The sequence below is a fragment of the Phyllopteryx taeniolatus genome, chromosome 10 (genome assembly GCF_024500385.1).
Source record: "Phyllopteryx taeniolatus isolate TA_2022b chromosome 10, UOR_Ptae_1.2, whole genome shotgun sequence".
In the NCBI taxonomy this organism is placed as follows: Eukaryota; Metazoa; Chordata; class Actinopteri; order Syngnathiformes; family Syngnathidae; genus Phyllopteryx; species Phyllopteryx taeniolatus.
In genome coordinates this window covers 6,241,081-6,312,226 of record NC_084511.1, presented here as the reverse complement: position 1 = coordinate 6,312,226, position 71,146 = coordinate 6,241,081, and the positions used below count along the sequence as shown (strand labels likewise).

The 71,146-nt window shown below is 42.1% G+C and overlaps 3 protein-coding genes across 9 annotated transcripts; all 3 read right to left on the bottom strand.

Moving 5' to 3' along the window:
- Positions 1 to 6,888: 6,888 nt before the first annotated feature.
- On the bottom strand, positions 6,889 to 25,462 carry LOC133484898 (E3 ubiquitin-protein ligase RNF38-like). Its single transcript, XM_061788080.1, has 13 exons — positions 24,983 to 25,462; positions 24,131 to 24,419; positions 18,465 to 18,517; positions 18,137 to 18,318; positions 14,027 to 14,462; positions 13,241 to 13,381; positions 12,968 to 13,159; positions 10,524 to 10,685; positions 10,325 to 10,428; positions 10,056 to 10,137; positions 9,851 to 9,972; positions 9,538 to 9,637; positions 6,889 to 7,741 (listed from the first exon to the last, which is right to left on the bottom strand). Exons 2-13 carry the CDS (start codon positions 24,411 to 24,413, stop codon positions 7,679 to 7,681), a joined length of 1,920 nt encoding a protein of 639 aa, XP_061644064.1. The 5' UTR covers positions 24,414 to 24,419; positions 24,983 to 25,462; the 3' UTR covers positions 6,889 to 7,678.
- Positions 25,463 to 30,596: 5,134 nt separating this feature from the next.
- ankrd13d (ankyrin repeat domain 13 family, member D) lies at positions 30,597 to 54,110 on the bottom strand. Of its 6 annotated transcripts, none has more exons than XM_061786778.1 (16): positions 53,278 to 54,110; positions 53,063 to 53,198; positions 52,849 to 52,973; positions 51,354 to 51,405; positions 49,878 to 50,021; positions 49,615 to 49,804; positions 49,288 to 49,354; positions 49,014 to 49,095; positions 48,809 to 48,870; positions 46,281 to 46,411; positions 46,040 to 46,197; positions 45,845 to 45,958; positions 40,328 to 40,500; positions 37,873 to 37,952; positions 37,006 to 37,242; positions 30,597 to 31,071 (listed from the first exon to the last, which is right to left on the bottom strand). In XM_061786778.1, the coding sequence occupies exons 1-16, from the start codon at positions 53,359 to 53,361 to the stop codon at positions 31,008 to 31,010; spliced, it is 1,899 nt and encodes a 632-aa protein (XP_061642762.1). In that variant the 5' UTR covers positions 53,362 to 54,110; the 3' UTR covers positions 30,597 to 31,007. The 6 variants fall into 6 exon arrangements, with proteins under 6 accessions (XP_061642762.1, XP_061642766.1, XP_061642767.1 ...); XM_061786782.1 differs by having other exon boundaries at positions 37,006 to 37,206; XM_061786783.1 differs by having other exon boundaries at positions 37,006 to 37,203.
- Positions 54,111 to 54,332: 222 nt separating this feature from the next.
- kdm2ab (lysine (K)-specific demethylase 2Ab) lies at positions 54,333 to 70,505 on the bottom strand. Of its 2 annotated transcripts, none has more exons than XM_061786776.1 (23): positions 70,454 to 70,505; positions 69,731 to 69,771; positions 68,020 to 68,158; positions 66,606 to 66,684; positions 66,466 to 66,512; positions 66,163 to 66,341; positions 65,949 to 66,055; positions 65,745 to 65,838; positions 62,054 to 62,207; positions 61,861 to 61,976; positions 61,554 to 61,680; positions 61,196 to 61,467; positions 60,988 to 61,065; positions 60,504 to 60,764; positions 60,264 to 60,392; positions 60,065 to 60,151; positions 59,743 to 59,979; positions 59,543 to 59,572; positions 58,494 to 59,464; positions 58,197 to 58,360; positions 57,663 to 57,809; positions 55,575 to 55,790; positions 54,333 to 55,478 (listed from the first exon to the last, which is right to left on the bottom strand). In XM_061786776.1, exons 1-23 carry the CDS (start codon positions 70,488 to 70,490, stop codon positions 55,297 to 55,299), a joined length of 3,894 nt encoding a protein of 1,297 aa, XP_061642760.1. In that variant the 5' UTR covers positions 70,491 to 70,505; the 3' UTR covers positions 54,333 to 55,296. The 2 variants fall into 2 exon arrangements, with proteins under 2 accessions (XP_061642760.1, XP_061642761.1); XM_061786777.1 differs by lacking the exon at positions 70,454 to 70,505 and adding an exon at positions 70,165 to 70,386.
- Positions 70,506 to 71,146: the final 641 nt, after the last annotated feature.

The following is a 71,146-nucleotide window of genomic DNA, read 5'->3' as shown; positions in this document are numbered from 1 at the left end:
TCTCCTCTAATGAACATTATCTATGCAGCCTAAAAGCAACCGAGAGGAGCAGAGGAAGGCCAAACTTAATCAGTCACTTAGAGCTCATTGTTAAGTCTAAAGAGCAGCACGGTACACACAACACAACACGCACGGCAGCTAGGAGTGTCATAACTAGGCCGTCTTAAGCTCATTTCAAAGTACAGTATATAATTCACCTTCCTCCTCATCTATTTGATTATATTAATTTCCTTCTTATTTCATTTTAATATCATTAAATTGAAGGATAAGCAGAACAGAAGATGAATTAATGAAGGTGAAATTTTATTTATTTTTTTTACCAGATTTCTGGCGCCCCCTTGAGGCTGCAGTGCCCTCAGCATTTGCTAACCCCGCCCTACGAGCTCCGACACGGCGCGTCGAATCACTCCGCTTCAGGAAGAGTGACACCAGCTCCAAAACCTCGGTATCATTTGCCCATCACTGCTTTTCTGTGAAGTTTGAAGTAAAACCGACGATGCGCTTGCTCTCAGTGTGACCTGGAAAATAAGACGGCCCGAGCGCACGCCGCCATTGTTTTTTTTTGCTTAAAAGCAGCTAGCTTAGTTAGCCCGGCGGCGACGTTCGTATTTACGAACTCAAAATCACTGGATGATCGCAACTTCAGCAAGTGCTGGGGATCACATGCTAAATTACTTTGAATATTGACTATTTTGGGTGATGTAGGCCAAGTATTTTGGTGAAAATATCAATGACTGTCTCAAGCAGCAGCCGCTGCTTGTGCCGTAGCAGTTGGCTAATCTTCCTGGGGTCCCCATACTGTATAATCAACAGTTACGAATAATAGATTAGTACATCAGTACAACAGTTACACATGATTCACTGATACAGTCGTTACTTAAAATACATGCTACAGAGTCGAACAAGTAAACACAAAAAAGCCTGACATTAAACAGACCTGTCACAAATAAAAATTTGCATCCAGTAGTGCTGCAATTAGTCATCGAGTATTCTACTGACAATTCTATCAGAATAATCAAGTCTAAGGATAAAATACATTTTTGCTTGGTTCAAGAGCCCTTATGAATGCACAAGAGAAAATGAGACATTTCACTTAATAATGAACGACCAATAGGTTTCCTCTTTTAGATAATCAACAATATTTTTTCGAAAATTCACAGGAAACTGCATTTTCTTCTCTACAAACATTTCTAGTAAGGCAATTTCAAACAAGTATAAATAGATTTCAGTTTCAACTTGGCATTCGTTCTGAGTAGCAAAAACATAAGGCATTAAATTAAAAAAACAAAGAAAATGTTTAAAAGTATCAAACTGTGTTATCTCAGTCGGAGCCCTAGGGGGCGCTACGTAATAGTATTACGTCCAAAAGAGGTGACAAAAAGGACACTTAGATAGCTGTGTGCTGATCGATTGGTCAATAAATTGAATTAAAAAAAAAAAAAAAGAAATACAGCACAAAACTGATTCTTGAGAACACGACACTGACTAAACCAGACTGTAATGACCAGGAAGCCCAGACAGCGCACGGCCGGCCCGCCGTGGAACTATCTCCGTGATCCTTCACAAAGCTAGCTGCTAATGCTAACGGGGGAAAAAAAGAAAAGCATATGTGACGTCAAGCCGCGCAATTCCCGCAATGCAATGTTGAGGATATTTTTTTGCAATAATTAACGTCCTTGTTGTTACGTTAAATGTCGTCATTTCTGTGTATGTTAACAGTGGTTCTTGGAATGTATGCCTTATTTAGCTGTCACATTTATTGTTGCTTAATGTTGTGCAGGGTTTTTGTTGTTGTTACAAGCCTATTCTGACAAAATAAGGAGTGGAAATTACAGATATCCGTTTTCACATAAATTGCAAGCAAAAAAAAAAAAACAATCTGAAGTACAGCAAAATAGTTTTGTACTTTGTGACTTCCCTCCGCTCATTAAAATGCCGCCTTAACAAATAATAATAATTTTTTTTTTGTCATCAGTTAATATTACATTCACCATCATGCATTATGTAGTAGCTTGCTTCAGTAGGCTTAATGTACTAGGCTGTAGCTCTAGTACATTCCTGTTGCTCCCAGCTGTACAGTCAGCCCGAAGAGGAAAATTCCCTCTTTGCTCACCAATGCTGACATGTGTCTCTTGGAATGACTGTACAACTGGTAGTTTGTCATAACATGTCGTCGTTCTGATCCAGCGGACAGAATCAGAATGATGCGGCCATAACGACATCTCATGGTCTTTTTGGATCTGTTTTCCATACTCCTGTCCCTTCCTCCTCATGTTTTACTTCATTTTTATTTGGACTATTAGTAAACTTTGAGACCATTCATTCCACTTGTGTGTTCCATTTTTTTTTTTTTTTAATATTTTGTCCTTGTCAAAATGACATTTATGCATATAACTGAAAACCATCAACAGAAGTGGACAATTCAAATGAGAGAATATGCTTGTAACATACAAACATCCAGACATAGTGATTTTTGTGAAAGCCTTACAGGATGTCGCTGTCTCCATGGCAGCCCTCTGACACATAAAGCTTCTCATGTCATCTTCACTTAAGGCAGAAAGCACACAGAACACAGCGATGTAATCCAAAGCCAACAGCAATCTGACAGGCTCGGATACCAAATACGTGTTGTGGGGAGGAAATCCTTCCTTCTCCCCGGCCACTTCGTCCCTCCGGCGTGCCCTGGGACGTGCCCGGAACACCTCAGCGGGGAGGCGTCCATGGGGCATCCTAACGAGATGACCGAGCCACCTCATCTGGCTCCTCTCGATGAGGAGGCTTGTAGCCGCGATCTTGTTCTTTCAGTCAGAACCTACAGCTCGTGACCATGCGTGAGGGTAGGAATGTAGATCGACCAGTAAATTGGGAGTTTTGCCTTTGGGCTCAGCTCCGTGACAGACCGATACATCATCGCAGACCGATACATCATCGCAGACGCTGCCCCGGTCTGCCTGTTAAGAAGTGAGATGCTCCAGTTTGCATAATAGCATCAGGACCGGACATGAGAACACAGATTACAAAAACAAAAGTCAATGTATTGACTAATGAGGAGAGTTGGGAGAAAATATACCAGTAGCAATAGCTCTGAACACAAAACATGAACAAATATACTTTCCTTTTTCTCTGAAACATTGGTTAAGGATTACTCCTCCTTTTATTAATGTCAGACAGGCTATTCATACATTTTGGAAAAATCTGGAGCTCATTAATTTATATAGACAATTATTATGAGGATATTCTTGGCCTAGAACATAATACATATGCATAGAGGGTGTTTTGGACTACGAGGTGGAGGCAGGAAAGGGCAGAAGCCTCAATATTGAGGTCTACAGAAAGCCCACCCACATGGACCAGTACCTTTTATTTGACTCTCATCACCCGCTGGAACACAAGCTAGGAGTGATCAGAACCCTCGAGGACAGAGCAGAGAAAACCTCCACCGCCAACAATGGAAGACAGACTCACATCAGGAAGGCCCTTACTAACTGTGAGTATCCAAAGCGGGCCTTTGTCAAATCCGCCACTACACCTGAACCTGAAGACAGAAACAGGAGGCGAAATGTGGTGGTCCCTTACGTGGCTGAGAAACTCAAAAGGATGTTCTCCAAACATGATCGACCAATATCGTTTCCAACCCACCAACACCCTCAGACAATGGAGTACCTGGTTCACTCCACGGACAAAATCCTGAGATGCAAACTCAGCAATGTTGTTGCTGATTGAGGAGTATCTGCAACATTTGCACCATCGACATTGTCCCAGATTATCGCGCTACTAGTCACTTTAAACTGCATACACTACTTGAAGTCTCGACCCCCTTTGCACAATGTTCATTGCACCGGACTATTGCTATATTAGTCATTCAAACTGCTCTAAGTGCTAGAGGACTCAATTGTCCAAAAAATGTTTTTAAAATTGTACCAGCATTACCAGATTACTAGCAACCTTTTATTTATTGAGCGACTGTTTTTGTCAATGTCTTCATGTCTCAAAAGTATTCTCTGTCAATTGACTGTCTGTTGTCGTACTAGAGCGGCTCCAACTACCGGAGACAAATTCCTTGTGTGTGTTTTTTTTGGGGACATACTTGGCAAAATAAAGATGATTCTGATTCTGATTCTGATACACGGTGCAACGCAATGACGAATTCTTGGCACCGCATCGACAGCCGTCTTCTTCAAATCCAAAATCAGCGATTCATTTCTATTTCATTTCAAGAAGAAAGGAAATTCCTTCAGACAACAGTGTCCAAATTCTGGATAGGAAGGAGCGCTGGTTTGAAAGAGGTCTAAGAGAAGCCACCTATGTCGAATGAGAAAAGTCCTCGTCATCACCTATCGTCTGCAAAGAATATCGTTCTTATACGTATCTCTAACTCCAAAGGTCGCCTCATTCAACGGGAAAAGTGGCCCCGACCAGCTGTTTTGCAACAACATATGCGAGTGACGGATTAATACGCAGGATGGCCGTTTCAACAAGCACACCAGGCAACAAAAACAACCTATTGTTGACCACCACCAGTGGACACACCCACCGAGGCATAAATAGAGAGACCCCACGCCTCAAATTTGCCAACTGAAGAAGCCTTTTGGATTACAGCTGAAATGTCTTCAACAAACAAGAACAGTCCGATTGCCTTGAGTCAACCCATGCAGATTACCATGACCTGGATGACTGAGAATCTACACAGACATACTGTATATATATGGATGGAAATTCATGTAAGGGTCAAGTACTTTGTTGATGTATAATATAAAAGCTGGGTGACTATTTTTTCCCCCCTGGTAGCTCCCTCGAGTGTGAATGAGTGAAGTAGACTATGGAGATGACTGGAAGCTTGTTTTGTCCATGTCAAGCATGTCCCACTCCCAGCATAGTTAGTCGTGTATGTCACACAGTGTACATATAAACAAACGTAATGCACTTTGCCACCGAGCTCGCCTTCTCCTATTTGGATTGGAAGTCTTCACCTAAACGCTACCACTCCCACTGAGACTTTCCCTGCTTCTATATCCATACTAGTCCTCACATTCTGTCCATCTGTCTGCTTCGACCTTGTATTTGTGTCGTCCTCCTACTCGGCTCGTTTTCCCGTGTGTGATGCCACGGCGGTAAAAGATTCTGACAGTCAGGCCGCCTGCCATGCGACAAGGGAAATCCCATTTGAATAAATATCGTTCTCGCTGAGTCTCTCACATACACACACGTGCACACATGAACACACACATAACTTTAATTTAAAGAACATCCTTGCTAGCAGATGCGTGCACATTTAACCCTCACACCGCAGAGTGCAGTTTTAGGCATTGTGATGGAAGAAAAGGAGACGGAGAGTGCTCGCATGTGTGAGCGTGACCCGAAAGGAAGCTCTGTGCCCTCACTTTCTTTTTATATATAAAAAAGAGCAGGATGGAGATCCCATGTAGCCTGTCATCTTGGGACAACAAACACACACACACACACACACACAACCTTGCATGTTAAAGTGTGCAGGGGAGAGAGAAGCAGAAAGTCAAAGTGAATGTCAAAGTCTTCAACTATCGCTTACCGCTGATTCTTCTTCAAAAGCAGGGATTTTAGCTGAAAAGGTTTACGTTTGTCCTTAAAAAAGAGATTTAGTTTAGTTTAATTGTTTATTTGCCAGGGACCAAGTTGGTCATTTGCTAGTAAATACATTTAAATGGTATAGCTTTTTTATTGAGTTTTTTTTTATACAATACTTATTGTGATCTTTTTTTTTTTTATCTCACTTGACAAATACCCTATAAAAAAAACTAAAACTAATAAAAACTGAGCTAAAATTAAGCATTTATTTTAAAAATATAAAAACAAAAACTAATAAACCTCCTCTAAAAACTAATAAAAAAAACTAACTGAATTTGAAAAAGAAAAGTTCAAACGAAATAAAAATGAACTACAACGGAAAATCCATAACTATTACAACCCTGGCTCTGGTTTGCACTTGCTGCACGGCCGTAAGACTATGCTGACGTGTATTTTGAGACTATTTGAATCTATTCCAGTTGATGCTGTTTTAATTTCTAGTCTTTCAAAGCACTGGATATTGTTCAATAATCCTTCATGTTACAAACCAGCCATGCGAATCCCAGAAGGTTCCATGTTTGTGTGAACTAGTCTCCTTGTTGATTCATTTGAAATTTGCACTTTTTTCCCTCGTGGGAAAAATATCTTGAAGGTTACATCTGCTGTTTGAGCCAGAGGATACATACTATTATTAATAATATACTGCACACCACTGGATTGTGCCGGAAGATGCTGCGTGTGTCAACACATAACCACAGTATGTGATGCAAGTCAAACAGCTGCGTACATGCACATAACATGGACAGGGACTTAATGTGCTATGGGGGATTATGTACAGTCTTTATTGGTATAATCTAAATGCGGTATGTAAACCTGAATCTTCAAGGACTATACAAATTCTCTGACAAGGGAAAAAAAGCTCGAATCTGACCGATATTGACAGACGGTGGTCCGGAAAAACGTCATCACCATCTTGTGGGAGTTTCATGGAACCGCACCACTAAAACAAAAATAGGGGAAATTGTCTTCACGTCAAAGGATGGATTAAGGCCCCGCGTATGCTGCATGGCACCAAAAAATACAGTAATTTAAATTGAATGTACATTGAATAAAAAACATAAACGTCAAAACTACAAAAAAAAATGAAAATATAAAACCGATTTGATAATGCTGCAAGTACACCTATCGACGTCTAGGTTTCAGGGATTTGTGGGGGTTTGGGGCCCCGGGACCACCTTAATACAGGACATAAGGTTCGATCATTAAAACACCCCTGGTACAACTTTCCTAGATGAAAGCAAACAGGGGCAGAACAAAAAAAAAACAAAAAAACAAATGTCCAACTTTAAAAAGTTCATATCAAGCCTTTTATTTGGTTTACAGATATTCATACATTTATACAGTATGTAGATTTATAAAGAGATATATCTATATAACATTTGCCACTGCAAAGTCACCATCATTCAAAGGAAGAAAAAAAAAATGTGCTTAATTTCATATTAGTGCTATGAAGTGCTTGTAAAGTGTGGAGACAGTAATGAGGTAAATGCCAGACAAGACAAACAGTCAGTCATTATGGTCAAAATAATTAATACATAATGAAGCGTCAACTTAGCACAAAGTAACACAAAGATTAGTGGCAACATGGACCCTTGAACTGAAAATGGAGTAAAAGGAATTACATAATACACATTGCTATACTGTACATAAAGACCAATAGTGCAGAAATGTACAAATGGTGTATAAACAATCACTCATGAGAAGTTATGTCTTTACTCTTGACACACACGCACATGCTCAAATTTTGGAAAAAATCTCACACTCAATCCCTTTCCAACAGGCTTGCATAATTAAATTGACCAAAATACTTGTAACTCTTATGGTACACACAGTAACACACACAGTAATTAAGTATGCAAAGTAGGAAGGTTGTGCCGTTTATAAAAAAAAAAAAAAAAAAAAAAAAAAAAAGAAAGAGGCACACACAACTTACAATAGAAATAATGGAAGAAATGGTGTGTCTGTTTGTACGCGGGTATACAATCATGTACATGTATGTAACAGATGAGACAAATCTGGAGCAGGCAGTGATGAACATGTCTAATAGACATTTAGATTGTAGCACATCACGCGATCACTCTGAGTCTCGCTGGACTTCTGAGGAGTCAGCCCGGCAAATAGGACACGTCCGATTGGCCTATGGAAAGACAGGAGGGGCTTTAGTTCACAACCTTAATAATGCGCATTACTGCCACCCAAAGGAGAATGTCCCCATCCAATCTTCAGTGATACTAAGTATGTATACAAAGCAGAGAGATACTGGATACCTGTGAGTATTGTTGTATGCTCTGTTTGTATGTGTTGCTGCTCCATGTGTGTTAAAGTAAATTGAGTGCACTTATTAAGCACTTTATTTACACTATCACAGTGCCCAAAGCGCTTTACAAAGCCTCACACACACATGCACGCACACGCACGCACGCACGCAGACACGCAAATGGGCGACTGCTGCCATGCAAGGCGCTGCCAGGTCCACTGGGAGCAAATTAGGGTTCAGTGTCATGCCCAAGGACACTTCGACATGCGGACAGTCGATGGCGGGATTCGAAACCGGCTACCTTCGCTCATTGGACCACTCGCTCTACTTACTGAAACTTACTTAGCTAAAATGAATTGAATATTTTGTTGTTTAAATATGCAATGTTTAATTCTCTTTACATGTCATTTTTACAGTAAACTTCAAGTGAGACTGACAAACAGCTTGACACAAGCACACTTTGGAGAACTATGGGAGTGAGCGTGAGAACAGGTGTTAAGGAGTACTTTAAAAAGTGTGTTCTAATCCATTTGTACATTTTTAAAAAATTCATATGGTCTATATGTACCTGTATATCGTATTTTCACCTATTGCGGATCAGTCTTGAACGTATCCCCCACAATGTAATGGAAATTTGACTTTTTATTGTTTTCAGACAAACTGTCGGGTCTCTGGGGTGCCTGCCCACTGATCAAGTGTGAAATTAATTAAATTAGTTAATTAAAATAAATTGTTTATCTGCCCATTTCTGAACAGCCATCTATTTTGCACTGTTATGTAACTCTAAACCAGCCAGTGGTGGTTGTGAAAGCACCATTTATTTGCAGTCTGGACAGTGAGGGGTGAACATTTTCTCTGGACGGAGTCTCCACAAGTCTCCCCAAAAAAACACAAAAAGGTTTGCTGGTGGTCTATTTATTTATTTATTTATTTTTAAAGAGTTGCTAGAGGTGGCAGGAAAAGTTGGCAACACTGAGTCACGTTTTGTCGTTTTTCCTACCTCTTTTCCAGTCGTGATTGTAACGAAAGTCATCCTCTGTGTATTTTGACCAAAGAAAATCAGAGACTTTTTATTAAGACACCTGGGAACTGTTTAAAATTCCATCAATCCATTTTGTGTACCGCTTTATCCTCACAAGGGTTGCGCCTGTCCTGGAGCCTATCCCAGCTATCTTTGGGCGAGAGGCGGGGTACACCCTGAACTGGTCGCCAGCCAATCACAGGGCACACAAACAAACAACCATTTGCGCACACATTCACACCTATGGGCAATTTAGAGTTGTCAATTAACCTACCATGCATGTTTTTGGGATGTGGGAGGAAACCGGAGTGCCCGGAGAAAACCCACCCAGGCACGGGGAGAACATGCAAACTCCACACCGGCGGGGCCAAGATTTGAACCGGGGTCCTCAGAACTGTGAGGCAGATGTGCTAACCAGTCTTCCACCGTGCCGCCTGTTTAAAATTATGGATACAAAATTTCAAAAGGACTCCTTTAATTTACAACTGGGCTCTGTGCATTTGTTTTCCTTACAGCTGCTGAGCAAATTTACTAACACAATAATGTGTAATACAATATTCGTCTCAGATAAGGATGAATGATGTACTGTATGTCATGAGTTGTGTGTTGCATCACATCAGTGTGAGTCAGCCAGCTCCACAGGGCGGGTACTTACCCTCAGCCACTTGTCGACACACTTGCCGTGGAACTCGTGGCTGCAGGGCAGAACTCGCAGCAGTTGTCGGGACTCAAAATCGCTCATGCACACCACACACCTGCAAGACGACAACAGAAGCACAACAAACCTGGTCTGCCAAACTGAGCTTGAAAGAGCTTCTAAGGGACTATGTGTGCTGACGTGTGCCCCAACCACCGGGCCGTACAGAGAGAATGAACAGAACAAATATTTTATTGACAAATCAAAGTCTGAAAGAAGTTGCTTTAATTGACCCATTCAATTTTTTTCAGGTTCTGCTGGCTGCACTTACAGCGTTTGTTCAGACTGGTGGTTATTTGGATTGAAGCGATAGGAAGGAAGCTGCTCAATGTCAGCCTTGGTAAGTCCTCTGAGTTTGGCCTCCCCGAGACGCTCAGCAAGATTGAGGAGGGCCTGCAACAGAAAACAATTGGTATCGAGGTTCAATTCAATACGTAGCAGAGTATTTTTTTTTCTAAATTGTCAAATTGACAAACCTCATAATTTTCCACTTCTCCATCATCGACATCCAGCTCGAGACTGATCGCAGGGCCAGTTGGCTGGACCGGCAGCATTGATCTACAAAGAGGAGTTGAACAGTTACTTTTAATTGAAAACTGGCCCTTGAGGAAAATGTGTAATTAAAAAAAAAAAGCATGCATTAATAGAAAATGCTAACCACGAGAAAAATAACCACTTGACAAAATAAAAAGTGTGTATTTTTTAGAAAAATGAAGCTGTTCTTCTCCATGAAAAAGGAACTCACAGGAAGTAAGGCAGGAAGCTGGGGTGATAAGGCGAAGGCGGTAGTGGCTGTTGCGAGCGGTACCTTCGGCCTGCGAGGCGACGAGGGATGAAGTTCGGGTAGGACTGGGAGACAATCGACATACGCCTGTCAAGCTTGTGGCATTTCAGTGATTTTAACATTCATTCAACAGCAAACTGGAACTGGTCTTGGCACTCACCACTCCAAAGAACTCCTGGGGCAGGGGCTCGTGGGAGAGGAAGTGGAGCTGTGTGGAATGTGGGGTGAGAGCTGGGTGGGTGGCAGGAGGGTAGTGGAGCCCTGCACCCAAAGACAGATGCTCTCCCAGCAGCTCCACATCATTCTCTATCCTCTGTAAAGGCTGCAGGAGGTACAATAAATGATTTAAACGGAGTGTCACACACTAATCATCTACTAAACTCAAAGCACCTGCACAGGTTTCCCCAGGTGTCATTAAATTGCTTCAGTTTGGTTAAATTTTCCCATTTGAGTTCAATATGGGGTAGACTGCAGACTTGACAACTGGCCAGAAGACCATCATTGAGAGCCTCCATAGGATGGGTAAGCCACAAAGGTTCATAGCTAAGGAGGCTGGCTGTTCACAGAGTGCTGTGTCCAAGCATATCAATGGAAAGTCTAGTGGTAGGACAAAATGTGGCAGGAGAAGATGCACCAGCAAAAGAGATGACCGTGGGCTTCAGCGCATTATCAAACAGAGAAGATTCAAGAATCTAGCAGAGATGAAGAAAGAGTGGAATGAGGTGGGAGTCACAGCTTCAAAACCATAACATTCAGACGCATCCAGGAGATGGGCTACAACTGTCGGTTTCCCCGTCAAGCCACTTCTGAGCCTGAGCCAACGTACTGTAGGAAGCATCTCAACTGGCCCAAGGAGGAGGAGGACTGGACTGTTGGCCAGTGGTCCAAGGTCCTCTTTTCCGATGAAAGCAAAGTGTGCCTTTCATTCGGGAATCAAGGTCCAAGGATTTGGGGGAACACGTGAAGAACAGAACCCAAGCTGCTTGAGGTCCAGTGTGAAATATCCACAGCCGGTCATGATTTGGGGTGCAATGTCCAGTGCAGGTCAATTCTGCTTTCTTAAATCCAAGGTCCCCGCAACAGTCTACCAGAATGTTTTAGAGGACTTTATGATTCCTTCAACTGAGGATTTTTATGGAGATGCAGATTTCATCTTCCAGCAAGACCTGGCCCCTGCCCGTACCGCCAGAAGCACTAAAACCTGGTTCGATGCCCATGCCATCACAGTGCTTGACTAGCCAGTCAACTTGCCGGATCGAAACCCTATTGAGAATCTATGGGGTATTATCAAGAGGAAAATGAGGGGCACCAGACCCAAAAACAAGGAAGAACTGAGAGCAAGCATCAAGGAAATCTGGGCTTCCATAACTCCCAGGCAATGGCAGAGGCTGATTGCCTCAATGACACCGCGCATCGAGGCTGTGATTAGAGCAAAGGAATTCCAAACTAAGAATTGAAGATTAACATATCGCTTTGAAAGTACACTATTTTGATTCATTTACTGTGACCCTGATTTCTTTTTCCTCCAAAAAAATGAAAAAGTAAATGATTCCTTCATAGTATTCGAATTCTTTGAATTCCTGATTTGTGGGTTTTATGAGCTGGAAGCCCAAATTATGTAATAATAAACAAATAAATACTTGGAATTGTTTAAATGTTGGGCCCTGAATCTATAATCTATGAAAGTTTAACTTTTTGAATGGAAGTATGGAAATAAATGAACTTTTTTGCTATTCAATTTTTTGGGAAAGGGTCTGTACACTCCCAAAAGTATTGGAACAGTGAGGCCAAACTTTATGAGTAAGAAAGATGAACATGAGACAAGAGATCAGCATGTACATGTGGATCTGATAGCACCTTTCGTCTGAATCTACTCATTTTTAATATTAGCAAAAGTATTGGCACATGTGCCCGACTAGTGTGTTTTGTTGACAAGATGTTGTCCTATTACATGGATTATTCAAACAATACACAGATGAATGTCTACAGCACACTTAGTTTCAGATTTGGATTTTGCCTATGAAAACTATATCTACACTAGTTACAGGTGTAACCAACATGAAGAAAAAAACAAGCAATTGTGAAGCAAAAGAGTGACAAAAAAAAGGAAATTCAATCAAGGCCATTGCACAAACACTGGCCAATTCAATACAACTATTTGGAATAGTAACGTCTTCACTGGTGTTAGATGATGGCAGCAGCAAAATGAACTCTGAATAATGTGATCTCCTAAATTACGTGTCAGATGCGGGACAACACGGGGGGGGGGGGGAAGCCGAAATGTTGATTTACATCTTTTTTTATGTCAAAATCAAATATTGTTAGCCTACAGTAAATACTGTATTAAGCAATTAGCTTACACAATTACTTTGTCAGTTGTTCAATGTATAAAATGTCGAAGTTTTAACACCAAACGGGAAAGTTTATCGCCTTTAAGTTCACTGCAAATTTTGTTGAATTATTGAATAAAGTTGTTGACCTGGATGAAGGAAAATATTCAAAGGAATCTTCCCAGACTCTCAAACTGGGTCCTCAAGTTAAAACAGGGTGCTATCCAACTATCCAATATGTCTATCCCCTCACAACTGCTCCTGTGGTACTTACTGAACGGGCCTGCTGTGTCGTGTAGGGTCCAAATTGTCCAGTCTGCGGCAGGTGAGGTGGATGGTGGGAAAGGTGTGTGGGAGGATGTGGAAGGTGGGGAGGAGGGGGGAGAAGGAAAGCTTGGTCACTGGACAGCAGAGAGGGGAACGGGTAGGGCATGGGAAGGTGCTGCACAGAACAAGTCTGCAGGACCTGACAAGAATTAGGAGATACAAACAGTATCAGCTGTAGACTGTCTTGTATAAACTTTAGCTGGAATACAGCAAAACTCACAGGAGGGGCGACGCTGCAGACAGGATAGTGCTGTCCACCGAAGACTAACGAGCATGCTGGGATCTGTTGTGGGGCCGAACGAGGTGGCAGACCAGGTGTCACCCCTGGGGGGGACACGGGATACGACACCGGAGCTGAACCCTAAACATGGAGAACAAGGATTGTAGCCATCATTCAGTCAGTAAATTGACAAAAGATTAAGACATCTCTTAAGGCTTCCTTATACTCGAGCGGGCGGCGACTGCGCTGACGTCACCGCGGCTATCCCGCACGCAGTTTGCCTGTATACTCGAGCACAACCCACGGACGCTGTTTTGAAAAAGTGCTGCAGTTCTCCTCCAAGTCGGGAGTGTCGCTACGGCTGGTGTTGGCTAGGACACCACAGGGTGGAGTTTTGTATGCATTTTATGGCCAATTCCGGTAGCCGTTTTTACTTTCCGGAACAAGGAACAAAGCAACAACAATGGCGACTGTGGAACAGTGCCTGCTAGAACAAATGGACCTTGATGACCAGATTATGTGTTTAATAATATTGCAAAATCGATCGAAAAGGCGGAGGCTTAGGTGGTATGTGCGCCTGAGTAGCTGAGTACATCATCACAGCATCTGACTAAAACGGACCAATCCTGAGAGATGATCGCGGAATTCTGCGTGCGGCAACAATTTGTGCCGTGCGCACGTCAAGTGTTGCATAGGGGCCGTGCGGCCCAATGCGTCGGTCACGTGATGCAATGCGGGCGCTGTCACCTGCGCGAGCGCGGAGTATAAGGAAGCCTTTATTCTCACCTGCTCCTGGAGGTCCAACACCCCGCTGCTCTGTTGCTGCGATGGGTGTGGGTGGGGGTGCTGCGGATGCGCCGCAGGGTGCAGCAGTCGGGGGGACAGGTTTGAAGACGGATGAAGGGGCCTCGGGGAGGGGTTTGGGGGATGGTAAACTTGGCGCTCTTCCATCCCGGGCCCCGGCCCTCTGGGAGGCTGCTGGCCATAGGGCGGGTAGCCCTGCGGTGGGGCTGGGTGACGGTAGTTCTCATCTTGGTGGCCGGGTGACAGCCCAAGGTGAGAGTGCAGGTGGTGATGGTGATGGTGGTGAGGGTGAGTGTTGGGGTGGTGATGGTTGTTGTTGCTGTTGTTGTTGTTGTTGTTGTAATGTTGGTGGTGATTGTGAGTGTGGTGATGACGTGTCAGGCGGTCTCTGCGGCCACGCGGCCGTCTCATTGGAGGGCTAAGGAGGGATAATAAAAGTTGCGGTTAAGCCATGTTGCCCTTCATAGTTGAAATAATAGACCCACCAAAATGTGGAGCAATTAAATCAATAAATGTTTTTCATCCCCACTCTTTCACACAGAACATGAGGCTTCATCAAACTTCATCATGGACCTTTTATTTTGTTGATGGTTGCAAACTTTTTTGCTTAAGTGCTGATGGGCATTTTGATTTTTTTAAATGAGCAGATGGGCTAAGTCATTCATAGATACTGTAAAGTAGATGAGGTTTAATGATCAATAATTCTCATTTAACTGCATTATATTCATTTAATTAAAAGAAAATTGACCAGTTAGGTAATATTTATTAAATTATAGCAATCTAAAAATAATTATACATTTAAAGTAACCAATTTTAGGACAACAACTGATAAATGAATGCAACAAATGTTACAGGACTCCTGATATTATAAATGCTTGGTGGGCAAGATTAAACAATGGAGCTAGCCCACCCCTGATTTAATAGTAACTTCATATGTTATGTTCATTGAACCGTAACAACACAAACATTCCATATGCAATTACACTCAGACATCATCACAAATCATTTATGACTTAATTTCCTGCATGTGATTGATAAAGTACATCGAGCTATTAGCCATACCTGCAGATGATATCTGTGTTTATGAAGAAAATAAAGCTCAGGTTTGATTGACATTCAGAGAGTTATTAATTTAATGTGTATTATCGTGTCTGGCTCTAGCAGCATGGAATTTCACGGCAGCGCTGGAATAAGCATTTTCTAAGATTTGGCACTTAATTAAATTGGGTAAACAAAATATGAGGAACACCTCTTTTGGTATGCAGTCAACCCTTGTTTATTGCTGGGGTTACGTTCCAGACAACCCCCGCAGTAAATGAAATCCACAATATAGCAATTTATCAAATTAAGATATATAGTCCCCTCCAAAAGTCTTGGAACGGCAAGGTCAATTCCTTTGTTTTTTGTTAGATGCTGAAGACATTTGGGTTTCAGATAATCATCAGATCCTTCGCCACAGCTGCCCCTCATGCTCTCCAACTGCCCTGTGTCAACCGTCGAGACCTTCAAGTTCCTGGGAATTATAGTCTCTCATGACCAGAGGTGGGAGACCAACATAAACTTCATCCTCAAAAAGGCCCAGCAGAGGACGTACTTCCTGCGGCTTCTGAAGAAGCACGGCCTGCCACAGGAGCTGTTGAGGCAGTTCTACACAGCGGTCATCGAATCAGTCCAGTGTTCATCCATCACAGTCTACTTTGGTGGTGCCACAAAAAAGGACAAACTCCGACTGCAACAGACAATCAGGACTGCTGAAAAAAATTGTCGGTACGCCCCTACCCACCCTTGAGGACTTGCACGCTGCTAAAACTAAGACGAGCATGCAAAATCCTCTAGGAGCCTCCACATCCTGGTCACCACCTCTTCCAGCGCTGTCCCTCAGGTAGGCGCTACCGATCAATGCAATTTAGAACTAGCAGACAGTCCAACAGCTTCTTCCCTCTTGCCATTAACTTCTTAAACAGTTAATTTACAATTCCATTCTAACATGCTGCCAATTTTGTCTTGAGATTGTTGTCACATCTGTGTCAGGCCAATTATGCATTAGTCGTCTCGCCACTCTGCACTATTTGCATGTCTGTTGTTGACCAATACTGGCCAGTCGTGTGCTTGAGAAGTATCTGCACCATTTGCACAACTGACATAGTTCCAGATTATCACACTGCTAGTCAATTTAAACTTCTTAAATTTCTTGAAGTCTCTGCGCCATTTGTATTATGGTCACTGTACCAGACTATTGCTCAATTAGTCATTTGAAACTGCTCTAAATTGCTAGAGGACTCTGCATTATTTGCACAATTGTCAATAAATACATAAATAAATGTGTCGGCATTCCCACATTATTGGTAACCTTTCATTACTCAGTGACTTTCCGTACTGTGTTTTTATGTCTCAAAAGTATTCTATAATTGAATGTCTGTTGTCGTACTAAAGCCGCTCCGACTACCGGAGATATATTCCTTGTGTGCTTTTGACATACTTGGCAAATAAATGAGATTGTGAAATATTAAATGTTATTCACTTTAAATTAATTTCATAATGTTTGTTCCAATACTTTTGTTCACTTGAAAACTGGGTGGCTTCAAGTAAATGGTACTCTATCCTCATGTGTTTCACACATCTAGATGTAAATACAATACCATACCATAAAAGCTGGAATTGTGAACTTTTGTCTCATATTCATCTTTAGATCTGAAACCTACATTTCTTCAGTATACAACAAAAACAAAGGAATTGACCTTGCCCTTCCAATACTTTTGGAGGGGACTGTGTATTCATAAGTTTCATATATGCATTCCACTGCCAATTTATTAAACTGCAGTTTAGACAGAGGTGCAGCTATTTTATATGTCCACCCACAACACAACCAAATGATTATTAGGCACGTCCTGCTTGAGTGACATGAACAACAGCCCAGTAGACATTGTGGGAAGAGGCGATTTCCTGCCTTGAGCATTGGCACTACTCCTCACACTCACGGCCCTCGCAATATAGTCAGCAAAATGCAATATGGGTACCCAGAATTCATTGCGGTGATGTTTTGAAATATGTTTTAAACCGGTAAGGTACTCAGTAAGGTTTCTTTATATTCTAAGAACATTGGCCCAATTGACCTGTCAGACTTGAGTTATTGCTGCCATGTTTAAATCAATTGGCCCTATGAACCTGACTATATCAGATAGTGATGGCGAGATGAAGCTTCGTGAAGCATTGCAACACTTCAGCCATTGGTTCGAGTAACGGTTAATTTCTTGATGCTTCAATGCACACGAAACCACCTGCTGGCCATGTGCATAATCACAGGCAGCTGTATCTTTACCACATACAGTTTGTGCTGCGTTGCATTCTTGCGTCTTTTTGACTCTTGTGAATGTATTGCAAAACAATGTTTGACCAAGTAATTACAGTACACCAACATAAAGTGTAAAATATATTATTTTTGAACGTATTCTGTGTGCTTTAAATTTTCTTCAACACTGGTATGGCAGGTTGTATAATGTTTTTCTGTCACTTCAGGCAAATGGCATGGGCTTAAGAGGGCAGAGGATTTTGAAAGTGATTATTTAGAAATAACGGTTTATCTTTTTTTTTTTTTTAAGTGATTAATTCAAGAGGAAAATTATATAAACTGGGGTACAGGAATTTTTCCTCCCTTTTGTTGTACCTTACTTTCTTGGAAGACAAGAAATACCTTCCCTTTGAATAAAAGAAGAAATGTGGAAAATGCAGTTTTTAATAAACAAATGTAATTGATCAGCCTCAATAACAGTTACTTATATGGCGCGGTGCTGCTTGTGGTTCGAACTCAGGTGAACACCATACCCCAGGTTGCGAGTCGAGTGCACCAACGGCTGGGCTATTAGACCAGGATGCCGGGTTAGCGGGCAGCAGCCTATTTCCAAGGATTCCGAGGAGTAACGTAATCGCAATCGCTCGCTATCTACTGCCCAAGCTATATCCAAACTATGCTGTAAACACTCTCGAAACTCTATTAAATATGATATAGTACCAGTTGCAGATAGAGTTCCTCACTTGTAATTATACATTCCAATGAAAAATGACAAAATGTTGGTTATACGTGTCTGCGCTTACCTTCTTCGATTGCGGACAGGTGTATGACATCGCTCTGGCGTGTAGTGGCCGTGCGCTCTGCGACTAGGGGGGAGTTCCCAGGGGCGAATGGGAGATGACGGGGTAGACGGAGGGACGGCGCTTAGATCTAAAATGGACTGTTGGGAAAGACGCTGCCTTTTTGGGCTTGGGCTATCTTCCATCTGTACACAGTGGAGAAAGAAGGGGTGCTGGTTGGCTGGTTGGTTGGGGAAAATGTATATGAAGCTAAGCTAAAGCTAAATGACAAATAATTTTCAAAGCATAAGCAAACTGAGGTCAAATGCAGTGATCATGTTTTAAGGCTTACTTTGTCTCGATCCTCACTGAACACATTATCTGGATGAAAGTGCAGCACTCCTCCTGCAGGCAAAAGAGAAGGATAGCGAGAGGGGAAAACATAATCAGATGAGATGGTGCTGAGAAAAACAACATCACAAGACACAGACATACGCCTGCTAAGCCAGCACGACACACTGGTCGCCTCGATCTGATTTTCCTGTGCAGGATCACAAAGGCTATGCATCAGTGATGAGTCTGTTACTCCAAATACAGATGGGCATCAGACATCGACCTAATCAATCAGTGTTGCGCTTCTTTGGTCTGCCAGGCTTTTCCAATAGCTGCTTGATACAAAGCAGAGTAAGTTCTCTGTGGAAAAAAAGTCACACTGGTTCTTTCATTGCCTCTGGTGTACCGAAAATAGCGGCCATCGTATGCTTTTTCTTCTTCAAGGGGGTTCTCGACTCCATCACTAGTGGATAGCCACAAGCTATTAATGTTATTGCTCAGCAGTGTTCATGATTAATTTTGGCTATGTCTGTATGGAGAGCCACACGTTAAAAACAAAACAAACAAACAAACAAAAACTAAAAAAGTGTGAAAACAGAGCATTAGACCCAGTCCGCCAAGCAATTCTAAAAACCTCAACGAAAGTGGTCTAAAAAACCAAAAACAATTAAACTTTTTGTAAGTAACGTGAATCCACTGGACACAATAAGAGTGCAGTAAATGCGGGAGAGGCGTTATTATCTCAAATACTACTAATCTACTGTTACTGCATTATGGTTTGGTTGGCCTTCCCATACTGAAAACTTAGCACATTTTCCACTTCCTCGGATATCATTTTCAACAGTTGCGATGTTTCACCTAGAAAAGGTGCTGTGTTCTGTGCCCCCTCTCCAAACCAATGTATCAAAAATCAAATCACAATTTTGCCTAATCCTGTTAACTAAACAAAAAGCAAAGAAACGGCTTTAGTTGGTGTAATAACAACCAACAAATAGAGCAGTAATGTAATAAATATGTTCTGGAGAAGACCAATGCGAGGCCAGCTGTTTATCTGATAGGGCACATGTGCAATCTGGATGCAGCACATGCACACAGGCTTTTATGCAGCATGAAAAGACATCCTTCAGATGTCAAAGCAAGGCACAAGAAATATGGAATAACTAAAAAAAACTCCCCCCTCCTCTACTCCCTCCATTCCATGTCTCCCTCATCCAACAAGGCTCCCCAGAAACAAAAGAACTGAAAGCAAACCCCAACCCTTTGTTGTCCTTTGCAGAGCCACTCTGGGGCCATGTGAAGTCTGCCGATAGTGACGGAACTGTGAAGAACAGAGGCAAAGACAGCCGACTGACCAGCTGACACTGGCGGCAACACGCTGTCATATCTTTCTCCATCAACCTTTAGACCTTGCAGGGTCCTTGTCTCTCATGCCTTTTGTGAGGAACTCCATCTTCTCACCTCAGGGGGTCGGGGTTGGTAAAAAAGGGTACACTGGGGGAGACTGATGGAGTTCTGCTGGCAAGAATACAAGCTGATTTCCTCAGAATAGTGGTGCTGGTGAAGCAGAACCCTACCCCTTTTTTATTACTGTATTACTAAACCTTGTCTTAAACCAGTACAGCTTGGACCTCCTGCTAAAACAACAACCACTCTTGTATTGTGTTTGAGATACAAGCAAGAAAAACAATGCGCAACTTCAATGTACTGCATACAGTGAGCATAATCGTTGTGAAGAACTACAGAAACAGATCATCATCCATCCACCCATCCATTTTCTCCACCGCTTGTTCCCACCGGGGTCAGGAATTAGCTGCAGTCTATAACAGCTTCATTTAAACAAGAGGTGGGGTACACCCTGAACTGGTCACCAGCCAATAGCACAGCAAAACAATCAGTCACACTCTCATTGACACCTAAGGACAATTTAGTGTTCGCCCACACATGCACAGTGAGAGCGCATGTTCCACGCAGGAAGGCCGCAGCCCGGGTTTTAACCGGACCTGCTGACCACCTTCCCACCAAGAGATACTACGATGTTCTGAAAATAATTTGTAAGATCTGTGGGATATGAATACTTCAGATAAATTGGACGTCATGTCTCAATTAATCGCAAGGTGCATCTTCCACTTAGAAATTTGAATAATGAATAAATAAATGTCATACCTCCAATCATACTCTGTGTCGCATTAAACGTCTGTAGCACAACAAAATGTACATATTATATTGTAATATGTATTATTTTTGTTTTACGTATCCTTGTTTATTGTTTAAATGCTGTGGAAAATGGATTTACATTTTTGTTATGATTAAAAAGTATTTGGAAAATTAAAGCACCCCTTTAATAAAGGCCTAACCCCTATTAGAAGCCTGGTGCTCTCTGAAGTTGAGAACCTTCACACTTAATCTAATACAAAAATATTTACAGTTGTGCTCATAAGTTTATATACCCTGGCAGAATTTATGATTTCTTGGCCATTTTTCAGAGAATATGAATGATAACACAAAAACTTTTCTTTTACTCATGGTTAGTGCTTGGGTGAAGCCATTTATTATCAAACAACCGTGTTCACTGTTTTTAAATCATAATTACAACAGAAACTACACAAATGACCCTGATCAAAGTTTACATACCCTTGAAATTTTGGCCTGATAACATGCACACAAGTTGACACAAATGGGTTTGAATGGCTACTGAGGGTAACCATCCACACTTGTGATCTGTCTGCTTGTAATCAGTGTGTGTATAAAGGTTCAGTGAGTTTCTGGGCTCCTGACAGACCCTTGCACTGACATCTCTGGATTCTGAGTCATGGGGAAACCAAAAGAATTGTCAAAAGATCTGCGGGAAAAGGTAATTGAACTGTAGAAAACTGAAAAGGGATACAAGAAGATATCCAAGGAACTGAGAATGCCAATCAGCAGTGTTTAAACTCTAATTAAGAGTTCTCTAGCAGTGTTCAAACTCTAGCTACTGAACATTCAAACGTGTGTAATAGGGGCAGTCTGACTAGCGGGACCATTTCAGACTGCACGCTGACACTGTGGAACATTGGCGCACGATCTAAAATTCCACACTGGAGTGAGCATGAAGACGGTTTTGTTTGGGTCACTGTAACCACAAGACAGCATAATGGCGGTGGTTATTTTCAAGGCAGTATTGCGTTGAGTTCAAAGGGTTACAAATTAGTATGGGGGAGAATCACAAAATTAGTCACACCACACACACAAAATAGAAATTATGTGATAATGCAGTGGGATAATTCCTCTATGAATTGAACTGAAAAAAGTATAAGCGCAGAAAACAAAAAGTTTGCATTTAATCACTATTAACTCGTGATATCGCAGTGAATTTTATATATATGGAAATAGTGGAATGGGATGAAGATAGATAGATAGATAGATAGATAGATAGATAGATAGATAGATAGATAGATAGATAGATAGATAGATAGATAGATAGATAGATAGATAGATAGATAGATAGATAGATAGATAGATAGATAGATAGATAGATAGACAGATAGATAGACAGATAGAGATAGACAGAGAGATGAAAAGTATGTGAACCCTTTGGACTTTAAATTTCTGCATAAAATATGGTCTGATCATATAAATCAAAAGAACAGTCTGCTTAAACTAATACCACTCAAACAATTATGTTTTCCTATTTTTATTGAAAATAACATCTAAGCTAAGGATTCCCCAAGAATTCCCTAATGAATCACTTGTGAGCCAAACTGGAGTCCACTCAATGAGACAAGATTGTAGGTGTGGCTTAAAGCTGTCTGACCACCAGAAAACACACACCAATTTAGAATTGTCCCTTGTCAAGAAGCACTGCCTGATGTGTTCCATGCCTCGCTCAAAAGAGCTCACAGAAGACCTACAATTAAGAATTAACTTGTATGAAGCTGGAAATTTTTAAAAAGTATCTCTAAAAGTCTTGATGTTCATTAGTCCATGGTTATAAAATGTGTCTTTAAATGGAGAAAGTCTGTTCTGACTGTCTGTTCTCTTCGTCCGTAAAGATTACTACATGCGAACAGCACAGAATGCTCAATGAGATTCAAACATTTTTTTTATTATAAAACAAAACAAAACAACCTAGAGTATCAGCTGAAGATTTACAGAAATCACTGGCACATTCCAACATCTACGTTGACAAATCTACCATACATAAAACATTAAACGAGAATGGGTTTCATGGGAGAACACTACGAAGGAAGCTGTTACTGTCTTTTTAAAAATAATAATTAAAAAAATTTTCAAAAAACATTGCTGCACGTTCGAAGTTACCAAGAACTATTGGCAAAATATTTGGTGGACAGATGAAACAAAGTTGAATTGTTTGAGAGGAACACACAATGTCATGTGTGGAGGAAAAACCGCACAGCACACCAACATCAAAACCTTACCCCAACTGTGAAGCATGGTGGAGGAAGCCTCATGTTTTGTGTATGCTGTACTACCTCAGGGCTTGGACAGCTTGCTATCCAATCAATGGAAAAATTAATTCACATGTTTTGTAAGATATTTTGCTATAGAACTTGCAGCCATTTGGCCAACAGCTGAAGCTGAAAATAGGATGGGTGTTGCAACAGGACAACAATCCAAAACACAGAAGCAAATCAACAACAAAATGGCTTCAGAAGAAAACAATATGTGTTCTGGAGAAGCCCTGACCTCAACCACATTAAGCTACTGTGACATGACAAAGAGAGCGCCATTCACACCAGGACTCTTGCTGAAAGGCAACTGTTTTTTTTTTTTTTTTTTTAAGAGGAATCTTCCAAAAGTTATCCTGATTTTTGTGCATGTCTGATCTGCAACTACAGGAAACGTTTGGTTGACATTGTTGCCAAAAGAGGGTCAACCAGTTATTAAATCCCAGGATTCACTTTTCCTCCCTGTCTTGTAAATGTTTACATGCTCTCTCTCTCAGAGAGAGATCTTGGATTCAGATCTTGGATCAGATCTTGGATTTTTGCAAAGCCAAAAAGAAAAAAAAAACGGTTCAGCCAAATGACAACTCATATCTCAAAAAGGTGGTCACTCGTATCTCAAGGCACCACTGGCCATCCACTTCAAGAGCTGTCTCAAAACAAAACAAAATTACAAAACCTAAACTTTTGATTGTCAGAGAACTATTAAAAGTATCAAACATATCTCAACATGGACTACAAATGGTATGTCTTTCTTAAACTATGATGAACTTCTTACTGTCATTCAAAAGGTAATTGTTTTGATCTGACCTTATTGAAGACTGATTTATGGAAAACAACTGGAGCATACCCCGTGGGATACAGAACTAGACTTGCACGAGATCATACTGATCTACTGTTTAACTAATCAGCTGAGAGGGGCAAATATCTCACTGTATGATGTGGTACAGTCCTACACAATAAACATGTTAAATGAATAAAATCAATCAAAAAACTTGAGCTTTATTATTGTTGTAAGATCACAATTTGTGCTGGAGACACTGCACTGGATCTCAGTAAGCTGTTGAGGTGAGTGTAAACAGTTAATGAATGTTATCTAAAACTGTATGTACTACAACACAAAGGCGTTTTGTTGAAATTACATGGTAGATGAAGCCCAGAGGCTGCCTGCCTAATAACGGTGTTCCTCCGAGGTTTCAAGTGCGAATGTAATGGTGCATCGAGCAGGCCCCACGCCACTTACCAGACCCGGGGTGCCGGTGAGCTCCGTGGCGCTGCGCCCCTGCGGCCAGGTAAGTCCCCGGCTGCTGCGGCTGGCTGTCAGGGTAGCCGCCGCGGCCGCCGTGGTGCGGTGGCCAGCCGGCGTTGCTCTGCTGCGGGAAGCTCATGCCTCCTCCTCCCCCGCCGGCGCTCATCATGCTCCCGTTTCCGAGCGCGTTACCGCCGCTGTTGCCTCCAGCGGGGTTGCTCACGGCGAAATGATAGAAGCCGGACCGAGATCGAGAGCGTGTCCTCGGGGGGTCCATGGCTGGCTGGGGCGGAAGAGGAGGGCGGGGGCGGGGGGGGGACAAGCCGAAAGGGTCAAAAGACGAGGGGAACCTCCCTCCTCAGGCGGCTTCCCAGTCTCTCTTTCCAGCTATATAGCCCGGAAGACGATCTTAACCAAATAATGCGACTTAATGCCTTTAAAATTGAGTTGCAACCGGAAATTCGACACCGTCCAAAAGTGACAAATACCAACACAAAATTGTCCAAACAGAAAGATGACACTAGCAATTAGTTACGTCTCCTGTTCTCTATTGTCTTTTTTTGTTTGTTTTGCCCACATGGGTAGCACTTCAAAATGACGACGACCACTTAAGTCAACACATTCTGTTGTATCGCGAATTAACTTGTGTTCGAAACAAGCTAAACCGCCGGTACATAGACTGTAGCAGTGAGCTTGACGAGGCGACTTAAAGCCCTCACAGAAGCAACATGGCTAAGCTACCGAGCGTAGGCGACAAGAAATAGAAGCAACGGCTAACGAAGTGGAGCAGCATAATCGCGCTAACTTGTCGAGTTGACGAACACGAAGCGAGAAACGTGCACTCACGCCCGTTTGCGATGGCGAACTCGACGGGCACGTTCAGCAGCAGAATGTCTGCTCCCCCGAAGCAGCACAAGCTAACAGGAAGCGGGCTCCCGCCGCAGGAAAAACAAGTCCAACGGCGGCGACGTTCAGCGGGGACAAAACGTCGTACTGAGTCGACGTAAGACCGACAAACGCTGCTCCAGAGCGCGCCTGGATGCAAAATATGGAGCTTGTTTTTCCACCTCAAATAAATCCCCGTCTCGCGTCCGATATCAAACGTTTTCTCGGGTCAGCAGGGAGTGTAGTGGACATCGATCAATGGGTGTTTCATACTATCGCCAGTCACTTGCAATCGATAAACTATACAGCGCGTACCTGCCTCGTTTCGCCGTAAATGAGCCACATAAAATGTCTACGTGGAAGTGATATCTGTTTTAAAGTGTGCATGCCAAGACAATGAACGCGACCAAGTGCTGCAACGGTTGATTTTGAGCGTAATCGTGTTAGCGGCTTTGATTACTAATGCCTAGCTACGCACAGCCAGTCGCCCAGCTCATTAATAATTCAGCAGTTTCAAACTAGATACTATAGTACTACAGTACTAACTGTACTAGTAAACGCTTTGAACGTGATGCTTTCACTTCGCTATTTCGAGCAGCAAAAAAAAAAAAAATAATTCATTTTCTTATGACATCTATATGTTAGCACCGCCAATCACAAAGGATTTCACTTGACTGCCTTTGTCTTCACATTTCATGCCGATGTGTTTAAAATGCGGAAATAATGAATTATTTGGGTAATTACAGCATTCAAAATCGTGTGTATTTTGGTTTCAGTTGCACGTCATTTAAATGGCAGCCTATCCATATGACATAAAAACATCTATATAAATATTGAAATGCTTCATTTTGTGGGGTGCCATTTGTAAAGCTACTCACGCCCAAAATAACAGCAGGATTTTGTCACATAGCTTCAAAAGGTGTTTAAAAAAAAAAACTGCTGTGAATTTTCGAGTCACTTTTTTGCACATTTAGAACAATATTTGTCAATCTTATAGTTAAATACAAATATTACATCTAAGTCTCAAATCTAAATGTTAAACATATATAGAGAGAGAGATGTTAAATATATATATAAATCTTAAATGTAAATTTAAATATAAAACTTAAAACTAAATGTTTAATATACATAAAAATGTTAAATATATATCAATATTAATCTTAAATTTAAATATAAATATTAAAACTAAATGTTAAATATAAATGTTAAATTCTAAAGCTAAATGTTCTGGGTCAAAGTAAATATTTAGCAAATATGCAAATCCACAGTGCCAAGAAACGTAGTACCAAAACAAAAGCTGTGTTTTTGTAGCATCAAATAACAACATCCATCCATTTTCTGAGCCGCTTCTCCTCACTAGGGTCACGGGCGTGCTGGAGCCTATCCTAGCTATCACCGGTCAGGAGGCGGGGCACAACTTTCCAACATGAAGATCTAATATCCTGATGACATTTATAATTTTTAGGATTTCAAGAGGTACTACGCAGAGCTGTGCGGAGACACGTTTCTGTACGTAGACGAAACTCAGGATACAGTGAGGGCAACTCACTTTTGCTTTATTTATGATTGGCTGAAATCATTATTCACCAAGCATGAATAGGTCAATCTAAACATTGCTACTGAACAACCATCATGATGACAACTAGTGTGGCTCTTTATGTACATTGGGCAGTCCCCATGCACAAAGCAACCAATGAGTAGCGAAACTGTAGCATGTACCAACTACCACAACAAGACTGGGGTGTCAACTATGGAAAAAAACAAGTGTAAACACAATTTAAAAAATAACAACAACTAATTCCTTAAAATTATGTTTTCCATACTGGATCGGTCGTGGCCCGGGTTAACAACGTCTGCCACCGGCGCCGTGGAAATTCAGCTACTGTGGGTCGAAGTAGAAGAAGAGGTGGAAAGCGGGTTCTTCGGCAGAAAGAGAAGAGGAAAATACAGAGCCTAGAACTGAATGTGGGGACTTTGAATGTTGGGACTATGACAGGAAAATCTCAGGAGTTGGTTGACATGATGATTAGGAGAAAGGTTGATATACTGTGTGTCCAGGAGACCAGGTGGAAAGGCAGTAAGGCTAGAAGTTTAGGGGCAGGGTTTAAATTATTTTACCATGGTGTAGATGGGAAGAGAAATGGACTCGGGGTTATTTTAAAAGAAGAATTGGCTAAGAATGTCTTGGAGGTGAAAAGAGTATCAGATCGAGTGATGAGGCTGAAACTTGAACTTGAGGATGTTATGTATAATGTGATTAGTTGCTATGCTCCACAGGTAGGATGTGACCTAGAGGTGAAAAAGAAATTCTGGAAGGAGCGAGACGAAGTAGTTCTGAGCATCCCAGACAAAGAGAGAGTCGTGTTTTTTTGCAGATTGTAATGGACATGTTGGTGAAGGAAATAGGGGTGATGAAGAAGTGATGGGTAAGTACGGCATTCAGGAAAATAACTTGGAGGGAGAGATGGTGGTAGACTTTGCAAAAAGGATGCAAATGGCTGTAGTGACCGCTTTTTTCCAGAAGACGCACGAACATAGGGTGACCTACAAGAGCAGAGGTAGAAGCACGCAGGGGGATTACATCTTGTGCAGACGATGTAATCTGAAGGGGGTTACCGACTGTAAGGTAGTGGAAGGGAAGAGTGTGGCTAGACAGCATAGGATGGTGGTGTGTAAAATGACTCTGGTGGTGGGGAGGAAGATTAAGAAGACAAAGGCAGAGCAGAGAGCCATGTGGTGTAAATTGAGACAGGAGGAGTGTTGTGCAGCTTTCCGGGAAGAGGTGAGACAGGCTCTCGGTGGACAGGAGGAGCTTCCGTAAGACTGGACCACGACAGCCAAGGTGATCAGAGAGGCAGGCAAGAGAGTACTTGGTGTATCTTCTGGCAGGAAAGGCGACAAGGAGACTTGGTGGTGGAACCTCATAGTACAGGAAATCATACAAGGAAAAAGGTTAGCTAAGAAGAAGCGGGACACCGAGAGGACATTGGGCAAAGGTAGAGGTGGCAAAGGCCAAACGAGGCATATGATGACATGCATGCCAGGTTGGACACTAAAGAAGAAGAAAGGGATCTATACAGGTTTGCCAGACAGAAGGATAGAGATGGGAAGGAGGTGCAGCAGGTTAGGGTGATTAAGGATAGAGATGGATATATGTTGACTGGTGCCAGTAGTGTGCTAGATAGATGGAAAGAATTGGTTGAGGAGTTGATGAATGAGGAAAATGAGAGAGAAGGGAGAGTAGAAGAGGCAAGTGTAGTGGACCAGGAAGTGGAAATGACTAGTAAGGGGGAAGTTAGAAAGGCATTAAAGAATACGAAAAATGGAAAGGCAGTGGGTCCTGATGACATTCCTGTGGAGGTATCGAAGCATCTAGGAGAGGTGGCTGTGGAGTTTTTGACCAGCTTGTTCAATAGAATTCTAGCGGGTGAGAAGATGCCTGAGGAATGGAGGAAAAGTGTGCTGGTGCCCATTTTTAAGAACAAGGGTGATGTGCAGAGCTGTGGGAACTATAGAGGAATAAAGTTGATGAGCCACACAATGAAGTTATGGGAAAGAGTAGTGGAGGCTTGACTCAGGACAGAAGTGAGTATTTGCGAGCAACAGTATGGTTTCATGCCAAGAAAGCATACCACAGATGCATTATTTGCCTTGAGGATTTTGATGGAAAAGTACAGAGAAGGTCAGAAGGAGCTACATTGTGTCTTTGTAGATCTAGAGAAAGCCTATGACAGAGTACCCAGAGAGGAACTGTGGTACTGCATGCGGAAGTCTGGAGTGGCAGAGAAGTATGTTAGAATAATACAGGACAGGTATGAGGGCAGCAGAACAGTGGTGAGGTGTACTGTAGGTGTGACAGATGAATTTAAGGTGGAGGTGGGACTGCATCAGGGATCAGCCTTGAGCCCCTTCCTGTTTGCAGTGGTGATGGATAGGCTGACAGATGAGGTTAGACTGGAAACCCGTGGACCATGATGTTTGCAGATGACATTGTGACCTGCAGTGAAAGCAGGGAGCAGGTGGAGGAATAGTTAGACAGATGGAGGCATGCACTGGAAAGCAGAGGAATGAAGATTAGCCTAAGTAAAACAGAATATATGTGCATGAATGAGAGGGTTGGTGGGGGAAGAGTGAGGCTACAGGGAGAAGAGATAGCGAAGGTGGAGGACTTTAAATAATTGGGGTCAACCGTCCAGAGCAATGGTGAGTGTGGTCAGGCAGTGAAGAAACAGGTCAAAGCAGGTTGGGACGGGTGGAGGAAGGTGTCAGGTGTGTTATGTGACAGAAGAGTCTCTGCTAGGATGAAGGGCAAAGTTTATAAAACAGTGGTGAGGCCAGCCATGATGTACAGATTAGAGACAACTGGAAGCAGAGCTTGAGGTGGAAGATTTTGAGGTTCGCTCTCAGAGTGAACGGGTTGGATAAAATTAGAAATGAGCTCAGCAGAGGGACAGCCAAGGTTCTATGTTTTGGAGACAAAGTTAGAGAGGGGAGACTTTGATGGTTTGGACACGTCCAGAGGAGAAATAGTGAGTATATTGGTAGAAGGATGATGAGGATGGAGCTGCCAGGCAAGAGAGCGAGAGGAAGGCCAAAGAGAAGGTTGATGGATGTAGTGAGGGAAGACATGAGGGCAGTTGGTGTTAGAGAGGAGGATGCAGGAGATAGGCTTACATGGAAAAGGATGACACGCTGTGGCGACCCCTAAAGGGACAAGCCGAAAGGAAAAGAAGAAGAAGACCTTTGACTTAACCTACCGCAACCAGCTTGTGTCAGATATGGGCTGTATCGCTTCCTATCCACCATATATTGCCTACTTAGACCATCAAACATTTTTGGGGGCTATTTAGAGGCACTTTAAATTGTGGGAGGTGTGTGCTGACTCCCATTCAACATGAGTCAGAGTGTGATTGGTTGTCTGAACATACCACCTTCTCCAAATTAAGAGGGTGTGCACACTTGTGCAGCCAATCTATCTCAGTTTATTTTTACTTCCCTCTCTATAATTTTTTTTTCCTTCCCCAATTGAGTTGTACAGGGGTGGCACGGTAGACAACTGGTTAGCACATCTGCCTCATAGTTCTGAGGACCGGGGTTCAAATCCCGGCCTCGCCTGTGTGGAGCTTGCATGTTCTCCGTGCCTGTGTAGGTTTTCTCCGGGTACTCCGGTTTCCTCCCACATCCCAAAAACATGCGTGGTAGGTTGATTGAATACTCTAAATTGCCCATAGGTGTGAAAGCGAGTACGGATGGTTGTTTGTCTCTGTGTGACCTGCGATTGGCTGGCGACCAGTTCAGGGTGTACCCCGCCTCTCGCCCGAAGGTTAGGCTAAAAAGTGGTCAGTCTGCATTGAACATTTTTGTGAGAGAATGAGTGATTCTCTGAGCATTTAAATAATTCAATAATAATAATAATAATTCAACAAGTGACTCAATTATGATGAAACAAACTCAAGCGGACTCTTTTAAAAGTTAGTACAGTTTAACACCAAAGGGTATTGGTCAGAATACATAGCTCTAGCGGAGATTATGTGAACAGCTCTAAATAAATAAAAAAATTATTATAATTCTGGGATGATCATTTATTTATTTATTTTTCACAGAAACAAGCAAGTCAACAAATGTTTCAAAGATTCTCATATTATTTGTATATGTTGGTTTATTATGATTTTCTTCATCAGTAACATGGATCATGTTACAGGTTTATAGAATTTAGACCATTTATCACTCTTTAAAGACAGCAAGACTCAACAAATTCTGAATAATAAAAACAACTCCCTTTCATCTCCTTTTTTTGTATTGTGATTCAGAGTACCTGTTTGCACTTTCTGACACCCATTCTTGTCCTTCACACTTTTAAGGGACATTAATCTGATCATAAATAAAACATCTAATAATTTAGCAACTCTGGGTTTAAAAATAAAATCACAATAAATTAGGAGTTTGTGTTCCCGCAATGAAGACCCGCCTCTTCATTCATGTGACATTACTTCTCGGTGAGTGACAGCTGCAGGATCCTCTCTAGCTCCTCCTCTTCCTCTTTACGTTTCCTGTGAAACATCAGAAAATCATCAGATTAATACAATGATATAAAAAAAAAAGGTTAATTTTACATGAATTACAATTCGATATTAATATACCAAAATGTAGCACAGTTGATCACAATTCTAGATCCAGATTACAGCAAACCCCTGCTGTCCGCAGGAGAAAGGCGCCGAGCCTTGCCTGGACTAGCAAAAATAACATAAGTATGTTTATAGTTTCCTATATAGTTCAATCCATACATTCACCAAAAACTATGATCCCAATACAGTTTAATATCATCTCAAACTCACCTTACAACAATACTCTTAATAATAAATGCCTTACAGATGATTGAGTTGGAAGAAAATTCACAAGAAGTGCGCATGTACATGCAGCAAAGGCTCTCAGTAACTTCCAATAACAACCCAGGCTAAAATTAGCTCCAACCTGACATAAACAATTTAGTATTTCAGGTAAGCTGTATCACTTAAGATACAGTGGTGCCTTGACATAGCGGTGACCCAACTTGAAAGTTCTTCGAGATACAAACTTTGCCAACACTTGCGAACAAAGAAATTTGACATACGAGTGCTGTATGGTGGCATGGAACTCAACTCCCTTCACAACAAGCAGCAGTTTGGCAGATAATTCTTAAAAAGAGGTGTTAAGCTGTTTCATGCCCCTCCCAGTTGAAGTTTACTGTCAAACGAAACAAACCACAGAATTACACGTTCGGTATTTAAAACAAGCACATAGCTTTGCCTTAGCAAAGTATGCTTATCGCAACGTGAACAAAAAATGCAAAACACCATAGACAGGCTAACACATAGCATAGGTGTTGCCGTATTAGAACCCTGGAGGCCAAAGGTTGGTTACTACGGGCCAGTTATATCTGGCACAACAGATCACGTTTGTCAAGGCACGACAATGAATTGGACTGCTATACAGCGCAATGCGGGATGGGGGTGCTGCTACAGCGCTTATTTCACTTCCTTGATACAGTGTTTGATTGGCCACGTATCCATGTGACAACATCACAAGTAATACACTGACTTGCCTACATGACCATTTCGATGTCTGCAAAACAGCGGCTGCGCCGGCTGTAACCGTTTACATAAGGGGTTTACGTTAATTGCCCATTAAAAAGTGGTGACAACTAACGTGAATTGCAGCGCACGTAATCGTCACTTTGAATGCACCTTGCCTGTCTGTGTGTTCATTTGCAATCTGATCGGGCGAGACGCGCCCCTCGCTCCGGCTTCCGTCCACCCCGTCCCCCCCAGTAAACAAAGGCCAGCAGACCTCAGCCAGCCAAGGGAGAACTTCGCTTTGCACAGCCAACGTTTCATCCACTTCACGCAGCCCACTTCCTGGCTGCTACCTCGTTGCAAGTTGGCTTGGCATTTATAAAACGCAGGTAGGATGAATGCAGACTTTTCTTTCCACTCTTCTTTGTACTTCCCACAAAAGATCAAAATGTTCCTCGATTTCTGGGTCCAAATTCACAAGTTCGTAGGATTTCGACACAACTGAGAAGTATATCGGCATGATGAACTATTTTCATTCTTGTTTTCTGTTAAGTTTGACATAATTCTGACGATGCTCTTTCTCTCGGTTTGGCCCGGAAAACTAGATGGCTTGAACGGACCCCGCTACTGTAAAATCTGAAAATAGCCCGTTTAAACATCCCATTTTCATCTCAACTAATAAGAAACATACGGGCATTTTTAAAAAAAGAGTCAAGGTTTAGGTCACAAATGTCCTATTGATTTACATCGATTGTTGGAGAAGTCAATTTGGGCAGCTTTGCAACATAAAAAGTGGCATAAAATTCTTAATCTTATCTGCTTCTTAAAAACTCGGGCTCATTTTGCTCGTTTCAAATCTCTAGCCAATGATGTCCTCCATTTTGATATACAGGTGGTTTATTTTGAATAACATACCTACTACATTCACTATTCACTTTTCTTTTCATCGGTTTTAACAGTGACATTTTGCTTGCTTGCTTGCTCGCGATCTTGAGTTAATGTCTCACACATCATCCCAATATAAAGAACCAACAGCATCACGATGTCATGCGAGAATAGGCAGTATTACTAATGGCTAGCCAAATCATTACTGTAGGCCTAAATTCCATATAAATGACTAATACATTAATTAGGCTCAGAGGAGTTTATTATTTAACCTTAAGTCTTGAAAGGGCGGCACGGTGTACTACTGGTTAGCACATCTGGCTCACAGTTCTGAGGACTGTGTAGAGTTTGCATGTTCTCCCCGTACCTGCGTGGGTTTTCTTCGGGTACTCCGGTTTCCTCCCACATCCCCAAAACATGCGTGGTAAGTTGATTGAAGACTCTAAATTGCCCATAGGTGTGAATTTGAGTGAGAGCGGTTGTTTGTTTCTATGTGCCCTGCGATTGGCTGGCGACCAGTTCAGGGTGTCTTATTAAAAGTGCAGATAATATGTGAAATGCCATTATGAACTAAAACAAATGTTTTGAATAAACATTACCTCTAAAACAGTTCAGTTAAGATTTGTTCAATTAAAATATGTAAAATTGTCAGCCACTTCACTGTTGTGTCAAAATGACAAACAGAAAAGGGGAAAAGCAAACTTTATTTTTCTTAAGTTCAGCACTTTATTTGAATATGTATAATGTTCCCTTTTTATTTACTTGCTCTTACTGTGAAATGCAGCCCTACTTTTATTTAGTAAATGAGAGAACCTATGAGTTGTCCTCATATGTTTAATTACCAAGGCAGAATTTATAAAATTTGTAAAAATCCTTATTATGCGCTAATATCATTGTATCAGTGGCATTAAACAAAATAAATAAATAAAAATAATTTATGGGAAAATATACAGGTACTTTTCTTAAAGATTTGCTATCGTGGCAGGCCTAAACACATTGAGAGAGCAAGAGCAATGGATAATACAAAAATATTGTACAAACAGTATAAAAGATTAAAGAGTAACAACTGTAACAATATAGTGGGATCGTGAAGCAAGAACCGCGATGTAACTGAGGATTACTGCATCTGTATTCTGTGATGATAGGTTGCAGTGACACGTTGTTCCAGGGCTGGGGCTCATTATTTCCATGACATGTGCATCCCGGACTCACATAGTCTCAAGTGTAAAATGATCTATGGAATTAATGGGAAAAAATTGGGCTGGGGGCTAAACTTAGCTGGCGAGCCCTGCTGTAGGCAATGGAAATTTGAACACAAAAGGTGCAGTAACATACAGTGGGTATGGAAAGTTTTCAGACCCCCTTAAATTTTTCACTCTTTGTTATATTGCAGCCATTTGTTAAAATCATTTAAGTCCATTTTTTCCTCATTAATGTACACACAACACCCCATATTGACAGAAAAAACTGAATTGTTGAAATTTTTGCTGATTTATTGAAAAAGAAAAACTGAAATATCACACAGCCATAAGTATTCAGACTCTTTGCTCAGTATTTAGTAGAGGCACCCTTTTGAGCTAATACAGCCGTGAGTCTTTTTGGGAATGATGCAACAAGTTTTTGGGGATCATCTGCCATTCCTCCTTGCAGATCCTCTCCAGTTCTGTCAGGTTGGATGGTGAACGTTGGTGGGCAGCCATTTTCAGGTCCTTCCAGAGATGCTCAATTGGGTTTAAGTCTGGGCCCTTCAAAAACTGTCACGGAGTTGTTCTGAAACCACTCCTTCGGTATTTTTGGTGTATGCTTAGGGTCATTGTCTTTTTGAAGGTGAACCTTCGGCCCAGTCTGAGGTTCTGAGCACTCTGGAGAAGGTTTTCGTCCAGGATATCCCTGTACTTGGCCACATTCATCTTTTTCTTTGATTGCAACCAGTCTCCCTGTCCCTGCAACTGAAAAACACCCTAACAGCATGATGCTGACACCACCATGCTTCACTCTTGGGACTGTATTGGACAGGTGATGAGCAGCGCCTGGTTTTCGCCACACATGCCACTTAGAATTAAGGCCAACAATTTCTGTCTTGGTCTCATCAGACCAGAGAATCATATTTCTCACCATCTTGTAGTCCTTCAGTTGTTTTTTAGCAAACTCCATGCGGGCTTTCATGTGTCTTACACTGAGAAGAGGCTTCCGTCGGGCCACTCTGCCATAAAGCCCCGACGAGTGGAGGGCTGCAGTGATGGTTGACTTTCTAGAACTTTCTCCCATCTCCCGACTGAATCTCTGGAGCTCAGCCACAGTGATCTTTGGGTTCTTCTTCACCTCTCTCACCAAGGCTCTTCTCACCCAGATTGCTCAGTTTGGCCGGAGGGCCAGCTCTAGGAAGGGTTCTGATCGTCCCAAACGTCTTCCATTTCAGGATTATGGAGGCCACTGTGCTCTTAGGAACGTTAAGTGCAGCAGAAATTTTTTTGTAACCATGGCCAGATCTGTGCCTTGCCGCAATTCTGTCTCTGAGCTCTTCAGGCAGTTCCTTTGACCTCATGATTCTCATTTGCTCCGACATGCACTGTGAGTAAGGTCTTATATAGACAGGGGTGTGGCTTTCCAAATCAAGTCCAATCAGTATAATCAAACACAGCCGGACTCCACTGAAGATGTAGAACCATCTCAAGGATGATTAGAAGAAATGGACAGCACCAGAGTTAAATATGAGTGTCACAGCAAATGGTCTGAATACTAATGGCTGTGTGATATTTCATTTTTTCTTTTTGTTAAATACATCAGCAAAAAATTCAACAACTTCAACAAACAAACAAATACGGGGTGCTGCGTGTACATTAATGAGGAACAAAATTAACTTACCGTATTTTCACGACCATAAGGCGCACTTAAAAGTCTTAAATTTTCTCTAAAATGGACGGGGCGCCTTATAATGCAGCGCACCTTGTGTGTGCACAGAGTTCAAAAATCTGTAAATGTTGTGTGACTTTGATGAGCGCTCCGCTCGACTGACTGGGAGCAGTTCCTGCCGACACGCTGCTTATATAGAGGAAAGGTGGACGTGACTGAGGACAGCATGCGGACATTAAAAGGGGGAAGGGTGTGCGTGAAAGAGGACGCAAAAGGCACGCCCCCAGTAGGTATATAGTGCCAGTATGTGCATTGTGCAAAACTACATCGGTTTGGCTAAGGACCGCCGAAAATGGCACCTACAAAGAGACACGCTTACGAAGGAAAGTGTAAACTGCAAGCTACCAGTTACGCGGAGGAACATGGGAATCGTGCAGCCGCGAAAGAATTCAAGATCAACGAATCCACGGTTCGCAAGTGGAGGAAGCAGGAAAACGCCGGCATCATTGATGAACAGCCCCAGGCAACGAGACTGACTCAGGCAATGACGAGAGAGAACCTGGCATGTTTGATGGAGAACTTGCCCAGCTGTTCATTTTGGATACAGAAGATGAGGACTTTGATGGATTTGTGGATGAGGATTGATCAAAAAGTAACATGAGTACATTGTTAAATACTTTAATAAAGTACAACCGAACTCACTGTTTACATTGTTAAATACTTCAATAAAGTACAACCGAACTCAGTTTTGCTCCCCCTGCCTTTTTAAAAACATACGCTAGCATGCATGCTACCGTGTTTTAAGCTAGTGTATGTTTTACCATGCCTGTGCACAATAATACATTCTGCCTTATGTATGTGTTAAATACAGAAATAGAAACCGTAACTGAGACTTCACCTTTTAATATGGTGTGCCTTATGGTCGCGAAAATACGGTAAATGATTTTAACATATGGCTGCAATATAACGAGTGAAAAATTTAAAGGGGTCTGAAAACTTTCCATACCCACTGTATGTAGACAGCTAATATAACAACACTCAGAGACATATATTCTTTATCCTCTGAGAGGAATGACTAATATTACTGCGTTCAATGTAACTATGTATACCAGTAGGGAAAAGGAATCAAACTAAATTGATGGTATTTTTACTCGTATCTGAAAGTTAATAACGCTTCCTAAAGGAGGACCTCACCTGTCTATCTCCTCCTGCTCGCGGCACGACAGCTCCATGGCGATCCGCAGCTGCTCATCGAAGCCCCTCGCCCCACCAAAGTGTCCCGATAACGGAGGCTCAGTCGCTGTGTTGTAGGACAGAGGGTAATTGGTGGCAGGATCCAATGGGAAGTCTAGTGGGGGCTGGATGTGGTCCTGTGCGTCGTCTCCCCCTCTTCTGCTGGCCAACGAAATAGACAGAGACTCCTGAATGGCCCTTTTTTTTTTTTTTTTTTTTTTTTTTTTTTTTTAAATGTAGAAATAGGGAGGAAAGAGAGAAAGGCATCACTGCTGGGCCTCAGTAGAGGCTGCCTGGGAGTAGCTGCCCCCATGAGTGAGTTGAAAGGAAGCGCTAATCACAGTTCTATTCACAAATGCTTAATTACATTAGAGAGCCTTTTCTCTACCAAATTAGGCAAGCACAATTGTGGCTTTAGAAAAAGGACTTCAAGAAGGTCAGCACGGTGGATGACTGGTTAGAGCGTCTGCCTCACAGTTCTGAGGACCAGGCTTCAATCCCCGGCCCCGCCTGTGTGGAGTTTGCATGTTCTCCCCGTGCCTGCATAGGTTATCTCCGGGCACTCCGGTTTCCTCCCACATCCCAAAAACCTGCATGGTAGGTTGATTGAAGACTCTAAATTGCCCTTAGGTGTGAATGTGACTGCGAATGGTTGTTTGTTTATATGTGCCCTGCGATTGGCTGGCAACCAGTTCAGAGTGTACCCCGCCTCCTGCCCGATGATAGCTGGGATAGGCTCCAGCACTCCCGTGACCCTTGTGAGGATAAGCGGCTCAGAAAATGTATGGATGAATGGACTTCAAGAAGAAATACGAAAGGTCTGCTCACCTCTCCAGCTGAGTATCTTCCTCATAGAGGGGTGACTGGGGTCCCGGACGACTGTTGGTCAGGGCCTCCCAGATGGTCACCTAAAAAAATTAAACCACACCCCATTTTTGAGGTGAGACACTGGTCAATTTAAAAACAAGTGGAAAAAGGTAAAGCATGTCATCTATGAAGGCCAACCTGTGACAAATAATATGCTACATTACTGTGGCCCATACCTAGGTCACAAGTTACCACAAGAATTTATCAGTATTTCATACAAAAGTAATGGTCATCATGAGACGAATAGCCATTCATCTCGGGATGGCCAAGTACCGATACCAGGTATAAGGCCAATACTGTCGTTATTTCAAGGTACTGGATACTCGTGAAGGCTGCCGAGACCAGCCTCCTATACTTAAGGCAAAAAAAATAATAATATGACATTGATTAAGTGCTCCTCGCCAGTAGTTTTGCTACACTGAGACGGTTTGAAACATTAGGGAATCATCATTTGCATCAGGAAAAAAAACAAAACAAAAAGTTCTTACAGTTTATGTATCAAAAGTACTACCAGGTGTCAAACGCAGGGCACAGGGGAAAGATCAGGCCAACCACATCATTTTATGTGGCCCGCGAAGGCAAACCATGTGTGTCAACTTCCATGATTCTTACTAAAATTTGTACAAAAAATTTCAAATTGTCATATGTAACAAATAATAACACAGATATTGCAATTTTTTAAATACCAAACCCCTTTTTACAGCAGCTTTTGAGTTTCAAAGCTAGCATATATCATGAAGAACCTGTTTGCTGAACAGACTTATTGTGCGTGCGTGTGTGACACCATAGGGATAGTGCTAATTTTGCCATATCCACTGCCAAAACAACAACAGAAGCATCTGCAATTTACCACAAGGTGTTTTGTCAAGTTAGAATTGGGTTGAAATATCCAAGTTCTGGCAGTCACAATTGAAGAGCTACATGACAAAGCTGTTGTTTTTTGGTCTGTAAACACTCGTGCGGCTGTGTTTTTTTTTTTTTTTTTTTTTAATTTTTTTTATTTTTTAAAGGTCATGCCACTGCATTTCAATTGGATTCAAGTTTGGGCTTTGACTAGGCCACTTCATTGTTTGCTTAATCCATTCAGACTTGCTTGTGTGTTTTCGATCATTATCCTGCTGCAGAACCCAAGAGCGCTTCAGCTTTTGGTCACAAACTTATGGCTGAACCTTCTCCTTTAGGATTTTCTGTTAAAGAGCAAAATTCATGGGTTCCTCAATCACAGCAAGTTATCCAGGTCCTGAAGAAGTTACGCAGCCCAAGACCTTCACACTTCCACCACCATGTTTGACGGTTGGTATGACCTTTTTCTGAAATGCTGTGCTACGTTTACCCCAGATGTAACAAGACACACACCTTCCAAAAAGCTCCACTTTCATCTCATCAGTCCGTATAATGTTCTTGTAAAAGTCTTGGGACTCATACAGATATGTTTTTGCAAAAGTAAGACGAGCCTTTATGTTCTTTTTGGTCAGCTGTGGTTTTCTGGTCTGCCACGGATTGCATTTTTTCCCCCAAGTCTCTTCCTTATTGGTGTGTCATGAACACTGACCTTAAATTAACTGATGCAAGGGAGGCCTGCAGTTCTTTAGAAGTTGTCCTGAGTTCCTTTGTGACCTCCTGGATGAGTCTTTGTAGGCCGCCCACTCCTGGGAAGGTTCACCATTGTTCCATGTTTTCTCCATGTGAGGATGATAGCTCTCCCTATGGTATGGTTTGCTGGAATCCTAAAGCTTTAGAAATGGCTTTTGTAACCCTTTCCTGATAGATAGTCAATTACTTTATTTCTCGACTGTTCTGGAATTTCTCGTCTGTGATTTTGTTGCAGGTTTTTTTTTAGATCTTTTGTCCGACTTGATTTTGTCGTGACATATTCTGTTTAAGTGATTTCTTGTTTGAACAGGTCTGGAGATAATCAAGCTTGAGTGTGATCAGTGAAAATTAACCAAAAATTGTGATTAGCCACAATTAATTAATGATTGAATGGGTGGAATTACTTTTTTTCACACAGGGGCAGGTAACTGAATTTTCTTTCCCCCTTAATAAACGAAATCATGTAAAAACGGCATTTTAAGTTCACTTGGGTTATATTTGTCTGATGTTTACATTTGTTTGATGATCTTAAACATTAAAGTGGGGAAACTATGCAAAAATGTAAGAATTTGAGAAGGGGGGAATACTTTTTCACAGCACGGTACATAAATTACTAGTCTGTCATGCTCCGCTAAGGGGCTGGTCTAAGCCAAAAATACCAGGGCCGATTTTTGTCCCAGTCCTACCCTGCTGGTAACTACAACAGGATACAATGATTGTTCAGGAGTCTGCAACTTCTCAGTGTCTTTTTAGTTTAGTAAGATGACATTGTGAGGATGAATGAGCCAATCAGCTGAAGCAGTGATGGAAGCTACGCTCTAACCTGGTCACTTTCTGTGCCAGCGTCCAGGAGGCTCTGCTGGATGGCAAACTGCAGCAGGTTGTCGTCCTCGTCTCTCATAGGCTCGCTGCGCCCGGGTCCGAGGGTGGTGTAGTCTGCCGGGGGCTCAAACACCGAGGGGTCCACATCGCAGTGAAAGGGAGCGGCCGACTGCCCTGTGAAGACAGTTCACAAGAAATTGTACGCATCTTTCATTGCCTATGATTCAGTAAACCAACTCTAAATTTTGCCATTAAGGCACACTAATGGAACACCAAACTTTGAACAATTCTCACTGAGGCTAAATATTGAAGACTCCCCTCGAACTACCAAAAACATCTACTTCCGCTCCAAGTTTGCCTCCATCTATGGTCATGTTTTAAGAAAGCTACATGAGAAACAAGTTGGATAAACAATTGTTTTAAAACCTTTCCACTTGGCGAGCTATTATAGCGCCAGTGGGCTATTTGTATCTCTTTGTGAAATCAGAATCTTCTTCATTGCCAAGTATGTAAAAAACACACAAGGAATTTGTCTCCGGTAGTTGGAGCTGCTTTAGTATGACAATAGACAGCCATTTTGACAGTAAATACTTTCAGACATGAAAACAGAAAAAATCCTACGGAGAGTCACTTGTCCTTTAGCAATTTAATGACAAGAGGGAAGAAGCTGTTGGAATGTCTGCTGGCTTTAGTTGGCATTGTTCAATCACGCCAACCTGAGGGAAGGAACTGGAAGAGGTGGTGACCAGGATGTGGAGGGTCCAAGAGCATTTTGCATGCTCTTGCCTTAGTTCTGCAGCGTGCGTAGGGGAGGGGGGGGTACCGATTATTTTTTTCGGCAGTCTCGATTGCCTGTTGCAGTTGGAGTTTGTCCTTTTTTTGTGGTAGCACCAAACCAAACTGTGATGGATGAACACAGGACTGAACCGATGACTGCTGTGTAGAACTGCCTTAACAGCTCCTGTGGCAGGCCATGCTTCCTCAGAAGCCGCAGGAACTACATCCTCTTCTGGGCCTTTTTGAGGATGGAGTTGACGTTGGTCTCCCACTTCGGGTCCTGAGAGACTGTAATTCACGGGAACATGAAGGTCTCGATGGTTGACACGGGGAAGTCGGACAGCCTGAGGAGCAGCTATGGTGAAGGATGTTTCCTGAAGTCCACGATCATCTCTACAATTTTGAGCGTATTTAGCTCCAGGTTGTATGGCCACACCTTGATGAGGCAGATGACTGTGGCGTCGTCTGCAAACTTCAGGAATTTGACAGCCGGGCGCATTGAGGTGCAGTCAGTGTAGAGAGAGAAGAGCAGCGGAGAGATGACTCATCCTTGGGGCACCCCGGTGCTGATGGTGCGTGTGGATGAGGTGGTGTTCCCCGGCCTTACCTGCTGTGTCCTGCCCTTCAGGAAGTTGTAAATCCATTGGCAGATAGCAGGTGAGACACTGAGCTGGAGACGCTTGGATGAGAGGAGTTTGGGGATGATGGTGTTGAACGCAGAGCTGAAGTCCACGAACAGGATCCTCACGTAGGTGCCCACGCCGTCGAGGTGTTCTAGAATGAAGTGCAGTCCAATGTCGACTGCATCATCCACAGACCTGTTTGCTCGTTAGGCAAACTGCAGGGGGACTGGGATGATGATGGCGCGTTTAAAACAGCATGGTACTTCACACAGTTCCAGAGATCTGTTGAAGATATGTGTGAAGACTGGAGCGAGCTGGTCTGCACAGACTTTGAGGTAGGATGGGGACACAAGGTCTGGGCCTGTCGCGTTGTTGATCTTCTGTAGTTTGAAGATGTGCCTCACATCCTGTTAATGAATGGTCAACGCAGAAGTCAGAGGTGCCATGGTAGTCGGTAGTATAGCTGGGTGGATGTGGGGTTTGAAAGTGTCTTTTTCCAAATCTGCAGTGGAAGGTGTTTAAGTCGTCAGCTAGTCCTCTTTTGTTCTCCGCTTGGGGGGATGGTCGCTTGTTGTTTGTTAACGATTTGAATCATTTAAGTTTGTGCCTGTATATTGGTATTAAGTGAATTAAGCAGCATTAAATATTGTCAAATACTGTTGACAGTCTGTCTGACCATCTGTCGGCCATGCAACAATGGTTAACATAGAATAGAGAGAGAACAGCATGGCTGCGGCGTTAAAGTCTTGGGTCTACGTTATTTTTGGTACAGTAACAGTTTTTATTGTCAAGCAGTTTGCCTTTGGCAACAGATTAGGAATTAGGAAGCACACTAATTCCTTGTGGCTCATGAAACTCACCTATGATGAGAACTGTACGTCAACAATGTCACCATGACCAAGTACATTGGTGTGGTAAGTTTGGATGAAATGTAAAACTTTCAAACCATTTTCAAGCTTTTTTTTTTTTTTTTTTACAATAATGTTGTACTGTACTGAGCATTTTCGGCCACGAAAAAAAAAAAAACCCTACAAAACAATTTTTGACTGTACAGTAATTTGGGTGCATATGGTTCTTGCTTCGCAGTCCCATTATAGTGCAGAATTTAATTACAATTACTTTATTTTTTTAACACTGTGCAATATTTTTGTGTTATTCATTGCTCTTGCTCTCTCTCAATATATTCAACGTTTTGGCCTGCCACGATAGCAAATATTTTAGGACGATATATTTTCCCAAGACCTATCACAATCAACGACAGTATCGTTGATATTTGTTATGCAACTGATTTTAGACCAGCATAATTCAAGGACATCCTTTTAATAACAATTCACTTTTAATTCTAAAGAATATTGAACATTGGCATTGTAAAGAACAATAAATACCTTAAATAAATTAAAAAATGTAAAAAAAAATACTAAAGGCTCCATTCACAAAGACAAAATAGTAAACATTTGGCACAAAAGTAAAGAATCATTAATCAACTAAAGAGGCCCAAAATAATGTCTGAAAGCCTGCCAAATTTGAATGAATCAAAACAAAAAAAACCAATGTATGTACTCGAAAGTATTTGGGCTTTGTCACCGTTTTTAAATCAGCTGTCATACATTTTAATGTTATTTTCTAGTCTTTATTTTTATTTATTGTATAAATGTTGTGTTATGTACTCAATAATTTCTGATGCCTGTATACTTTTTGCTGCCTCTTGGCTTTTGAAAAAGAGATTTTATCTCAATTAAGCTTTTACCTGGCTAAAAAAATGCCAAATAAAATGTAAACTAAGGCACGCCCTCAAGCTGCTGGACTGTGGGACCTTCACCTGTCAATCAAATGACGGTGAAAATGAGCTCACTGAAGTCCACTACCTGAATATTGATAACATGTGCCACTGTGGTTATGGTAAATAAACCGTTAACTTTCCCACGTGTGTGTGTTTTGATAGTAATACACACACACACACACACACAACTCCAAGCGCTGATGTTTTCGATGATGCCGCAGTCGAGTGAGCTGTTTAGCTCCTAAGCTTGCTAGCTCGTTAGCTCGCAGGCAACCAAATATAATAAATAGTTAACTTTCCCTAAAGTTTCAAGGAGCAAACGCTGTTCTGCCATCGTCTTGCTACGTCGTGAGCGGCGCAGCGGATGTTACCTGAACAATGAAAATTTATTGAGTCCATTGTCCATTGTATTTAAGGAATGATAACCCACCCTACTCTACCTCGGATTGGCTAGCACCAAAACAGGACTCGTACTTTTAGTGTATTCCTCCTTTGATTCGCTGTGTGTGGAAGATCTTCACCAACACACACACATACTGTACATAGGGTAGTTTTTTTTTTTTAGCCATGCATCTGCGGTCTGTACGGAGGGTGGGATTTAAGCCATGCATCTACAGACACAGACTGAAATCACTTCATGCGTCCCTGCTCATTTTTGAGCGTCTCAGATGCGGGGCGCACATCAAACGAGATACCAGTATATATACTGTATTGATATGGCTGGGCGGTTGCCGGCTGGATCTCGCTTGCTCGCCTCAAACTTAATTTTTGATGTGAAAGCTTGTGATACGACACAGAATTTTTGATTGATTGTTACATCTGCGACCATGCGATGATGTGCAGAGAAGTTGTTGCGAGTAGTCGTTGTATAGCTCCTGAGAGAGTATTTTAGACCGTAAATCTAAGATGTATGCATTTTCCTTAAATAACCATCATCTTGTATGAACCATGAGTTTGTAATAATTTAATATACCTTTTCACATTGTTTTTAAACAATATGCAAGCCAGAAAGAGATTGCCTCCCACTGACTTGAACTGAAAATGATGACAAAAACTTGTTTGTTTGGGGGCGGGACAACGCGAGAGCATGTTGTGACAATGCGAGAGGTTGCGTGATCTCCAAAGATGAAAACATGGCGGCGCCTCTTGCATAGACCTGGAAAAAACAGCTACTACAGGTCAGATTTTCTCTTTTCACAGTCTTTTTCCTTTTTCAGCAGCGGTTTTTCAATTCGTTCTTTTCTTTCCCGAGCTTCGCTAACAGCGGTAACTCACAGAGAGCCATTTGAGATTCTAGACCGGGAAACAGCACTGAAGTACTGTGCTTGCGCTCCCGGCGTCTGCGGGGGCAGACCTCCTAGCAGGCATTGATGGTGGACTTGCCCATGTTCCGCGGGTGCTGGAGCGGTGCCAGCTAGCGTCCGACTAGGTCCCCCGTTCCGGCTGCCGGTCGGGGCAGGTGGGCCGGTTGTTGGGGCGCCTCGGTGGGGCTGGCGCACTGTCCTGGGTCCTTCCGTGTGGGACGTGTCCTGTCCACCGGGCCGCTCTCGGGTGGACACCTGGGCCCAACCCCGCCTCTCGATTGGGAGGGTGGGGTCCTCAGCCCACGCGGTGCAGCCACAGCAATTACAGGACACTTCTGACAGTCCTTGTGCATGCGAAACGATGTCAATTAACATGCATGTGTCCGCAGACACACACCCCTGGGACTTATTCGCCGGGTGTGGGGCCACTCACTCATTGCGACAAATAACTTATGACTATGCAAATATCTTGGGTATGCCCTCACTCAAACTCTGGTCCTATAAACGTTTATAATTTACATAGCCACTCCCACCACACTTCAGTTGTACAGGGGTTCACAACCCTTGTCCTGCATGCTTCCTCTCCTGTGCTTGTCCTGTCCTATCTTGTCCTGCCCTTCCCTCACAGGGTGTAGCACTAGTGCCCCATACAACACTCATATCAAACAATGACAGATTATCATTGTTCGAGATATATAATGATTTACCTTCCTCGTCTTGTTTACAGTTAGTGCTTTGTCTTATGTTGTCTTCTTTTCTCACTCACCTCTAGAAAGCTTGTTCTGTTCAACTGATCGACTTTGATTCTCAATAAAAAACAAATAAAAAAAAAAAAAAGTCCACTGCGACACAGTAAAACTGTTCCCCGCATAAAAGGGATACAGATCCTCCTTTATGCTTGACCTAACAGTCGAACAGGACCAATAAAAAAATCAATATATATAAATTAATAAATTTATTAATTAAAAAAAGGTTTTTGGTGTTGCACCACAGAGTTTCACAGATCGAGTTTGTGTGTGTACGTGAATAGATACCTGCTTCTTCTGAGCCCCCAGTTTTGTGAACCGTCACTGAGCTCACGGGTTCATCACAGCCGCACAAGTTACTAAAGGTCACTCTGGCGTTCAGGACATGGAACAGCGGAATCTCTGAAGGGCAGAGAGGAAGTTCAATCACAGAAGCAAACACAGTAAATAATGACTGGTCCCAAAAAGGGACTCCGCTCTCACCTATTTTGACTGGAAAACCTGGCGGCAAGCGTAAGGTGATGAAGTCACGCAGTTTCGCAAAGTGAGCATTGGAGATGGCCATGAGGTCGATGATGGGCGTCACTTGTTCGGCCAGCGACAGAGGGTGAGTCTCACTCAACCACAGATTAGCCTTAAACCTGGAGACGATACGGAGAGAACAAATGCTGAGTTCTCTCGTGCATTGTCATGTCATCTTGCCATGGCTCAGCTTCAGTCGTACCTCTGCACTTTGCTGGTGAGCTCTATGGGACGTCCAATGTCCCGGCCGTTGAGGTTGAACTCTGGATTAAAGTATTCTTCAGCTGTGATGGCCGTGGGGTTATGTGGACTGGCACACTGGGACACGTTACTCTACATTAACGCAGAGAGACACCGAAATGTGAAATGCTGCGACAGACGGCAATTTGGGACTGCACTGTAGATAGAGTGGTTAACACCGTCTTCACACAACAAGAAGGTGTTCTGTGTGCTCTTGTAGGTTCCGTCACGCTGTGAAAAACATTCTGGCTTAAATTGAAGACGCTAAATTTGCCCGTAGTTCTAAAGTGTTCTAAGTGTTGTATCGGATCATGTGTGTCGATTTAGCACTTCGCCAATGCTGAATTGAAAGAGTGTGTGGCGATGCGAATAGTGCCCACGTTAGACAAGCTGGCGAATCAAAATTGCCCTTGTAAAAAGACCTGCCTGATGAAAGTTAAAGTTAGGTGTGTGCGAACAGTTTTTTTCCGTGCTTCAAAAAATGCTTCAATTCGTCACAGAGTGTGTGAGGAGCCACCGTCTAGCCGCTGCTGGCTAAACAGACAGGCTCATTGGCTTTCCCAGCTGTGGGGAGAGGTGCATGGTGAAAGAGAAGACCCAATGCCGCTTGGCACCGAATTGAAGCATATTACCGCGACGTACGTTTGAAGTGTCGATGGTCAAGGTGTCCTGCAATTCACATTAGTTCTTGCGGCCGCTTTCTTCATCAATGCACGAGCCACAAATCCCAGTTTGGTTGTGTCATGCCGAGCAGCGGTGGCGCTGGCTTGGCCCAGGGCCATAGCTAGTCATTTGGGGGCCCAAGGCAAACACAGTCGTCGTCTCTCCCCCCATATCCACATTAACTGAAGTATGGTACTTTAGTTCAATTTTGACAAAAAGGAGACGTATGGCGCTTTTACATTACAAGTTCCAGAACAGCCTGGACCTTCTCTGCCCCGGCCTTGCTTTGCCTGGCCTGGGCTCCGTTGCTTTTCCATTACAACAGGCACCATTCAAAACTGGGAGGGATTGGGGCGAGATCAAGAAGATGGTGGCATGCTCATTTCTTGTAGTGCCTTCATCTCTCATTGTACTTCATCTGCCAGTATGGACAAAAATGCCCGCACCTGCTCAGTTGACCACAGAACAAAAGCTACTTTGAGCCTGCCACCCACTGCGCAACGTGGTCGAACCATCGCATAAAGGTGCCGACGCACCACCGCACGTGAGCGATTGCACAAGTGGACGCCCTCAACAGCGAGCCTGTATTGGCGTTTGATGCTGTGTATTCAGTATATTGTACTTTATCAAATTTCTTAAACTATAAAAAGATAGATTAACAGTTAAGGAAGAAGCAAGTTGCGAAAGAAAGAAATAGGGGGTTGGCGAGAATAAAAAGGATGGTATGGATATTTGAAAGGAGGCTTGGCGCAGTAAGTCAAAATGGAGTCGGCCTTAAACATGCTAAACATTTTATTTTATTTTTTTTAAGTAAATGCGGCAAAAAAAATTCTCAGTTTTGTTGTGGTTTAATTGAAGAAAAATTGGGCTCATCCAGACATTTATCTGTTTTAGACAGTGAAACAACACCTCAATTGAACTGTAGTCATCTGACACTGCTAAATATAACTGTGTGTCATCTGCATAGCTATGATAGTCAAAATTAAAGTTCTGAAGAATTTGACCCAAGGGTAGCATATACAGGCTCAACAGGAACAATTCAAGTCACCCTGTGCATGGAACATCATGTACAGCCCTACTATAGAATTATTTATTTATTGCGTTTAGTGAATAATGCTGAAACTCCCTCCTCCCCAAAAATATCTCATCCCCAACCTGGAGAGGGCACGCCAACCTTTTCCGACTTTGGACCATGGTCTCAGATTTGGAGGTGCTGATTCTCATCCCAGCCGAACTGCTCCAGTGAGAGTTGGAGGTCACGGTTTGATGAAGCCAACAGAACCACATCATCTGCAAAAAGCAGAGATGCAATACTGAGGCCACCAAACCGGACCCCCTTTTCTCCTCGGCTGCGCCTTGAAATTCTGTCCATAAAAGTTATGAACAGAATCGGTGACAAAGGGCAGCCTTGGCAGAGTCCAACCCTCACCGGGAACGAGTCCGACTTACTGCCGGATATGCGGACCAAACTCTGACTTCGGTCGTACAGGGACCGAACAGCCCGTATCAAGGGGTTCGATACCCCATACTTCCGAAGCACCCTCCGCAGGACTCCCCGAGGGACACGGTCGAACGCCTTCTCCAAGTCCACAAAACACATGTAGACTGGTTGGGCGAACTCCCATGCACCCTCGAGGACCCTGCCGAGGGTGTAGAGCTGGTCCACTGTTCCACTGTTTTCGTCCTGGCCAGTGCCAACCATGGGAGTCTAAAAATTTTTTTTAATTATTGTATTTGATATTCCTTCTCAGGGACTAATAAAGTGTTCTGCTCTTCAAGGAGGCACCATGTAGTGCAGGTGGGATAATTTGATTCAGTGGTGCTTACCCCATTGTGAGCTGTGTGCTGTTCAGCTATTCCTAGAAAGGACTGGAGAGGAGTTTTGGAACCTGAATGGGATATATTAATAAAGGCGGATTACATCGAGTCAAAAAGACAATGTCTTTGACAGATGGATTTAAGTCATGTTTCGCTGCAATTATGTAGTGGTTGTATTGTAATTTTGTCTTTAGATATTGCCCTGTGAGCTCACCTTTGCTCCGTGATTTATCCTGGTCTGACAGATGCTCTGTTCTTGACCGAGTCACCAGCTCCACATTAGTCGCACTGTAAACCTTATCAAACACATTTGTTTTTCTAAATAAATAAATTAAAAAAACTTCGACAGGAGACAGTCCAACCTGACACAGTGTATTTATTCAGTACTTAATTTAGATACCAACAAGACAAAATTAGTTCAGTAGATCATATTTTGGAAACAAACACTCCTTTGAGTTATATATTAAAAATGAACACCGAAATCTCACCTTGGCTTCATATCCACTGACCATCTCACTCTTCTCAGAACGCCAGCCCCAAATCCCAGACTTGTTCCTAAACATTAAAGAAAAAGTAAATAGATTATGAAACCATATGGGTCACAACAGGCCGGTTATGTATTTTTAGTTAAACATTTTCTCCCACTCTTAAAGCTTTCAACCTTTCATTATTTCAATTGCCATGGAGACTGGTTGATCACTGATAATTCCCTTTAAAATTATGCAGTCAAAAGCATTTCCTCACTAACATGATATCCTCTGGTAGCTTGCACAGCACAAAAGAGGGGTTTATTTTCAACAGCACACACGCCTTACCGCTCAAAGGCAATGTTGCGCGTGTTAAGGTGTGTGGAGACGATGGGCGATGTGAGTCTCTGAGCCGTGTTCTCCTGTGACGGCAGCATGGCCGCCAGCAGGGAGGGCGCATCACGTGGAGATAAGACAAGCGGCTCAGTGTACACCACCTGCTTCTCATGGTCCACCTCCATGACCACGGCCCCATTATCTATAGGGAAGGAGGAAATTGGACCCCGAAGTTGTACGGGAAGGTACTGGGGTCAGACTTTTTCCACACTAACCTCCACCCTTAAAGATGTAGCTCCGTCGTCCTTTCAGCCACGTCATGTGTTCAAAGCCCAGGAGGGTAGTATCTACGCGGAGACACGAGCCACTTTTCCACACCCGGTAGACATCACTGGGGCACACCTTCGACACCAAAGGTACTGAGGGGAAATTGGTAGAAGAACTACAGCATTTAAACAAAGAAGGGGTGATGTAAAAATAACATCCATAATATTAGGAACACCTACACAACCTAACGAGGTGAAATACAGAACACACTAAGCGAGAAGTAATATTTTAATGATATGTGGAATGACACTATCATACTGAGGTGTCCATAATATTGTGCGCCTCTCATCTAGCTAAATAAAACAAAAACATTGGGAAATGCCCAAAATTAGACAGTGCAGTTCATAATCATCGGAAGAAGAAACAAACTACTGAGAACCTTTATCTCTGTGAAAGCAGACCTTTTTTTGTGCAGCTCTTGGCAGCAAATAGACTGTGCATGTGTACCGAATGTTGTGACCAGTAAGTGTATATATTACCAAACAGAGCAGACGACGGGAGAGGGTTCGTGAGGACTAAATTTATTTTGGAAATGATGTATAAAAGTAGGAGATCAGTAATTTGTTAAATTTTGCCGCCTGAAACAAGAGTGGAACCTCTGTAGTCAAATGGCTTTAAGGTTGTACAATTTGAATTGCTACCAACTTTTTGGAAGAAACCCTGGCTCTAAAGTGGCCTTTGTGCATTACATCATGTGGCTTCCACCCGTTTTGAGCCTCAAAGGATTCCGGGTTAAGAAGACAAACATGAGGAAATATTACAGTAAATAGTGATGTGACGTAAGTAGACTCAGATACACACAGGGTACGTTCGGAAATTCACTCCAAGCGTGCTCTCTACACTCCGGAACGTTCGGAAACTCGGAGCATTGTTGGAGTGTGGCATTGGGTTATTCAGAGCGCCAGACTCTGGGAGTGCCGGAGCGCACTCCTGCCACTCCGACTGAGGAGACTTGTTCGTGCTTGTTTGTAAAGTCATATAAAATGGATTGTGCTCTGTTGCTCTGAACACTGCACTCTCAGAGCGCAATGAGAGCTGCAGATTTAATTTCCGAACCATAGTACCTTGTAATTTAAGTGAAGCGTTTTCTTGCTTGTATATTTTAAGATGGTTAACTGGTTAAAAAGATGTTTGAACAAAGTCTTCATCACAAGTCCCCTTTACTTGAGCCTTAATTTGCCGTTATAGTTAAGACACTGTTTAAATATTTTTACATTGTAACATTCAGAGGGGTTCATTTCATTAGAAACTTGTATGACAGTAAAAATTGGTAAATGCAATTGATTATTTCTATTGTCATTATTTCCATAGGGTAATTTTTAAAAAAAAATCCAAATCAGAAGTTGATTGTGTTTGAAATTATAGCAGTGTCAGCTAGCTTCATGGGAAACGTATTGCTGAAAAGATGAACAAGGAAAACACACAGTCACCCCAACTGGTGAACTCCCACTTCATCTCCACATAGAAGTCCCGCGCCTGGAATAGACAAGAGATGGAAACAGGAGGATCAGACAACTTTGCGTTTCCCAACCTTTACTGATGCAAGGCACATATTTTACATAACGTCGCCGTCGGGTGGAAACCCCTCTATATCCAAATATGGTCAATTTCATGTTTTTTCAAATTCAGTACTATTGGCCTGTCCCCACCTCATGTGTTATTTTTAGGCAATATTAATCGATTTAAAGTGGTGAAAATAGCTTGAGAACACATCTTGAACACTCAAAATCTCTGGGAAGTGTTGTAAAACTCCACCTCTTTTCTCGTTCTGTGAAAGTCGTGCAGAATATTTGTTGCCTATATTGAAAGGCTGGATATTTTTTAGACTATAATGAATGAAAATAGTACGGTTCGGTAAATTTGAGTAGGCTTGTTTTGTTAAAATCTATCGCTGCAATGCTTTGTTGCAGAAGAAAGCTGAGCCATGGAGTTAGACTACGTGCAGATTAAAATCCGCCAATTAGACGCTGTTTTATTAATTATATCATTATTGACTCTATGACCTTTGAAAAAAGTTTGGGAAGCAGGTGCTTGCTTTTGTGACATACTGAAGGCTTTTTTTAACAGTCTGATGATGTGCACTGCTGGTGCGGGCGATGTGCTGTCCTACCATTTTAATCAATGACATCATTAACGATTTTTTTTAAGCATATTAAATTAGCGATTCAGCATGATTTTGGAGTGGTGGTGTGTCGATGTTAGTGTGCAACGGTATATGACTGCAATATCAGGTATGATATCAACTGGAACGAAGTGGTGTTTAGGAACTCGAGCTAGATCGGGATTTGGGGCTCTCCTGAAAAGTAGTCATTTTGGGCAGCACATCTGCCTCACAGTTCAGAGGTCATGGGTTCAAATCCATTTGCATCTTCTCCCTATGCCTGCATGGTTTTTGTCCAGGTACTCTGGTTTCCTCCGACATTCCAAAAACATGCATGGTAGGTTAATTGACGACTCTAAAGTGTCCGTAAGTGTGAATGGTTCTTTATCTACATGTGCCCTGGGATTGGCTGGCAACGAGTTCAGGGTGTACCCCGCCGCTTGCCCAAGGTCAGCTGAGATTGGCTTCAGCTCACCCATGACTCTAAAAAGGGTAAGTGGGATAGAAAATGGATGGATTGATGGAGGTTCGAGGATTCTGTTAGACAGCAAAGACAAGAAAAAAAACTGCCAGACAGCGAAGATAAGAAAAAAAATCTCATGGCAAAACACAAGACAAAAACAAAAAATGAATAATTGCTATCTCATGAAAGAGCTTATGATTGATCTCTCACAGCACACTGGTTAGGAATCACTTAGCTAACTGATTTGTAATGTCAGACGTCGTGTTTGAATCAATTGTGTGGAAAACCAAATGTAGTCTAAGCTTAAGTGAGGTTAACCAGTGTCTTTCCGCTTTTCTTTTTTTTTTTCTTAAACCTGTCTTAGTTTGCTCAGCAGCTCTGGGATGCCCGCCAGCCGTTCAGTCGCCCGTTTGAAGTCTCTGTACTGAAGCACCAGTTGAACCAGCTCGGGATCCCCGGTGCTCACTGCCTCCTGCAAAACTGAAACACACGACTCTTCATCAGTGATGCTTTGTTTACCCCTGCAAGTCCCAAAGGGAGCAAAAAGGAGGCCGCAACAGAGCACCCACTCGTCCAGCCTTGTGCGTTGCAGTGTGTCGGGTCTGCGGTGTATCTGAGCAGCACTCGGGTCGACTCCAGGTGGCCCAGGGACACTGCGAGCTCCAGTGGGGTGCGCCCTCTCGGATCCACCCGCTCAAGGTTCTGCTGCGGAAACACACACACACAACAAACAGCTTCAGCGCAATGCAGTGCGACACATCAGGTTGATGCCAAACAAACCTACCTCATTATTTTGCATCTCCTGGTCAAGCTCCTGATACTGATTGTTCCACACCAGGAAATGCAAAGGAAACTGTTCTTGGGCCATGTTTGTCGCTCGCTTGACAGTCCAACAGTGTTATATATATATTTTTTAAAAACTATTTGTGATGGGACTTTGCGACTTCAGGTGACTAGCTGGTTAGCTAACAGGCTAGCTCTGGCAAAGCAGCAGCAAAATACATAGTTACCCAAAGACGGAAGAAAAAAAAGGTGTTCGCTGGTTAAAACAACAACAACAAAACTGTCACAAAAGAAATATATCTGCGTTGCTAATGCGACAAGTTCAACACATCTGAATGTCGTGTGTATCTTTTTAAATTAGTGGGCTGAGTTAGCCTGGCGAACTCAGCCCACTAATTTGATGTAGCGGTGAGGAACGAACGGCTAGTGAGCTAGGCTAACAACTGTGTTTTTTCCTGCTCCACTTTTCCATTGTGAAGGAGAAAAAAAAACACATCAGGCGGTGTACACTTTAAATACAAGTGCGTTCATTTTCTTGCCTTGAGCGGAATCGACGACCGATGTGGAAGCTTGCCACCCACATGCCTCGTGTATTAGCAGCACTTTTGTTTAAATATATATATATATCCGGCCTTTCTTCCAGTTTGACATCGACGACTGCCCCGGCGGCAGCCGCTGATGACCACGCTCAATAAACTCTAGTCGACTTGAAATCCGAGCGCATCACTAAGTCTGCGGAATCCATGTGATAATGACACATTTGGCTCAAACGAGACAGAACAGCAGATGTGTCGCTTGACTCGGTTTTTCTTCCTGGTTGTGGTGGGTGGAGCCGTCCATCAGCTGACTGCAGGTCACACGGTTCACTGTATTCTATACATATTGAAATGAGTTCTCTGTATTGTAATTGCATTACTCGCACGACTCAAAAATAAGTCGAGCACTTTGTTTCGTTTTCACCAACGAGCTGTATTTAATCCAACGTCGAGTCAATTACACTTGGGAGAATTGCTTTTGTTGATAAATTGACGTACAGAAAAATAAATATGAACACAGTGCCCACTGAGATTCGTTTTTTATTTTTCTTGAAAAATAATACATACAACGTAAAGTTAAAAAAAAAAAAAAAAAAAAAAACATCCTAAAATAATTACAATGCTACAAGGATCCCCATTTTTGAAGACTTATAAGAGGGAAAAACATTTACACAGAAGTAGATATTTTCATTTGTAGACACGAGGCCACAGGAGTAGTCTCTGCCAGGAGTTTGTAGTGGGAAAAGGTTGAACTTGATGAGTGCAAAGAAACAGACAAACCAATCTCCCCCCCCCCCCCCAACCACACATAAACAAATTATACAGCTCTACATACATGAAATTTTGTGAAAAAATTTTATCCCAGAAAAATATATCAAAAGAGGTGAGAAGAAAGGGTATACCTAGATTTTTCTAAACAGTCTCTGTACAAAAATGAAGAAGAGTTTGGAAATAATAGCACCTGATGTCAAATGGTGGTCTGAAATGCACCATTATGTGACACCCGCTCCTTGGCTTGTCATTGAACACTTCCCTCATCCCAATGCGGTAGGATCTAGTTGCCATATTGATGACACTCTTCATTCTAAACTTAAAGGTGTTTACTTGGTAAGTAGGCATGAAAACTTTCAATTTCAGAATTTGACTTTTGTTTAAAAGAATAGCAAGCCACAGCCGACCGTGCGGGAAGCAAAACGGCATCATCAAAATGAAAGCAAAAAGTGACAAGATTCAACTTGGAGCTGAAACTCAAAATGGCTGTGTAGTCTACAACAACTAATTAATGACCTATGTTCTCCCCGTCCCTCAAAATGTAAGTCAAAAACAAAAATAAGGACTCCTGAGTCTCTTTTTGGGTAAACTGTCCCTTTCACCAACAGCAGTTAAGTGAGTAAGCGTTCTCAGTAAGGACCTCATCCCTGCGTCGCTGTGGTGCCGGTGTACATGAGCGTCCTTGCTTTTCTGCATCTTTTTAAAATCGAGCTTTAGGATATCCTCTGGATCAGTTTTTCATCCGATAGACAGTAGAGCGTGTTGACTGATAACTCTGAGATAAAAGACTCGCACGCTTTGCGGGAGACGCCTTTACAGCCTCGCAGATCGAGTAGTGATATGCAGGACAGGCGGCGGAGATACTTCAGACACGTGTCTGTGAGTTTACTGCTCCCTGAAACACAAACAGCCACACAAGTAATCATTAAAAAAGGTGAAATCAAACTGTATAAGTATCTGATTTGTGCAATCTAAAACATTTGTCTCTCACCTCCCAAGTTGAGTTCTGTTAGTGTGTTCCGGGTGGACGAACCCACCGCAGTCAGCAGGTTGATGGAGTGATCAGTGAGGCTGTTGCAGTGGGAAAGGTCCAGTTTTGTTAAGTGGGGCATGTGGCGGATCACCAGGCGCAGGGTAGAGTCACTGATGTCCAAGCCGGCAAGTCGCAAACACTGCATGGTCCTCAACTGACTGCGGTTGTCACAGCCTACAGCATGAGCAGAGAGGAAATATGCAAGTTGGAATGCTTCGAGTGACAAAACACCTCACACATAATTAAAATTGACCAGAATTAAATATTTTAAAACTCCCATGCCATCACATTTAATTTTATTTTTTCCATCATATGTCCTTTTGTTGGGTTTGCGAGATAATTTGGTTTGGAAATGCCCAGGATGCCCATTTTCAAGCGACTATTCAATTTGGTCTTTTACGCCAGACAACTGAGGCGGCCGGACTTCTCAATGTTTGATATGTAAACAATCTTTTGCTCTGATTGAATTATTACTATTTTTATAATTACTATTATTCTCAATTAAAATATGGAAAACAGCTTTGGTATTATAATAATAATAATAGGCATCACGGTGAAAGACTGGTTAGCACATCTGCCTCACAGTTCTGAGGACCTGGGTTCAAATCTGGCCTCGCCTGTGTGGAGTTTACATGTTCTCTCCGTGCCTGCGTGGGTTTTCTCCAGGCCCTCTGGTGTCCTCCCACATCCCAAAAAGATGCATGTAAGTTAATTGAAGACTCTAAAATTCCCCGTAGGTGTGAATGTGAGTGGGAATGGTTGTTTGCTTATATGTGTCCTGTAATTGGTTGGCGACCAGTTCAGGGTGTACGCTGCCTCTCGCCCAAAGATAGCTGGGATAGGCTCCAGCACGCCCGCGACCCTAGTGAGGTTAAGTGGTATGGAAAATGAATGAATAATACATTTTATTTAAAACCACCTTTCAGGACACTCAAGGTCAACGTACAGAACAGTCAAAGTCAAAGCAGAAATATACAATTAAATATATACAGTAAAAAATGTGTAAAATTGCAGCAGAATAACAGTGATAACAACAGTCAGAATCTAGAAGCCTTTGGTGATATCACGGCGTCTTGTGGCGGCCAACCAACCCCTCAATGCATGACATTCAGCATGATTGTACATGCTGAAAATGTGCTTAGACTGAGAACAGCAGAGTACTCAATTGTTGAGCTATATCTTAAAACTCTTATTGAAAAAACTACGTCACACTGTCGATGATTTCAAATACACCCGTTTTGCAAGCCTGTTGAATTCAATCGGCAAACAGCATAAGATGTCCAACTTAAACCATGTCAAAGCCTCATCTTGACTTATGTTATGCATAAAACAGTAAATAAATTTTAAAAAACAAGGATTTTGATGGCATGGGACCTTTAAGTTCTTGCACATAAGAAAAAGGTGTGATAAATTGACAATATACACAGTGGTACCACCTTGATTTACAAGTTGAATTTGATCCATGAACAAGCTCTTAACTCAATTTACAAAGTTCTTCTTTTGAAATGCCATTAATCCGTTTCAGCCACCCCCCAAAAAAATGTTTGTTACGTTTGTAGTAAAGAAAAATATATGAACACTAATATAAGAGAATGTAAAGAAATAAACTGCTTTTATAAACTGCAATTAACCAAAGTCACAAACGTACATTGTAGTATTTGTGTGTTGACGTTTCCCTTTACAGGGATGTGGCCTCGTGAGTGGTGTCAGCAGTTCTGACTCCAGGTTTGGTTGGCCATTACGGTGAGTTTAGTCTTAGTGTGTTTTCTACGCTCCCTGTGAGTGTTTTAATCTGTGTGTTCCTGTTTGTCCCGATCAATAGATAACTGAAAGTGCACTGGCGACTGTCACTCCTTTTTTTTTTTCCAGTTCAGTCAAGCGCCGGTATACCTCAAGCTCGCCTGTAATTCAAAATTTGGGTCGCAACACCAAGTTAAAAAAAAGAAAAGAAATACCACGCGAAGACTTGTAACTCAAAAACCTCTTAAGTTGGGGGACTCGTAAGTCAAGGTACCACTATATTTATGAGAAGGGGGAAAAAGGCACCTGGAGGAGTGACCAGGTCCCTGATCTGAGCATCTTTAACCCCATCTGCATACCGCACGTCCAGAGAACGGAGTAGAGGGCAAGCAGAAGAACAGAGTGCTGAAATTGATGTCCAGGAACAGCCTGCCAGCATCAGATCCTTCAGACCTGAAAAAAGAAAGGACTGGAGGTTTGGTGATTTTACAAAAAAAAAAAAAAAAAAAAAAAGTTTAAATGGAATGGGAACTAAAAATGACAAGTAAAACATTTTACCAACACTTAAAGTAATGGTGAGGCAATTCTAGTGGCATTTCACATTGCCTGTAAAAGTTGACGTTCGATGTGCAGTTTAACAGCCAACATTCACTTCTCCCACTCGGTTGTGCTGAAAGCAATTGCTGGTGTCAGACCAGTACAGTATTTTAAACGCCACACTAGACCCTGGCCATGATGTCGTCACGAATCTAATTATCTGATTCCGGGATGCCATGTTGCTTTGTGAGCCCCTCCCAGTTTGAGTTACATAAACGTTACATAAAAGAGCCATGTATTTACCTGGAAGGCGGCCAACAAGCCAACTGAGTTGTTTTTTGGAGATGCTGGTCCAGGAAAGATCAAGGGAAGCAGGTTGTCGCTTTATTATGCCCGTTAGCGCCTGAGGGGTGATGGTGCGTTTGATGCTCAGGTCGATCTGAGCCCAAAGCCGCTTGTCGAGGCACCTGCACGTGAGCAGATATAAACAGTAGTGTACAACTATTCATGAGCAACAAGTCATATCATATGATAAAAGTGGCAGCAAAGAGATGACTATTACTATTACATCTACAGAAATAAAAGAAGTCAAGCACTTACCATTTGTACCAGTTCTTGCAGACAGCCATACAAACACAGAGATCTGCTCGACTTAAGTAGCGGAAGACTGACACCCACACTTCCCTCTGACAGTCCGGCCCACTGCTACTGCCCTCCCTGTCAGCCTCCTGCAGGGCGGATAAAGGAATGCGATGGTGTGGAAATTCAGAGGATGAAGACGAGGAGCCACCATTGCTCAGCTTAGATGCACTGGTCGACTTTTTTCTTTTGGCGACGTTGTGCTCCCCTGTGTAATGGGAGGTGCGCGCGTGCCCACTGTGGGTGATTGCTGGCACATGCCTGCTGGAATGTTTATTGAGGTTTCTGATAGGCGGCCTCAAGAGGGTTTTGCTGTGGCTGTGTGTTGCTGAAGTGGCAGATTGAGGGGTGATTGCCTCCAGTTTGGGAACAATGGCTGAAGACTCCTGCATGTCCTTGATTGGCCTTTGGAGTGTCACTTTACCAAACGAGCCATCCGTATCCTGCTCAATTTTATCACCACCATCCTCCGTACAATTTTGGATGCCCTCCCGCCGCTCTTCCTCTTTTCTGTCTTTGGCTGCTAGTCCTCCTCGTCTCGACTGTGGCTGGTTCTCTTTATCTACTGCCCGTCCACCATTTTGCACCCTCTTCTCTTCCTCATCTTCAGAGCTGCTGCTGTTGGTGCTACTGCTGCTACTGTCTTCAGTCTCCTCTTCTAACACCTGATGGTACCTACCACCTGTGATTGCTCTACCTGCTCCTCCTCCGCGAAGCCGCACCCCTCTCCCCCGCCCTCTGTGGGATTCTCCCTTGGGTTCAAAGGTCAGACCAGGAGAAGAATGTTGCTGGAGGGACCCAATCACTCTGGAAGAGCTGCCATGAGAGGAGCCACTTGGCCAGGAGGTGCCCCGACCTCTTCCCTGAGATAGTGTGCTCACTGGAGAACGCAGGCGGGACTGTAACTTGGCACGCTCCATTACTTGTTTTTGCTACAAATGAAAATAAATATTATTCAACACACATGGCTTTAAATACAGATTTGTTACAGAAGTATGTGTTGAACTTACTGCAAGGATTTTGCTGCGCTCTAGTTTTATCTACAATAAAAAAAAATGTTTTTAAAAAAATGCAGTCTTATTCTCACATTACATAGCACACATGATGACATCACTGCCAGGTTACAATAATCGAAAGACAGGTTTTGTGGAACTAAAGGCTTTATGGACATTTTGTTTTGTCAGTTTTTTAAGGGATGAAAATTGCTTACCCTTTTCTTGAGTCGAAGCTCCAGTAGACTTGCTCTTTTGCGGTTCTGTTGATGCTGCATTAGCAGTTTCTGAGAGGGTGGCGGGGCTGTGGGTCTGACTGTGGGTCGTGATACGGGTCTGCCACGTCGACCCCGTGTCCCCCTTTCGCCTACGCCGATACCTTCCCGGTAGGCAAGTTTGGACGGAGGCAAGGACGTTGAGTCCTCTGACGCTTCACTTTCCCCATCACTGGAAGACTGTTATGCCAGGGTGCGATGGATCATATGTCATTGTAGTGAAAATCAGAGCGTGTTGGTTAGACAGAACAATATGAATGCATACCTCAGACGCTGAGCCTTTCCTGTTATAACACCTTGGACATTCCCAGCAGCTCGGCAAGTCTGTATTAATTTTCCCTTCGCCAGGATCCTGAGAAAAAGCCATTGAGAGTTGCAAGCAGCCATTGGGGAAAACAAAACAAAAATAAATCAAAGTAAATCAACCATTTCTATTTGATTCACTTAGATTAAAGCCCGCTCACTTTCATGCACCGCCGATGGGTGATCTGTGAACAAACAGAGCACTCCATAAGTGTGTGAGTGCTTGGGTGTGATTCTTCTGCTTCCCCTTCTTTACAAATGGCACATCGGGCTGTATTTGGCAAAGCAGGCTGTAGAAACAAATGTTCGGTTTGAGCACATGCACATTTTGACAAAAACAAAACAAAAAAAAATGTTTTTTTCATTCAAGAAATTCAGGCCCCTCATACAGACAAACTCACCATGAGACACTGTCTCATGATACAGCCCTTCTTCATTCTTCCGGGCCCGCCAAACTTCCTCATGTCGAGACAGAATTGGCAGTCACCGCACTCTTTCCTGCAGCAGCCAGCGCAAGTCTTACACCGCACTCGCCGGCGCCGCAAAGCAGAGATGCGCGAGCATTTATTGGATCTCTGGCCCAAAGGCTTGTGGAGGGGAGGGACCAACCGGGGACGGTAAAGCGGCGCTGGTGGAGGTGCCGGGGGTTGATACCAAGACGGCTATATAAAAAGAAGCCCAAAGAAACATCAACTGGATTTGGTGTAAAAAATAAATAAAAATACAAAAAAAATGATGTTGGCCATTGCATTAAGGTCATTACAATCTCAATGATATAAGTGATTTTAGGCACATTACTGCATATTAATCTCTTGTGCTTCTTATGACTGCGAAGGAATTGTACGTTTATTTTGTATAACTTTCTAACAAAAAATTTCTACTTACTCTTTTGGGCCACTTGACAATAGGTTCTCCCGTGTAGGACAGCTTGGAGGTATCCGTTTCATGCTCTTTCAAAACAGCCTATACACAAACAGGGTTTGGATTGAAACAATAAATCTGATCTGGCTTATCACCATGATGAAGATATTGAGACTCAATATAAAATTTAGTTCTGTTTGCAGTTATTAGGTGCCCTAGGCTAGATACCCACCCTCATGTCTTCTAGTAAGGCTGCAGAATTCTCGATCCCAGAAGGGACACACTTTTTGTTTGTAGGCAATTCCTCCAGCTTCCCCACGAGGTTCCACAGCCCCTCAAGCTCAAATGGGGTCAATATATGCCGAGGTCTGATAACTTGACCATTTTCTTCTGTTTGGATTTCTTCGTCTTCAGATTCCTTGGACTTTATTTCAACATCACTGTCAATGCCATTGGAGGTACCGTCGCCTGTGTTATCGGTCCCAAGGTCTGCTCGAGTCAGGCCTGTAAAGCGATAGATCTTCTTGTAAGAAACAAATACAGTAGATAGTGGAGCAGCAATGTTCAAGGCTTGTGTTACTAGTCCTAACCTATGCCAAGGGAGTATTTCTGGAACTCAGGGGTGAGGTGGGAGATGTTTGTCAGGCAGTAGAGATATCTCTCCAGGACATACCAGCACATCTCATAGTAAAATGGGTAGCGAAACTTAGCTGGGACCTAAAAGGAGCAGACCAAACCACTTTAAAAAAAATAATAAAATCCAGTTCCCTCCAAGTGGAAAGCCCAACCAGGATTTTTATTAAAACAAATAAATAAATAAAAAATTAATCAGCATAGAGGGCTGCACTGATCCCTAATTATAGAAATGCCATAAGAGGTATACCCTGCACTGCTTACCCGAGTGCGATCTTCGATGCTGTAGATGTTGAGCTGCATGGGAATATTAAAGCTGTGAAGGAAATTCCCCCCAAACACCAGGGTGTCCTCAGGTGTGTACACAGCATGGATCCACCCTGCAATAACCCACACACATGATGTTGACATGCGTTTTTACTGTTTCACAGAGCCCGTGTATCCATTGGTGACAGACCTGAGGGAATCATGAAGGTGTTGCCCTGCTTGAGCTCTATCCTCTGGCAATCATGACATTTGTCACCCAAGAAGATATCTCCCTGCTTTCCTGATAAAACCCAGTTCTCATACATCTCTAGGTTCTGAGGGCTAGGTGGAATCAACCAGAACACCTGCAGGAGTCATAAGTGAAAGGGCATCAGAACAGGCCGATATAAAGCACTGGCCAAGCAAAGAAACACACTAATAGGGCTGCGGCTATCAAATATTTTTAGAATAATGTATTCTAGTAATTATCACAATTAATTGGATTAAACTAAAAACAATACCAACACAAAATGTGCATGCGAGTTGCAGGTATTATGTTTGTCCAATTGGGATCGCCATGCTCACGTTTGCACTGTAGAATCTGTGAAGTTTGAATGTGTGTGGCTTTAAAAGGCAGGGTCCTGGCCTGGTGCGCAACAGCAAATGAGAGTGTCGTTGGATGTTGTTAGCTCACGTTAGCCAGTCTGAGAGCTGAGTGCCTGGGCATCAGTTGTGGCAATGGCAGCTCATTTATGAATGTATTACACCTTTCTTTCTTTTATCACCGTTTGTTCAATAAAGCAAACAATTTTAAGTAGGGGTGTCCCAATCCGATCTTGGAGATTGGAAATCGGTCTAATGTCAGCTAAAAAATGCTGACAGACTCTCCAGTTTTATCACTCTTATACAAGCACTCTATTCTCTGCTCCACTCCAGCACTTCTATCCAACAGCGCCCAAAAGGCATGCAGAGCCCATGTGATCACAACAACAGGTTGCTAAGGTGCTACTATAGTAGCAAGGAGTGTGAGTGAATGTTGCTTGCTTAAAGTTGTTTATTGAAACTGCAGTTCAATTTTACTGTAAAACTAAACACACAATAGAATTACACCTATTGAATGTTCAAATGCACCCCAATTCCAATGAAGTTGGGACGTTGTGTCAAACAAATAAAAACAGAATACAATGATTTGCAAATCACATTCAACTTATATTTAATTAAATACACTATAAAGACAAGATATTTCATGTGCAAACTGATACACTTTATTGTTTTTAGCAAAATCATTAACAGAGTTTTATGGCTGCAACACGTCCCAAAAAAGCTGGGACAGGTGGCAAAAAAGACTGAGAAAGTTGAGGAATGCTCATCAAACACCTGTTTGGAACATCCCACAGGTGAACAGGCTAATTGGGAACAGGCGGGTGCCATGATTGGGTATAAAAAGGAGCTTCCCTGAATTGCTCAGTCATTCACAAGAAAAGATGTGGCGAGGTTCACCTCTTTGTGAACAAGTGCGTGAGAAAATAGTTGAACCGTTTAAGGACAATGTTCCTCAACGTACAATTGCGAGGAATTCAGGGATTTCATCATCTACGGTCCATATCATCATCAAAAGGTTCAGAGAATCTGGAGAAATCACTGCATGTAAGGAGCAAGGCCGAAAGCCAACATGGAATGCCCGTGACCTTCGATCCCTCAGGCGGCACTGCATCAAAAACCGACACCAATGTGGAAAGGCTATCACCACATGGGCTCAGGAACACTTCAGTAAACCAATGTCAGTAAATACAATTTGGCGCTACATCCGTAAGTGCAACTTGAAACTCTACTATGCAAAGCAAAAGCCATTTATCAACAACACCCAGAAACGCCGCCGGCTTCTCTGGGCCCGAGCTCATCTAAGATGGACTGATGCAAAGTGTTCTGTGGTCCGACGAGTACACATTTCAAATTGTTTTTGGAAATTGTGGACGTCGTGTCCTCCGGGCCAAAGAGGTAAAGAACCATCCAGACTGTTCTGGACGCAAAGTTCGAAAGCCAGTATCTGTGATAGTCTGGGGCTGTGTTAGTGCCAATGGCATGGGTAACTTACACATCTGTGAAGGCACTATTAATGCTGAAAGGTACATACAGGTTTTGGAGAAACATTTGCTGCCATCCAAGCAATGTCTTTTTCATGGACGCCCCTGCTTATTTCAACAAGACAATGCCAAACCACATTCTGCAGGTGTTACAACAGCGTGGCTTCGGAGTAAAAGAGTGTGCGTACTAGACTGGCCTGCCTGCAGTCCAGACCTGTCTCCCATTGAAAATGCGTGGCGCATTATGAAGCATGAAATACGACAACGGAGAACCTGGACTGTTGAACAGCTGAAGCTGTACATCAAGCAAGAATGTTACAAAGCTTCAACAATTAGTGTCCTCAGTTCCCACACGCGTATTGAATGTTGTTAAAAGAAAAGGTGATGTAACACATTGGTAAACATGACCCTGCCCCAGCTTTTTTGGAACGTGTTGCAGTCATAAAATTCTAAGTTAATGATTATTTGCTAAAACCAATAAAGTGTATCAGTTTGAACATTAAATAGCTTGTCTTTGTCGTATATTCAATTAAATATAGGTCAAACATGATTTGCAAATCATTGCATTCTGTTTTTATTTGCGTTTAACAAAACGTCTCAACTTCATTGGAATTGGGGTTGTATTTGCACCATTGACTGACTTACTTGTTCTTTTGCACATTAAAAGTACAATTTGTATTTCTTATTTATTGAGGTTACATTTCATGGTTTTCTAATTGGTTTTATTTAATCTATTCAAATGTAGAATATGCATATGTTTAAGTTAAGCAATGGTTACATTGCAATTAAAATATATATTTTGCTATTTGTTTTATTGAAGTTATATTTCCGGATTTTGTAACAATTTTTTTGTAAGACTCATTTGTAATACATTCTTCTTTTTTAAGTCACTGAAATCTGCCGTTGGGGAAAAGAACCATGCAAATGTTCAAGGGCTTGAACAAATTCCAAAGGAAGAGTGGGAGAAAATACCACCCTGTTAAGTGCAAAAAGTTTATAGATTGATACAAGAAACGTTTGGAGGCTGTCATCTCTGCCAAAGGGTGTGCAACCAAATATTAAGGACGGGTGCCAATATTGCTGCACATGCTGTTTTTTTGTGTTTTTTATCCCTAAAATTACAATATCTAAGTTGAAAAAAAAAATTCTGTTAAATTATTTTGGACCTGTAATTACAAGATCCTGATGATATAAGTTTATTATTTCTGAAGATGATATGCATGTTATGCTTAAAAGGGGTGCCAATAATGGTGAGTACGACAGTACCTACTGTTGCTGATTATCGTTTTCTGTTTGAGTTATATCACTTGATCAAGATTTTTCTAACATTCCATACTACAAAATAAGTGAAGTATGTATGATTATTGCCGGTATTGGATCGGACTGATATCGGAAACTCAAGGCTACAGTATCTGTATCGGATCGGAAGTGAAAAAGTTGGATCGGGACATCCCTAATTTTAAATGCACCAGTGAGTGTGTCTATCCTTGACCACTTGTGGAGGCATTAGAATACGTTATAACTAGTGGTGGTGTTAAAAGCTAACATCGAAACATTAGCTTGTGTTAGCAATCGTAGACATGTTGCTGCAGTACGTGATTTCTGCTTTGAAATACACATACTGCAATTTATCGTCTTTTTAATTGTGAAAGGTTGCCTTATTACTATACTACACAGTGTGGTGCATACGTCTACAGTAACATTAGTCCGTAAGGAAAAATTATCCCTGTGAAGGTGGAGGCAGAGATTTTGCTTTGACCTTTTTTGGATTCAGTTATTTGACTTCTTCGATTAATCGTTTCAGCCCTACACACTAACCTTTCCTCCTCTGAGTATGTGGTACCAGACTGAAGTACCTCCAAAGTCAATATGGAAATCTGTGAAGCACCCCTGCACACTCATTAGACAGTACCTATGACAGGTGATGTATGAAAGAGGGATTAAAAACATAAAAAAGGGTTTACATTAAAAATGTTGCTGGACTCAATCCGAGCAACAGTGGTATGTTTCTGATGAACTTACTTCTGTACTTTGGGATAGTGCATGTCAATGATGGCATTAGTTGAGTCTCTCTGTCTCTCCTTAAGATGGCGGGGCCACATGTTGTCTACCCAATCAATCAGGTCCACCTGAAATAAGCAACGCCAAGTTCCATCAGCATGTACGATTTTCTTTGTGAGAGTCTATCTTGTATGCACTGTAAAACCATATGGCAGAAGAGTGGGTGTGTTCTTACTGAAGCCGGTCGTTGGACCAGATTCTCCAATCTGGTGTGGCTAAACTCCAAGCTGATAACATTGTAAAGTTTCTCTCTTTCCGATGGCGGAGTCTCATAGTAGCGCCGCCACTGCGCCATTGACATCTCGATTCCCTTCTGGGTGTTCACATCCATCACGTCAACGATGCGTCGACTGCCTGTGATAAATTAAAACACGAGTTAATTTAGTAAGCAGACTAGTTAGGTTAGGTGTATTTTAGATTTGATGAGTTCAATATTCAGCGGAAGGCGTTTAGTTATCGAGAATGGACAAGTGCTTACCGACAAACACTTTCACATCACTCACACTGAAATCTGAGTCTGGCATTCTGTAAGAGAAAGTGTTATTAAAACCTTTTTTTAATCCACATGAAAATGATTAACATCTGCTTAAATGTGATGTAATGAGGAAATCCACTAACTGTATTCCAAGGCCTTCATCTTTCTCAAAGATGATGGGATCCCTCAGTCCTTCTCGCTGGATGTATTCAAAAGTAAAATCTGTGGATAAAGATAAACAAATACAACACAAATTTGTCTTCCTCATCTTTAAACATGATAGAAAGCGTATATGGAGTATTCCTGTCTGAAATTCCAAGGTATGCAAACCATTCAAATATCTTTACAAACTGAGGCCTTTTCACACTTCAATTGGTTTTCTTGGTGTTCACTGCACGACAGCGAGCAACGAGGACAGCAGCCCAGCGCAAGCTTGCCAATATTTGGAAGTGCTTGCGTAGCGCCTAACCAGGAACCAGGCTTTCCTGCTGAAATCACTCTGTTAGCCCCTCTCCTATTGGATGCGCCTTCTGACATCACCGCAACGCTGCTTTCGAATTGAACATTTTTGAATTCGAGGGTGCAACACACAGTGGCAAACATCCACCTTGCACGACCATCTTGACACGGCGTTCCGTCTTTGCGCCCTCGTAGCACATAACGATGAATGGGTTCGTCATTAGCGCACTGCGCATTGCCAAGCACAGTGTGAAAATGCCTTAAGAGTGTGTGTGCTCCATGCCATCATCTGTTATCGAGCCCGTCATTATGACTGCTCTTTATGAGTGTGTGTTTGTGCATAAGATATAGCTCAATGATGGCTAAGAGTTAGCCTGAACTTAAACAGGTGCTCAGATCTCTATAATTCTCCAACTAAAAATGCTGTCAAATAAATATGTTTATTTCCAGTATTTCCTGTTTGGCATGAAAATCATACATTCAGCAAAATTATAATTTCCCCTCTTATCAGCTTGAAATATGACTTTCCTCCACACTACACACATTTTTAAACTTACTGAAGCTGTGCAATAAAGAAAGTTTAAAAAAAATAATAATGCAGTGACAAATGAGCTTTTATAGCAAAATAAGGCAAAAAAACATCATTCCTACTTCAGCGTGTCATACCTTGTAAACAAAATTAAGGTAGTGTTTTTTTTTTTTTTTTTAGAGGTTCTCTTTTTTTATTGTTATTATTTTTACAATTCAAGAACTGCAATAGCGACAATAAAAACGAGTATTAGTTATTACTATTAAGACCATTAACTTATTTTCACACAAATATGACTAGAGTGTTAAAATGTTAAGATCTTCTCTGTGGGTTTTAGGATGAAGACAGTGTGACCGTGGAACCCATCATTTAGTTTGGGAAATGGTTGTATCGAAATACAAACAACTCATAGGTTGAGCAGCGATTTTTAGGAGAGTGTTGCTAAAAACTGTGCAAAACAATATAGAGCACAAAATGAAAATAATGGAAATAATCTTTTCTACCCGAACTTCTCCACAGTACTTGTTAACTCTGAACAATTACTTTAAATGTAAACACTGCCAGCTCACCTTTTCCCTCCATGTGTTTGACCAACTCAGAGCCAAACCTGCTGCATTGCAACTTTTCATCCAGGTCGAACATACGTCTTCCTTCAATTTCATCATCGGAGATTCCATCATCCTGGTACCGCCGACGTGTACCAGTACGCTAGTTAGACAGCAGAAATACCTTAAAATCCAAGTCACATATGAAGAATGCAAACAAAGAGTGACCACAGAATTTCTGCTTGTTAACATAGCAACACTTAAATTTACAATAGAATGCGCTTAAGATATTTTGGTATCAGAACAAAGATATGCAGCTGATGTTAGGCTTAAACCCACAATCTGTCTTCATGGTGTACTTCAGGGTTTAAAAAAAAAAAAAAAAAAAAAAAAAAAAGCTTTAAGTGTTTTCCCAAAGAGAACATTTCCTGATTGCTTCCCAATAAAACCCAAGAGCACTAGAATTGCCATAGATATCTAAGCTAGCGAAACTATTTCTACAGTCTTATGCAACAATGACTTAATGATACATTGCCAGAATCTGAAGGACAAAATGAATCAGAACAATCCAGTTCATGTGGGCACCCAACAATACAGCATGATAATAGAGCAGGGGTCTAATCTTCCACACTGTGCCCCTCCTTGCATCCCCCTGCCCTCTCCCATTCACCACATGTAACACTGTTTGGCTAGACAGATGGATCAAGCTCTAAAAACCGCTATCAGATATCCCCACCCCCACTCCTTTCTTTATGTAAGCAAACTGTACTAGTAATGCAACTAACGATTATTTTAATAATCAATTAATCAGTGGATTATTTTTTCTGATTCATCAATAAATCTGATTTGTTTTAAATTCCATCCCTTTATTCAAAAGAAGGACATTATTTCATATTGACAGGGCAGAAAATGCACAAATTGAATATGATTCAAGTACTGGTTTGGTCTGTAACATGTTGGAAAATGGGCAAAATGTTTAGCATTCTTTTCCAAAATAAAAGCAAATGTTTGCATCTCTTATTTTGATTAAACACAAAGATAATAAACCTGCTTTCAAATCTGAGAAAATTCCATGTTGGACAATTTTAAGTTAAACAATGCCTCAAAACGATTAATTAATTTGATAATCAATTAGTTGTTATCGATTAATTGTTGCCCCTCTCAACCTAGAACGAAATAGTGCATTATTTTTCGTAAATGGTGCATGTTTTATTAATATTTTTGCAATATTTGGTGCGGTTACATTTTGGAATGTTGAAAAACAAATATTGTGGAAATACAATTATAGTAAATTGTGTTATTTACAAATACTATAGGGGTTATATAACAGTAGCTGTTCCTCAAACTTTCCTGGACTATACTCTCCCAAATGGGGTCCCTGTGCCCCAATCCGAATTGAATACAAAATCAATAACAATGTAGAAACAAGGAAAAGAATGACGCTGATGGTGGGTGTGAAGCAGGTCATAGCAACACTGTCAGGTCAAGACAATGAACTTGACCCTGTCTTGAACCGAGAGTCTTGTAGACACGTTCAACGCTCCCGTTTTACGACCCACACCAAAACAAAGCAAACAAGAGCAGGACCACTGCCTCAGCATCAAGTGCCCACCGCATGAAACGATTCCCAAAAATACCATTTTGTTCGCGATCTTTAACTCTGTGATAACCATAACGAATCAAAATCAGCTGCTTTCGACGACACAAAACAAGAGTCAGGAAGCAGTTTACTCACCAGGCGTTTGCTGTACCGCGTATGAGGATCCTCCATAGTCTCTAAATGACAGGCAAAGTCTCATGAGAAACGTAAAATCAAAGAAGTCCTACATAATCTGATGTTTTGCCTCTGTTTTGACACTTGGGTTCTTGTCGGTGGTGAAGCTAGCTACGCATCACAGCGAGCGTTAAAGCCAGAAAGCTAAGGCTAGCATCCCGTCCGCAAATCGATCAAAATCAACGTTGAAGTCGCGTTTGTTCATCTCGACGAGTGTTGCCTCGAGAGGGGGATCATTTAAACGGCGATATCCCGAAGCAGCGCTGGCAAGTCCACGGCGCTACGGGCTAGCTCAATTCGAATCTCTTTGACAAGTCGTCGCAAGCTACCTAGCCGATGTTAGCATCGGCAGTTGTGAGCGTTCTAAGCATTTTTTTTTTTTTTTTTTTTTTTACCTCTACGTTGGAACGCCGTTTAAGTCACTGCAGCAGTCGGAGTGACGTTTCACAAGTTGAGCGTGTCAAGCCGCTTGGATAAGTTTGTCCACATGTTACGAGGCCGACGCTGTGATGGAACGTTGTGTTTATTATTATTATGCTATAAAGTTAAGACGGATTCGACTCTGCGAGCCGCCATTTTCAGCTGGTCAAACAACACACACAAACACACGTATACGCACAAACCTTAAAAAAAAAAAAAAAAAAAAAAAAAAAACAGCCGACATTGAGCCCACCCCCTACTTACGACAGCGTTCGGAGCATTTGCAATGAACCTCTGCCATTGGACACAGCCGTGCTATTTAAGCAACATTACAATATGTTAACATACAGGCGCGCTTGATTTGCACATCACTTGGAGCCTCTGAGTAGTAGCCTCATTTCCATTTGAAACCTCTTCTTCATTAGAGATGGAGTTATTGTATTCTATGTTTATGTTTTTGTTATTACAGTTGTTACTCTACTTTTTTAATACTGTTAATACAATATGTGTTTGTGTTAACCATTGTTCTTACTCTCTTAATATGTTTACATTTGTATGTACTGTTGTATCAGTGTTTAAGGACGTTAACAAAGTTTAAGTGCCGTAAATCCTATAAAAACATGCCTAGGGTTTATTTAAATAGGTATTTCTATATCACGGATTTTCACTAATTGTGGGGAAGTCTGGAACCAAACCCGTGATAGAAGTGATTACTGTAACAAGGTTAATTTTAATAATAAAATAATTCCGTTAATGGCATTGCTGTAATCATAATAGAATTACAATTCAATATATTTTTTATAAAAATAATTTGAATCAATCTATTTTAAGAGAAATTAATGGCTAAATTAATTTAAAGAAAATATTACTGGTACATAGAGGAAGGACTCTTGATAGTAATTCACGGGTGTAAAACTCAAGGCCCAGGGGCCAGATCTGGCCTGCCACCTCATTTTA

Coding starts and splice junctions, on each gene's coding strand:
- ankrd13d (XM_061786778.1), bottom strand. CDS start 53,361: ATGGCCCAAGAACAGTTTCCTTTGCATTTCCTGGTGTGGAACAATCAG. Junction 51,406..52,848: donor TGCTGAGCAAACTAAGACAG/GTTTAAGAAAAA, acceptor TGTCTATTCCAG/GCGCGGGACTTCTATGTGGA. Junction 46,198..46,280: donor CTCACCAGCAAAGTGCAGAG/GTACGACTGAAG, acceptor TATCGTCTCCAG/GTTTAAGGCTAATCTGTGGT.
- LOC133484898 (XM_061788080.1), bottom strand. CDS start 24,413: ATGGACCCCCCGAGGACACGCTCTCGATCTCGGTCCGGCTTCTATCAT. Junction 10,686..12,967: donor CGACACAGCAGGCCCGTTCA/GTAAGTACCACA, acceptor TACCTCCTGCAG/CCTTTACAGAGGATAGAGAA. Junction 9,638..9,850: donor CACCAGTCTGAACAAACGCT/GTAAGTGCAGCC, acceptor GTCGTCTTGCAG/GTGTGTGGTGTGCATGAGCG.
- kdm2ab (XM_061786776.1), bottom strand. CDS start 70,490: ATGGCAGAGGTTCATTGCAAATGCTCCGAACGCTGTC. Junction 66,685..68,019: donor CAAACACATGGAGGGAAAAG/GTGAGCTGGCAG, acceptor CTTTATCCACAG/ATTTTACTTTTGAATACATC. Junction 65,839..65,948: donor CACTATCCCAAAGTACAGAA/GTAAGTTCATCA, acceptor CACCTGTCATAG/GTACTGTCTAATGAGTGTGC.